The sequence below is a fragment of the Nelumbo nucifera genome, chromosome 2, assembly GCF_055504915.1.
Source record: "Nelumbo nucifera cultivar China Antique chromosome 2, China Antique-T2T, whole genome shotgun sequence".
NCBI classification, from domain to species: domain Eukaryota; kingdom Viridiplantae; phylum Streptophyta; class Magnoliopsida; order Proteales; family Nelumbonaceae; genus Nelumbo; species Nelumbo nucifera.
This window is the reverse complement of record NC_142650.1, coordinates 41,527,751-41,588,698: the sequence shown is the minus strand read 5'-3', so window position 1 is coordinate 41,588,698 and position 60,948 is coordinate 41,527,751. Positions and strand designations below refer to the sequence as shown.

The window sequence follows — 60,948 nt, the reverse complement described above, 5'->3', positions numbered from 1 at the left end:
ATCGGAGAGAGAGGACGAGTCGGGACCAGAAAAATCGTTGAGGGTAATGGACCGCGACTCATGTTTAGCTTTTTAACTTCTCATGCCGGCCCGTGACTAACATTTGTCTGTGGCATAAAGGCCGTTGTTTGCGATCGGACGGTTGTGCACACGTTGCAACTTTCTCTCTGCATGACCAGAATGCAGTTCAAATCAGCCCCCCACAACGTCCACAGCACATCCCCGCCATGTATTGATAACATCTCCCGATGATAATATCCGGATTCCGGAACGATGATATCATCATCGGGAGATGCTTCTAATACACGGCGGGGATGTACCGTGGGACATTGTGGGGACTGATTCGGCCTTCATCCGTCTCGCAAAATAGGGTTTCTGACGTGGCAAGTTTCTCACAGGTGGACGAGAGGGTGTTTTTTTGCCCGCGCAATGGTCAGGTAAGTGTAGAGGGAGAATAGGTATCTCCATTTTGAAAGTTCAAATACTGTTCTTTAGAGAGAGAAATTAATGCCCGCCGTTACGTGTCACAGTTTCAAAAAGTAAAATTGAACCACACAGACACAGGGAAGGAGGAGAGGGAGCTTTTCTTGCTTTCTCATCAGTTTCTCCTATTCATCGTCGTCTCTAACCCACTTCATTTCTCTACACTTCACAGTAGATTTCCGATCCTTTGTATCTACATGGTTAATTACGAGATGCGGGTTTTCTCCGTCTTTTTTTCCCCTCTGGATTTACAAGTAAAGATAAAAATCGAGGGTTTCTTATCATGATTTCCTGCTATCGTTCCGGGCTTTTTCTGTTGAGATCGGCGTGTTATTCCGGGATATACCATCTGGGTTCCTATCCTGCGGTTCTGCTTTTGTAGTGTTGTATGCCTGAAAATGGAGGGATTTCAGCAGAAAAGATCGTTTGGTAAGGGGAAACCATATCACGGATGTGCGGTGACGCTCAGAAACATCTCTGATCAGAAATCCGACATTAATCTTGTCCTGACGGAGAGAGTTCTCAACGAAGGTCAGGCATCGGTTCTCTGTCGGTCTTCTTTTTCTGTTCTTTATCTTTCTGCTTACTTCCGTTTTTTACCATTCGTACTTTTTAAGGAATTTTGAATTCATCATTCCCGTCGAGTTTTGGGTTTCTTCTGGTGATGTTAAAGTAGGCTTTGCTTCCATTGTAATTTATGCGGTGGACGTTTTGTTATGGTGGGTATTAGCGTTATTGTGTCTAGTTGTAATGAATCTTGTGTTATGATGGGATATGATTGCAGTGATTAATGATTACTTTTTTTTTTTTTTTTAATTTTTCCCTCATAAACTTATTCTTTTTTATGCATTTGGCATTCTATTCTTTCGCTTGCGGATTTATTTTTTCGATTGACTTCTAGTTCTCCCCGCTATTTTCTAGATGTTGGCCTATAGTTTTTATGAGAAAGATCTCATCTGTTATTTTTGTTTCATCCTTGTTTTATTTTTTCTCCTGTTTTACATTTCCTTTTTTAGTTTTATTATTTGGTCTACTATTTCCGTGAAATATATATAGGTTTTGAGTTGAGATCAGCTTGGAATTAGAATTCCTTTTTTGGAGGAGGAATGAAATTGTCAAGGCATGTTATTTCCTATTTTAGATTGTTTATATCATTAATTATCACTCAAAGCATGCTATTTCCTGTTGTAGATTATTTATGTCACGTCTTTGAGTTGAGAGTTCAGACATTCTTCTGACTATTTCCTGGGTTGAACTTATTGTTTTGTGATCAATTTACTGGAAGGTGATTGTTCATTTAGTTTCATTTGTATTTTACATATTTTCTCTTGGAAAATTCACCTTGATATCATGGGGATACTTTTCCAGCAAATGTGCAGAACCAGAAACTGGTAGACACTTTGAAGGCGGCATCTGATTCCAGTTCTTGCAGTAGTGATCTTTCCGAACAAGGCCTTGTAAGAAGATTCACTGCTTGTGCTTGTTGGAATTATTTAGTATAATTCATTTTTTTCCTGTTTTTGTTAACAATCAAGCATCGCTATAGGCTCATTTATGTGAATTATGCTTCTGCTTTTTGTACCAAATCTTAATGATATCATTTTTCTGCAACTTTATGTTTTTTCTTGTTTAGTACGGGCTTGAGTTGAGGAAGGGTTCTTTGAAACAATCTGGTGGAACCCCAATAAAGAAGCTGCTGGCTGACGAATTGTCCAAAGAAATGGAATCAAGGCGACGGCCACCAAGTGTTATTGCAAGACTGATGGGCCTTGATGCAATGCCTTCTCCACAGCCTGTCCGTAAACAACAGAAAAAATTTTCAGAAAACTATCTCCAGAAAACAGCATCTATTGGGTTGCACGAAAAAAGCCCACCATACAATGTGCAATCATTTAGAATGGATAGTAATAAGCAGCATGAATTCAAGGATGTATTTGAAGTCTTAGAAACATCCAAAATGTCAAAAAAAAGCAATCCAACTGTTCAGAAGGGGAAGGCAAACTTTAAGCAAACCGATGAAAAAATGGCACTCATACGGGAGAAGTTCATGGATGCAAAACGTCTCTCGACCAATGAAAAACTTCAACACTCAAAGGAATTTCATGATGCATTAGAAGTACTAGATTCCAATAAAGATCTCTTTCTGAAGTTCCTCCAAGAACCAGATTCTTTGTTCACAAAACATCTCCATGATCTGAAGGGTGTGCCACATACTCTTCCAGCAGGTCACATAACAGTCTTAAAATCATCAAATGCTCCAAAGAATGAAAACAATGATCTTTACAGTGAATCAGGGAAGAAAGCTGTACAGTGGGGTGCCATGGACTCTCATTTCAGGCATGGTAGAGCTCATTTTACACACTGCCACGGTAGACCTAATATTTATAATTCTTACAAGTTATCATATCCCCAATCTCAAGGAAGGGATGAAACTTGTCTTCTTCCTACACGAATTGTTGTTCTGAAGCCAAACCTCGGGAAGATACCAAATACGGAACAGTCTCTCTCATCACCAAATTCTTCTGGAGGTTTTCAACCAGACTTTAGGAAGCATAGAGAGTTTCAAAGATTGGAAAATATGGAATTATTTGCAGAAGTTCGGGAAAGGAAGAACACATCAACCAATGTAGAATTTTTGAGGCATAGGACTAGACATTCCAGAGAACTTGCTAAAGAAATCACTAGGGAAATGAGGCACAGTGTCAATAGTGGTTCTATAAAGGTACCAAGCTCAGGTTTCAGAGGGTATGCGGGAGATGAAAGCTCATATAGCATGTCAGGAAATGATTCTGAAAATGAATTTGAGGTCATGACACCAATTTCTAGGTACTTCCCTGAATGTACAAGCAGATGTAGCCCTTCACCCTCCTATTCAACTGAGTCATCTGTAACCAGGGAGGCCAAGAAACGACTTTCAGAGCGGTGGAAAATGACTCATAGGTTTCAAGAGGTGGGACTGGTTGGTAGTGGCAGTACTTTGGGTGAAATGCTTGCTGTGCCTGACAGGGAAACTGTGCCAGTGACCTTAAATTTTGAGAACAGGTTTAGGAGTGATAGACTTGCAATGTGGGCCAGTCCTTTGGGCATTAGCAGTAGAGATGGTTGGAAGGATGGGTTTGTCAGAAGTTTGCCAAGGTCCAGATCTGTTCCAGCTTCTACTACTTTTGAAAGTCCGATGTTGAGTGTAAGAAATAGACCTGCTGCCAGTGGGGATAGGTCTTTGGTACCAAAAGAGACTATAACAAATCCTGCTGGTCATGTGGATGGGTGTTCGATGCCAAAGGATACCATCAATCAAAGCACCCACAGGTCAAGAAAGGGAAGTTCCAATCAAGAAGAATATTCCTTGTTTAGAAATCTCAGCTCCAGAAGTAAAAAATCTCAGGCTTCTCCTGTGACATCTGGGGAAAGTGATGACAGTGTACAAGAAATTCATATCAGCCTGGATGAACTGGGGAACAATCATACAGTAGCTGAACAAAAACCTATTGCTCCTGGGCTATTGGTCAGTGATGTCTCAGATAAAAGGTCAGTTGTTGAGGAAGTGGTAGTTGAGCCTGTGATTGCATCCTTGCCTTCTGGTACCCCTGAAGAAATAGAGCAACCACTCAGCCCATCAGCTTCTACTGTATTGGAGAAAGAAAGTGATTTTTCTTCTCATGATACAAATGAAACAATTGCAGAGGTTTGTGTACCCTTTCTTTCATTATATATTATTACTACTGATTGTTTATTATCATGTTGTGTTTCCTTGCTTTGGATATTTGATTTCCAGTTCAGTTTGTTCCTTCCTATGCTATTCTACTTTTAATTTTTAATCTCATATTTAGATTAGCACCCATGTAAATATGCATGATTGTTCTTATTGTGAATGGCTAAACTACCCTATATCTACAGTGCTGTTACATGGACTTGGGTGCTGGTTTGTGCCTCGGAGTCGGATTAGTTCTAATACATGGAGAAACATATGTTGGATTATAAATATTAATTTCCAATCATGCAAGTAATCTATGTCTGATTTAGGTATATTCCATTATTGATATCCAACATAGGAAGCTTCAACAGTAAATCATATTGTAGAATGATGATTAGAAACTGATAATGTATATTGTAAAATTATGTTTCACTCCACATTTTATGAGGTTTAAGGGACATTCGCAGTTTAGTAATGTATACATTCAAGCTCTAACTTCTAATTTTAATATTTATACTAACCATATAATTTTATGATTTATGTTGAGTATTTGAGAGAGGAGCCAATAGTATGTAAAACTGAAGGGGAGATACGCACTAAAGGAAGTGAGACGAGAATAGCCAAAATCATCCCATTGGTTTCTACTTTAAATTTTATTTGACGTGACGTTTGAAAGTGAGATAGTTATAATTGACATGAATACTTGATTATTATACAAACATTAAATTTGTTTTTGTTACTGTTCTTGGAAATTGAGAATTATGCTCCCGGATTATTTATCCCTATGAATTTAAATACATTATAATAGATATATAAATTATATGGCATGTGAGGTGTATAAAATGCATATTATTCTTTATATGAATATTAAATGTTATATAATATTGTCATATTTTAATATCTATAAATCTATAACATAATAATATAAAATTGCGCACATATACATGTATAAAATCCATATATACAATGCATAAATATATTGTGGCCCTGTCCAGGCCTAAAGTATAATATTGGGTCCTGGCCTGGCCTTAAAATTTCTGGACCTCTGATACAGGCTGGGCTGGGCCGGGCCGGGCTAGAAATGATCACCCCTAGGATAAATTTTAAAGAAATTAGGTCATGATTCATAAGGCCATCTACAGGTCATAGATCAACAAATGCTATTAGCGTAGTTAGCTTTTGCCTTTTGGGGTATTCTGTTAGTTGCACTTGTATGACATATTGACGTACTTAACATATTTTAGCTCAAATTTGTTATGTTCAGGATATTTTCTTCTCCAGTTTAAGATCTACTTTTTCCCTTCGGCTATTCTGATTAAACACAATTTTGCATCTTCACGTTTGGCAGAACTTAAATTGGATAATTTAATTCATAAGAAAGTTAAAACTATTGAGAGACTATCTAAATCTGACCCATTAGCCACCTTGCTAACACGAAAACCTATACCCGTTTTAATCCTAACAAAATATAATCCATTTCAGAATTCCTGATCCTTCTTCTACAATCCACATTAGAAATCTTGAATTCCACTCTTCTAAGGGGCTTTGTCCCAAGGTTGTGAAAGCAATCTTCTTGGATTTCATAGATAAATTTTGTTTCATACACCTGTTTAATGCTCGGTGAATGTGCAGATCATATAGTTCTGTTTGTCAAAAAAAAAAGTTCATGTAGTTCTTTTCTTTCTTTCTTTCTTTTTTTGATAGGATGATTATATGGTTCTTTCTCCCTTAGACGAACTTTATCTCTAGACAATATCAGCATGCTTTCCAAAGGTACCGTAGGGATTATCACTAAGAGATATTTTTGGTTATTGATTATCATGATAGAGGGTTCTTTTTCTGGTGGTTGATTTTACTAAAGGGAAACTATTTAGGGCCCGTTTGGCGCGTCTTTCTGTGCAATCTTTTGGCTGTTTACAAGCTGGGAAGACAGATTTTCAGTCTATTCCTGTTTGGCTCACAGAAGATCTAGCCACCAAAAGACAGTGCCGAAAAGACACGAGAAGCCCATTTCGGAAGCTTCCCGCGTCTTTCGCATTTTAATCTTGCATGGAAAGACGCGGGCAGATGCACGGAAAGACGTGCATCTGCCAAACTGTCTTCGGGCTGCACAGATCTTATGTCAAAAGCTCAATGCATCTTTTGACTGTCAGAGCTACAAGATCTTCTCAAAAAGACACGCCAAACAGGCCCTTAATATACGTGTTTTGATCTTCTATTTTAGTTATTTGGTTATTTGTTGCACTTCACCTTTCAAACAGTATGGTGTCTTCTTATTTGGGCTTTCAAGTTGATATTTTCCTTGGGATGCTTATAATTTCCTGTTAGATGAAATCTATTTGTGATTCCATATTTTTGTACACATTTTTTCTTCCAATAATGATCTGTCATATGTCATATTATTTCAGGAATCGTCCAGTAGGTCTATCAAAGGAGGTTCACTTCAGTGTCCTGTAAATGAAACAAAGTCTCCTGTAAGCCCCAAAGGGACTGATCAAACTAGTCCTGTTTCAGTTCTTGAACCACCATTTGTAGAAGAGACATCATCTGGTTCTGAATGCTTCGAGAGGATCAGTGCTGACCTCCATGGTTAGTTTATTTGAATTAGTTATTGTTCTTTTGTTCACGATTTGCCCGAACAACTTTAACCATCCCGTCATGTTAATTACTCCGTATGAGTTCTTTGTGGCAGGGCTTCGTCTGCAGCTTCAACTTCTCAAGTTGGAGTCATCAGATGCATACACAGAAGGACTTGGAATGGTTGTCCCAAGTGATGAAGAGACTGGAGAGGTATCCTTCAGTGTTCTTGCAGAGAAGGAAAAAACTGCCAGAGCGTTGAGAACTGAAGTGAACAGAAACTTCTCTTACCTAGTTGATGTGTTAACAGACTCGGGTTTTTATGATGTGGACCGTGAAATTATCCCGTCAATGTGGAACTCCTGGGAATGCCCAATTTTCCCTACGGTGTTTGAGAAGTTAGAAAAGAAGTATGAGGAACAGACATGGCTGAGGTCAGAAAGGAGGCTGCTATTTGATCGTATAAATGCGGCGTTGATGGAGATGTGCTGCGCGTTCATGGACCCACACCCGTGGGTGAAATCATTGATGAAAAAGGGTTCCTTTGGGTGGGAAAGACAATCACTTGCTGAAGAGTTGCGGAAGATGCTGGTTAGCCAGGAAAGAGATGTGGGTGTGGATTCACCAGACAAAGCGCTGGGGAAGATGACATGGTTGGACCTTGGAGATGACATAGATGCAGTGGGTACAGAAATAGAGAAGTTGTTGCTAGATGAGTTGGTAGGAGAACTTGTAATCCTGTAAAGGAAGGCCACGGCGAAAACTGCTACTTGTAGACCGATTCAAAGAGAAGAAAATCATACATTTACCGAAATGAGATACGAATTTTGAAGAGAATAAATAAACAAGAGAATTCTAAGTTAAGTTGAATTCCGACGCCAGATCCGGGGGCTGATCGTTTTCTTATTCTTCTCTTCTATCGAGGTGGTAATCTGGGTCTTTGGAGTCGTGGACTGTCTACAGACTAGAGACAGGCAGGGATTGAGTGGGTCCGTGGAAATGTTACCAGATTTCTTCCACAGTTCTACTCCATACCTTTGTCCTATCCATGAAACAACTTTCCTCCTTTCCATGAAGCCATCCAACCATAATGCATCAAAATCAATGTATCACCCAGCTTTTCCTCGATGACCAGATCTTATTAAGAAATGATTATCCGAACAGGAAAAAGCATATCGTATATCATCATATTCTCAGAAACGAAGAATGACCAATTAAAGCAAAGTTTAAATATTTGATTCTTTTTTATTTTAGGTAGGCAATGGCCTATGATATGAGTGAGAAAGGCCAACGCACTCTCACATGACCTCACTGATCTCTCGGGAAATCCTCGCCAAAAAGATGCATTGGCAGTTGGTCTGAACGAGCACTTTGATTGCCTTCTGTGTTCTATGGGTGGGTTTTCATTTTCTAATCAGAGTTCAGAGACAGACTAGTATACAGCATATAGAAAAAAAAAAAAGCTCCAATGTGGTTAGGTTTGCTTATATTCCTAGGTCAGGTAATATAAGTAAGAACTCACCGTTTTCAACAATTTATGGGGATAAAACTTTGGCTGTTTGGGGGCTTTGTGCACATGACACCTGACCCCATTTAGTCCCTTGTTTGTGTTTTTAATCAAAAGAGTATTGATTGCAAATATTCATTTATCCCCTATGCACATAAACAACTCAGGCTGTTCCAAACAGCCAAAGTTTTCTAATATCTTGGAAGGTTGAGCATTTCATTCGACCAATGAAATTTGAACATACCACCAGTGTTTTAAACCAAACACCACCAGTTGATGTGATTTTTCTCCCAAACACTAGCGTGTTCATAATTTTCTCATTTTTCTCAAGTGTATCAATTTAATTAGTGGAGGTGTTTTGGTATCTATCAAAAACATCAGGGGAAAAAACATGTCACTCTGAATGAAATTATTTGTCTTGTCTTGTTAAAATATCCATGTAAACTGGCGAACAACTCGTAGGTTCTGACTAGTGTCTCTATTGGGTCATTAATTAGTCGTTTACGTTTCAAACTAACACACTACAGAAATCCCAAGCACCAAGCCACCAACTCCAATTTCCCTGTCTTTTCCTTCCCTTCCCAACCTTTTCTTTCAAACTAAACATAGCCTAAGTTCTTTTCATTCATTTTCGCCACTAATCGCTATATATAGGCATAACATACTGAAGCACCCTCGCTGATTCTCATTTGCAGCACACTCTAAGCCGCTGCCTACTTACTTCTTGTAGCCCTCACGGTGACATGCGCTACCTCGACTCGAATCCTCGACGAGCAACCCCCTGCTCCGGCAGCCATTCCTGTTGAAACACCACCCGCGGCAACACCACCAGGTGCAGCGGCGGCTGCAACTACAACAAGTGCCACCATCGCTAATACGGATCCCCACCACCCATTATCCTTCTTCATGCATGATGAGGGTGGATTTAGCTCTCCAATGACATTGTGACACATGGCATCCCAAAACAACTGGACGACACTCAGATGCCACCTAGGCGATGATTTGGAGTCCCAGATCATAGTTCGTCTTCGCCCCGACCTGGCAACCTGCCTTTATTGCCAACCTAGCAACTTCAACCACAACTTAGGCCGGCTAGGCGTCACGGGGATAGTTCTATAGCAGAAGGAACCCGTGCGGCATCTAGGCCAAGGCAGGCCAGGACAAGCCTTTGTGTGCTTGGAGGCTAGGAGTTGCCCGATGAGGTGGCTCCACCAAGGTCAATAGCACTGGATCATGACCTCAAGTCGCATGGCCGGGACACTCGGCTGGCTCTGGTCGGTCCATGGGAGGCGCCTCGTACGTGCTAAAAGGGGAAGGCCCTAATGTGAGGTGACTAGGCGCCGATGAGAGCTGACTGGGAACCGATGTGATGGGTCTCATGTATGCCGATGATGTGGGCACCTGAGTGCCATGTTGAGATGCAACCGCTTGGGCCGGAACACACCCGTGCGCTAGGGGCAACGGGATAGCTTATTCAGCTTAGGCAAGGGGCTGGCGTGGTGAAGAGTCATACTTGAGTCAGGCCCACATGTCAAGCCTCCCTTGAGTGTCGGCAGTGCAGTGTCAGTCCATGCACTGTCCCCATGAGCATGTGTGGGCCCATGAGGAACCTAGTAGCCATGCTAGCCATTAACCAGGGCTGCCACGCAAGGGATGATGGTCTAGGAGTGCCAAGGTTAGGCACCCAAGGAGGTCGACCACACCTCCTCATAGAGTACATTAAGATTTTGGTGGTCAGCCTAAAGATAACATCAATTCTCCCAAAAATCTTACAGGCGAAAATGACGGTGATGTCCCTTAACGTAAGCCTGCCAAGCGTAGGCAAGGCTAAGCCTGTTTCAGACCGTAACAGGCTCCCCCACTCATTCCATTTTCGTCCTCGACAGTGGCTCTTCTCGTGAATGGGCGTCTGTGTCCCGCGCCATCCACTTGTTTGCCAGTTCCTGGGCTCGCTTGGCCAACCCGGGTCTCGCCTATATTGGTGTCCATTTATGGGGACGGAACCATTTCACCATGCCGGCCTGCCTGGACTTCACCCCTTGTGTTGAGGTTACTCAAACCGCGCAATGGCTATGCCGTTGAAATGTGTGAGAAGGGCCCTCAAAGAAATTGGATGTGTGTGCTTCGCGGAGGTCTGCCCCATGTATCATCTTGACCTCAAGGCTCGACCGTCTTCTTGGTAGCTTTTCGGTGGTGCTACCGAACACGATGTGATTGGTCTACTCCTGCTGTTGGCGTGTGTCTTGGGTGTACCCTTTCACCATGCTGGCTTGCAAATTTCACCTCACTGTGTTCGGGTTACTCAAACATAGCCATGGCTTATGCTCTGTTGACCCTCAAAACTACACTTCACCTCGCCGGTTCGGGCTACATCTTTGCTCCGAGGGGCCCCAATGTGCTGCTGCCTCAAGGAGATCTGACCGCTTTGTGTGCGAGTAGTGGCAACTTTTACCCATGATGTTGTCGAACATGCACTCGCCTTGTGATGTATGTTGTTGCTGCAAATGTTTCGCTTGTTGATGAACTGAGCATGTCCTTTGATGCATTGCCGGTATAAATCCGCCATGCTCCAACGACTAGTATACCCACATTCCTATCATTCCAATATTGCGGCTTCAACCGAGGACCCATGATGCAAAACTATCACCTTAGTGATATTCCTTGACCAACCGTCAACGCCAACCAATTTCGGATTGTTGTCCACGCCTCAGTAGTGCCTCAGACAAAGCTACGGAACAATGCCTCATTTGTCATGAAACCAAGATGTAGGCGCACCACCCACAACTCACTAAAATGAACAACAACTGATGTTTGTGAGGAAGCATGACACTCCCCCACTCAAACCGCCACAGTATGCCTTCCACGAAAAGGCTCACGCGTCTGACCCCACATGAACACAACAACCAATGTGCCTGCCCCCATAAGGGCGTTGTTTTGGGGTCATTGGAATCGGGACATGATGAATGGCCTCTTACCAGGCCTGATGTGAAATCTTGCTTGAACCCGAGTGGAAGTGCCTAGGGACCGCACCCCACGATGTGCTGCTTGTCGTGATGATTGCTTCAACTGGCTCTGTGCTAATATGTTGTGATGCCAACTGCAGCAGCAATTGGCTAGCTTGCTCTGATACCAACTGTCACGGGGGTAGTTCTACAGTGAAAGGAACCCGTGCGACGTCCAGGCCAAGGCAGGCCAAGACAAGCCTTTGTGTGCTTGGAGGCTAGGAGTTGCCCGATGAGGTGGCTCCACCAAGGTCAGTAGCACTGGATCATGACCTCAAGTTGCATGGCCGGGACACTTGGCTGGCTCTAGCCGGTCCATGGGAGGCACCTCTTATGTGCTAAAGGGGGAAGGCCATGATGTGAGGCGACTAGGCGCCGATGAGAGCTGATTGGGAACCGATGTGATGGGTCTCCTATATGTCGATGATGTGGGCACCTGTGTGCCATGTTGAGAGGCAACCGCTTGGGCCGAAACACACCCGTGCGCTAGGGGCAACGAGATAGCTCATTCATCTTAGGCAAGGGGCTGGCGTGGTGAAGGGTCATACTTGACTCAGGCCCGCATGCCAAGCCTCCCTTGAGTGTTGGCAGCGCAGTGCCGGTCCATGCATTGTCCCCATGAGCTTGTGTGCGCTCATGAGGAACCCTAGTAGCCATGCTAGCCATTAACTAGGGCCATCCCACAAGGGTGATGGTCTAGGAGTGCCAAAGTTAGGCACCCAATGAGGTTAATCACCCCTCCTCAAAGAGTAAGTTAAGCTTTTAGTGGCTTGCCTAAAGATAACATCAATTCTCCCAAAAACCTTACAGGCGAAAATGATGGTGATGTCTCTTAACGTAAGCTTGCCAAGCGTAGGCAAGGCTAAGCCTGTGTCAGACCGTAACATAGGAGCACCTCGTCTAGGGCCGACCTATAGCACCTCGTCACTGGACGATGTGACCTCGACGCGAGGAGCGACCTCCCTCGAGGGCTTGCCAACCTGACTAAGGTCCATGAGGCGACCTGCGAGTTGTGCTCGCCAACAAATTTAGTATGCATATCCCGACACTCCTAAGTTTCTCGGACGTTGATCCACATAACGAGTGTTCTGGATGATGGCCAACGTGCGTGGCGGTTACCTCTGGGAATCTTGGACCAGTTAGGCGATCTCCCGAAAATCTCGGATGCGGTGCGTGAAGCCCACGCCAAACAATGCCTATATAAAGGCATCAACCCCAACCATCCAGAAACTTATGTTCGGGACGATGACAGTGATCGACGACGAGCTGACCGAAGGACATGAACTTGGGTCTGGCATGGTTGGAAAGTTACAAGGGTTCTATGTGACCAGCTCGGAGGACGGCAGTAGCCAGACCATAGCATTCACTGCAATGTACGTAAATGCCAAAGGATACGCAACGCTGAAGACTATTATCAATGCCAACCAGCAAACAACCGATGGAGAAGAAACTTTGCTGGAGGTTACCGTCTATCTCACATATTAAGGGGTGTCAACTTCAAGTGTTAAACGACTAGCTAATTAATTATCAAATATGTTGAGATCTTCTCTCTATATCTGGAGTGACCAAGAGTAGATTATTACATCCTGGTTTGCTGGCAAAAATACATAATTAATATGTGGATTGTTCTGTTTTTATGAATGAAACTAATTAAGCTCCCTCTTTCAATTGCTTCCTTTTAAGTTCTTGTACATAATTGATTTTACCTACTGATTAATGGCCTACTAATCAAGCAAACTAAAGATATGGGCAATACTGCTAACACTAACAAAAGTTCAGTTGTTTACTCCATCTCATGGGCTTTTAATAATTTTTTGGGTTTTATTTACAACACCTTCACATATCATTCACTACCCTCTTAATTTTGTTTCATTTCCTCACTTGTTACTTACTGTTCCAACTCTACAAATTATAATAAGGTTTATGAGGTGGGTTGAACGATTAAAACCCCTAAATTTTGATGCTTTGTTTATCTTATCTAGTACTAATGATAACAAAATTTTTAGCTATTCAAGTAGGGAAGATTCCTTGTAGTGGCACAAACTCTACAATGTTTATCGACTTATCCTTTAGAAATGCTCTACTTAACATTAAGGAAGAAGGTTGCCTTCTTCTTCTCTCTCCTCTCTCTCTCTCTCTCTCTCTCTCTCTCTCTAACTTTGGAAGGAAAGGCCCGACGAATCTTGGGGTAGCTCGCCCGGCCCCGATAGCCCATTAAGCAGATGCATTAAAATGTCCCGAGTTGTTTGTTTGCCCTTTTCTATTGGCAGCATATTGATAGCCGGGAAGCAGATGTATTTCAAAGAACTGATTTCCCCAATATAACTTGGGGCGGAGAGAGAGAGAGAGCTAAAGTGTACAAGTACAACATAATAGTTCTCATTCCATCATTGGAGCTACAAGATAACATGGACTAAGTAGTAGAGACCTATTCTTCCGTCCAACACGACGTAACCCAGTGAAGATTAACGAACCAATTCAAGCACGCGAAGGAGCAAACACACTAGTGAGCGAGGTAGACGCTGAACTGAAGCACGGTTTCGACGCCATCGGTCGTGTGTTGATCGGACAGATGAAGGGTCTGAATCGTGGCGTATCCTTTTGCATTCTCATATTTTCCGGTGCCTCCAACTATAGCAATCTGAGACTCTGGGGCTGCTGTTCGGTGGACACCGAAGAAGCTAATGCTGTCATCCTCATGACCACCACCATGGAACAGTGCCGTGAGTGCCATTGTCTGGCTGCTCCCACCTAACGAGCTGGCCAAGTAGAACCCTTGCGCCTTCCCTACCACGGAAGACCCCATCTCATGTCCTTCAGTTAGTTCATCGTCGATCACGGTGATTGTCCCGAACATGAGCTTCTGAAGAGTGGCTCCGGCTGGTAGCTGGCCGGCAGCGACAAAAGGAAGATTGTTGCCGCCATTGACCACATTGTTGTTACCGTTGTTCTGAATAACGGTGCTGCTGGTGGTTGTGCCGCCAAGGCCAGCAAGGAATGGAACGTTATTGTTGTTGACAATGCCGTTGTTACCGTTAAAGAGTGGAACTCCTCCGTTCACGGGGAAGACACCACTATTCGGTCTGGAGAAAGGGATACCGTTCATACCGGAGGTGGCAACGATCCCGGTCACCACCTTCGCCGACGGTGTTGTCCCGCCTAGGATATCGTGCATGAAGAAGGACAATGGGGGGTTTGCGTCAGGGTGTGTTGCGGTGACACTACTAGTGGTAACTCCTACCCCAGCTGCTCCATTACTTGGTTGCGTGATCGCCGGAGCCGCCTCCGGTGCCACGTCAGGGACCGGTGTTACTGCAGGAGGTACCGCATCAGGAACAAGTGCTGTCACAGGACTCGATGCCTCTGGTGCAGTCGCAGGAGCCGGTGGTGCTGCGTCCTCCTCCATGAGGGTCCTAGCTGAGTTGGCACATCCGACGGTGATGGTTATCAAGAGGACGTAGATCGTTGTCTTAAGTGTTGCAGAAGCAAGTGAGAGATGTTTAGCCATTGGGGGAGTTGTGGTTTGAGAGGAGATGCTGCGAGTCCAAGTGATTTTCGTTGGTTTGGGGAAGGAAGCTGAGGAGTGATATATAGTGGTAAGAGATGGTTGTAGTCGACAGTGGAGCTGATAAGATGTAGTAGTTGTTCAGTAAATTTGGTTTCTTCTCAAATCATCCGTGTTTGGTTGTAAACCAAAACCCTATTTGCTATTTGTCTGTAAGTAGATTAAGTGGAGCAGACGTGGACTGGGTAGTTGGGTTCCAATTACCAAATAAGGGCGAGGTGTGGTTGGAATCCAAGTGTTGGTTGGGTTTTATCAACAGAGAAAAGGGCGAGGTGTGGTAGAAGCCAGAAGGAGATGCTATTATTTTGATTTTCTTTTTTGTTGATGAATTGTATTTTATATTTAATGCTGCTCATTTTTTTCTATAGTTTTTTTATTAAAAAGACATGATAGGGGAAAAACTTATAACCAATCAGCTGCCTTTTCAATTTTCATCAAAATTTACCTGGGAGTCTAGGACTTTGAGGCACCGCATCTGCTACCAATAGACGCTCACAACAGATTTCCTAATGTACAGCTGCAGTGGTCGGTTGAGATAATGTCGATACCGTTTCATTGGTAGCAGATTTCTATTCCCTGTGATAGTCTTTGGGGCATCATTCATTTGCACTGTCATAATTTTGCATCTGTATAAATTCATTTGTATTGCTTTGTCCCCTTAAGAGATAAAAACAATGTAGAGTCTTTGATCAGATTTACCCCTGATGATTTCGATATTTTGAGAAAGCATTTCATGCCACAGTGTCAGCATGCGAGAGGGGATGGTCCTCACACTTCTTCACATCATATTTTTATTTATGAGAAGATATTCTTAATCTATGGCAGAAAGTGACTGACAGGATGAAGATGGTTTTGTTTGAGGAGCAAATCGGAATTATTTTGAATATGCATGCGGCCCCCTATGATGCGATGACTTGAAACGCTGGCATAATGTATTTTATTGTGGGTAGAACTGTTCATCGGCCGGGCCAGGCCAGGCCAGGATCGGGCTGGGTTTTGCCTCTTTATCAATAAAATGTGTAGGTCTGAGCCCGAATCTGGTTTGATCAGTGGGCTTAGATCTTGAACCTGAGCCCAATCTATACACAAAATGTCTTGTTTTCAGTGTAATTTTATATTAATTTAATAATAATTTAATAAAATAACAAACTAACTAGTGAATGGCCCCGTATTAAGTATACGGAGAATCAATAATGCTAAATTTACATTATGGAATCAATAATGTTAAATTTATATTATTAATATTTTAAATAATTATTAAAATTTTAAGAAAGATTTATTTCAAAAAATAGCTTTTTAATAATTATTAGAATATGGATAGTTTTCTTTTGTCTTGATATGTAGAGGGTTAATGATTAACTGAGATTGATAGAATGTAAGCAGAAGTGGTTGTGGATAATCACATTTACATTTTTAGTATTTTTTAGGAATGAATTGAAAATGGTGGTAGTGGGTTGTGGGCTTTACCAGCAACTTCTCGGAAAATGCCATGTGTCTAACTTTCCAGAAAAATGAGAAGGCCATGTGTCTAAATGGTGGGGGGTTGTAGTATGGGGTAGTGGGTTGTGGGCTTTAGTAGGAATTTCTCAAAAATTGTTGCATGTCTAGCTTTCTAAAAAATGAGAAGGCCACTTGTTTGAATGGCGGTAGGGGGCTATGGACTTTAACATCTTCTAAAAAAAAATGCCATGTGTCTAAATTTGAAAAAGCCACGTGTCTGAATGGTGGGGCTGTAGCCTAAAAGCCTTAATTAAAAATTTTAAGTAATATTTTAAGTAAATAATTAAAAATTTAGTTAATATTATTACCCAATAACAAAATTAAAATTAAATATTAAAATAAATTGTTAATAATAATAAATATGGTTAAGTTAAAGCAATAAACAGTTCAAATTAAATTTAATGACATGTATAATTTTATGGGTTTGACATATAAGGGTCAATTTATGTGGACCCGTAGAGTATATGAGTGTCTTAAAAAGGCAGATTATAATTTATTTCATTATATTATAATAATAATAATATTATTATTATTATTATTATTTAGTTAATGAAATAATAATTAAACAGTAATTAACAATAAATAACAGTAATTAAATTGTAATTAACAGTAATTATAATTACAGTATTTTAAAATGTAAGTAATAGTATTTTGATAATTATAGTATTTTAATAAATTACTATAAATACAATAAAAATAATGTAATTATTAGTTAACAATAATTATTTTTAAATTGTAATAAATTACATTTAACAGGATTTATTAACAGGAATGTATTTATTAATTAACAGTATATTTAATAATTACGATATTTCTAAATAATTAACAATATTTATTAAAAAACAGAATTATTTAACAGTAATTAACAATAATTAATTACTATATTTAACAGTAAGAAACGACATCGGACTAATTAGAAGTCCAACCCGAAAACCCGTTATCAGTAATTAACAACATTAACAGTAATTATATTTATTTTTTTAAATTTAACACTAATTAAATTTCTCCTAAACTACCTCCCTACTTTCTCCAAAGTTATCTTTAATTCCTATTTATCTGATAAATTATCTCTAATTCCTATTTATCTCCAAAATTATCTCTAATTTAGTAGAGAGTTTCTCTCCTAAATTATCTCTAATTCCTATTTATCCTCTCCCCTACTTTTTATCTACATCTATCTAAAGAAAGTTTGGATTAAAAAATTGAAGAATTATTTAAATATTCTAATAAAATTATAAAATAACTTTAAAATATTTATTAAATAACAAAAAATAATTTTATATTTTTACACATTTAATAATAACTATATTTTAAATAGTTAAAGTAAATAGAATTATGTAATAAATTTAAAAAATTTCTTCAAAGTAGAAAAATAATTATGACATAATATTTAAATTAATAATAATTTAATATTTTTACATAATATTGTAAATAACTAATTTCACTTATATCAAGTAATAATTCGAAAAAATAAATTTAAAAAAAAATAATATTTATTAATAATAATTTTAAACTCTTAATCTGTACTTATTATATAATTATATATACTAAAATTAAATTTTATTGTATTTCAGTAATTATTTATTGTTTTTTGTGATAAATTTATTTTCAATGATTATATATAAATTTATTTTATTTTGTTATTTAACATAAAACTTTCAATAATTATTGGAGATTAAACTACTATTATTCATTTTTTAAAATTTAATTTATTGTACTTATTGTATTTTTGTTATAACTTATAGATTAATTAATATTTATTAGAGATTAAATTATTATTTGAGATTATACTATTTATTGACTAAGTTAATATATTTTTAGTACTTATTGTATTTTTTGTAATTATTGTATTTTTTCATTATCAATAATTATGTATTTTTGCTATAAATTTTCAATAATTATTGGATATTAAACTATTGTTATTTATCGGAGATAAGACTATTGATTTAGCTAAAATTATGAGTGTTCATGAGTTGGTTCAGTCCGACCATAGGCTATTTGGCCAACCAAATTAACCTGGTCAGGTTGGGGAGTTGGTCAGTTGAAACCGATTAACCTTTTGTGAAAATTGACCTACTCAAGTTGTATTGGTTTGAGTCGTTTTTCACAAAAGGTCAATCAATTCAAAAGATTTAAACTTAAAAATAAAATAAAATTTTAAAAATTATAGTGCAATTTTTAAAAAATAAATTTAAAAATTAGATTTATGAAATAAAACATTTTAGACTAAGAAGTATGGGAAATTTTTGACTTTTTCATATTAAAAATTATATTTAAAATATAAAATATTAATATATATCTATGGTTAGGTTGTTCGATTTTGGTCAGTTTACAAATGGGCAAAGTGAAACTGATCCAACTTGGTCGAATTGGGAAACTTTTTAACCAAAGCCGACCTAAAATACTAGCAAACCAATCAACTCGGGTCAACTTGATCAAGTTGGTGGTTTCGTAAGTTTGATGAATAAACCTAAATGAAATTAATTATTATTATTTTTGTATTATAAAAAAATTATTAAAAGTAGTATATAAAATGTGAATAATTATTAATTATTTAAAAAGTTGAATTTATAAAACAATTGTATGCTCTTATGTGTTTCTATTATGGTCATTTACTGGAACACACCTTATAGTTTTACATATTTACTTAAACCTACCTTATAGTTTTCATTTTACTAAAACATCCCATATATTTACAACTTATTTACTTAATCAACCTTTCATTAAAGAGTGTTTGTTTTGCCATTAGGCCCATGGTTTTTTATTCCAAAAATACTCTTAACACTTTTTTATACAAAAAACAAAATTGGCCAAATATAGCCAATAGAGTGGTTGCCCGTGTCTTATTAAGGGCAATGATGGTATTTTTATTTCTATTTTCTTTTGATTAAATTTATTTAAATGAACATTAGGTTCAACACTATTATTTTCCACTATCATCTAATGGAAGATTGATTAAATCTGTTGCAAATTATAAGTGGCGTTTTAGTAAAAATGCTAATTATATGGTAGAATTTAGTAAATCCATAAAACTATAAGGGTATTTTAGTAAATGACCCTTTCTATTATTTATCTTTTGCTTAATAAATCTCGTACATTGTGCAGGTCCCTGCTAGTTTATTATATATAACATAAATGCTTTTTTATTATATATAATAGTATTCGGTCGGGCTTGGGTTCGAGCCGGGCTTATTTGAGAAAGCCCAAGCCCAGCCCAAAAAATGACCGGGCCTGATATTTAAAGACCGAGCTTGAGCCTACAGGCCTGAAATTTTGTACAAGCCTAAAAAATAACAGTTCGGGTCGAGATAGGCCATCGGGCTACCCGGCCCATGAACAAATCTAATTATGGGTCTCTCTCCAAATGGTCCTGTGGGTTATTTTGTATAGAAACACTTTTTCTTACTTAATTGGTATCCGAGACACATTATATTTATTCAAGTGGAATTAATGTAAATATATAATAAGATCATGTAGTAAGTTATAAAAAAGATTAGGAGTTTGAGAGATAATTCCTATGTGTGTGGGATTAGTTGCCAATAGTACTACTTTAAGGCCTCGTTCGTTTTTCCGTAAGTTACTTATCTGGGTAAATATATTTACTTGGGCAAGTTTTTCTTAGGAAATACTTATCCAGGTAAGTGTATTTACCCATGTTCTTTTATTTCTCAAGTAAAAAAGGAAATGACAATTTTAACCATAAAAATATATTATTAAAAGAGGGCATTTTGTCCAATTCAAGTGTTAGAAACTTTTCCCAAAATGAGAAAGTTATTTGACCACTTAGGAAATGGGTACCAGGAAAATAAATTTTCGCTGATCCCCACATTAATTTGAAAAAAGAACGTAGGATTCTTAGTCAATAGAAACCAAAATCTCAGACTAACTTTCCCTCTCAAAATCCAAAAAACAAACGCACCCCTAAGGTTATGTTTGATTTGAAGGAAAAGGTAGGGAAAGGAAGGGAAAGACAAGGAAACCAATACAAAGTTTATAAAAATTTCCCTACCTTTCCCTACATTTTCCTTCAAACCAAACATGGCCTAATGGTGTGTGCATAGAATTTTGTTTTAAGAGATCCCATCTATAATGTTACAAATTACCACGCCATCTGTGAATTATGATCTCCATCATCCACCATCATCCAGGCCTTATGGGATCGTAATTATGCTAATAACAAATCCGGATGCCATTATTTACCAGCATCCATCTTCTGAGCTGTTTTAATTAATCAAATGAATATTTATGACCAAAAACGACAGAAATATAAAATCCGAAAATCGCAGTGCCACCCCAAATTATTCGGGCACATGCCAAAATTTGATAAACAAAGCCACTGGTGAGAAGATAAAATTAGCTTGTTCCGAAAACGTGTACGACATCAGGCTTCAGTTCAGGCTCAATCTGGATAAGTAGTTGTGTACTTTTAAATCTTGGGCCCTGTTTAAGGTCAAGGTGCCAACTGATAGAGAGGTTAAAAACTGATTAGCATTAATTCCACAAACATACATATTATGAATCATCTTGTCACAACGCCCAGTACACAAAAAACACAGAAGGGGGAGAGAGGATACATTTTTGAGTCCTGCTGCTTAACTTCAACCAGAAAGAGAGAGAGAGAGAGAGGCAGTGTTTTTATTAAATATTTATGAATGCCCCACCATCGATATCGCTAATAACTGATGAGGTATACGGTGAATTTAAGAAGGTTTTTGCCAGCAGGAGGAGGTTCGTGGGCGGCATACTGATCAGAGGCAGAGTCTGGGGTCACGTCCTTGACAGTTGCATACCCATTTGCACCACTGTACTTGCCAGTTCCTCCAATAACAGCAATGTGGGACTCATCAGCTGCGACATCACTCCGATCCACCCCAAACAAGTTCAAGCTATCCTTGAATCCTCCATTAGCAAATCTGACCGTCATTGCCACCATGTGGTTGCTTCCATCCTCCCAACTTCCCACATACATCCCTTGCGCCTTTCCGATTAGCCGCGACCCTTTAGCTTCATCTCCTCTCAATTCCTTGTTGATGGTTATTACGGTCCCAAACTCCAATCCTTGAAGCGTTGCCATGGCCGGGAACGGTAGCCGCACGCTAGAAATGTCAAGGGTTTGAGTGGAGGGCCCCGTCACCGTCGGTGGCAGTTCAGGTGGGGACATTCCTTCAGTTGGAGGGAACAGATCAACAGGCTCTGCAGGAAATGGACTCTGCTGGTTTGTGGTCGCCGGGATGGACGATGGACGGGTGTCACGAAGCACATCGTCCATAAAGAAGATGATTGGGTGAGGGGTGACACGCGGGTGTGGGTATTGTGATTGATCGCCTAGGATGCGAGCTGATGAGGCTGATTCATTGCTAATGAAGAGAAAGATGATCAAGTTAAGAATGCAGGTGTAGCTGGTCTTCCCCATGATCACAAGGTGATTGTGGAATGTTGAGAACCAATGGGGACTGCAGGAGCAAAGGAGAGGAGAGGGCTCTGGTTCTGGAAATGAGATATTGGTTTAGGTTTTGAAGCGTTAATCGAACTACATTGGAGTTGTTGTTCATCACTTAAAGACTTCAACTTTATATCGTCACAAAGTATGACTTTATTTTGAACGTGGTAAGTGGTAACCAAAACCAAAATGAACCAGTACCTACTCATGCATCAGAAACACAAATAATTGTTCAAGTCAATCGTCCCTCGTGGTATCATATATGTTCCTTTGCTAATGCTCAATCAGAGCGTTGAACTTCTTCTGCGTTTGTGTAGAACTAAATTAATTAATGAATGTGCATAGGCCTGACACAGTCCCAAAAGTGGACACCTGGGTAAATTTCTCCCAAAAGTGGCCTGACACAGTCCACGGAAGGAGCTAAATCTTGAGCCTTAGAGAAAGGGGGAATTTCTCCCTCATTAATATTTAGTAGATTGGAAGTACTTTTCTTAATTGTACTCTGAGCCACAAACGACTAATTCAATTATTCAAGCATATGGGCCTATAAGATGGATCATATCCTTGATATTACTGATCAGTACGGTTGGTCTAATAAAGTAATAATCAATTGGCCAGGGTTTAACAACTGTTTACGTAGTACTTCTCTATGCCGCATATATGGTTGATTATAAGTGGGTACAGCAGCAACTCCGGCCCTAGAAGAGATATCTCTGATCACAAGAGCAGAGGAGAAGATGGGGTCTCTCACATTATCTGTTTATCCTCCTAAAAGAGAGAGAGAGAGAGAGCGTGCGCGCCCTTGTTGTTAGGAGTGTCAATTGGTTTGGTCTGAATATGAGTCCATTATAAATGGATCAGATTTAATGAATATTTGGATTATTTTGGACTGGTCCAATTTAATGTCTAAGCCATTTAATCTGTTTAAATTCATTTTGATTTAAATTGGTTTTAACCCAAACCTAGTCCATTGACACATATATTCTTATCTTATATTAATGGACCAGATCTTAATTTAATCCAACCCAATTCAATATAAATTTATTATGAACGGACCAAGTCTAATCCAATCTAATAAATATTTTGAACCAGATTAGTTCAATTCAATATGTCTTGTTAATCCATCCAATCTGTCCAAATTAATTTTGAATTAGACGGAATCCAATCCAAAATCGATCCATTGACACCCTTACTTGTTATGTCATATATCTCCTCCCTTTAATTAGTTGCGTGTGCACTGCGGAGACAGGAAAGGGCAGACCTCAGAATCACAAAGAAAAAAGTTGTTCATCATTGTGCTTCCCCTTCCAAACACATGCGAAAATAAAGGACTTTTTTTCCCGCGCGCATGGATGCGAATCTTATTAGACAACTCATCACCACATGCATGCAGTCTTCCACACACACATCCGACTGATCATATGTAACAGTTTCCTTTGCAGTTTGCAGATCACGGGTTCTTTCAATTCAAGCTTTTTCAACTTTCAATCAAATTCGAATTCAAATTACAAGATTGATGTCATGCTGTTAAAAAAGTCTTCAGTACCATTCTATCTTTTTTTTTTGCTTGACTTTGACTCAATCTCTAATACAAGTAAGAAAATCCATCAATTAATCGTAATATATAAGAAGTTCGTACTAACTAATAAACACGACCTAGAAATCTTAAGATGATATTATCCCAATAAATATTTACTAAGTTGGGTCGGTGGTATCATTGATCTCCACTTCTTATATATCTTATAGTGGTCACAATTTGAATAGAACTTATTAGGTGGTGTTCGGTAATAGTGTAAATATTGTGGATGGGACTGTTTGGATCCTGTTTATATAGTAAGATATAATGTTCTGCTATGTGTGAATGGGCCCTCTCTACAAAATAGCGTGGACAGGATGGGCCACACCCTAATTTATCGTTCATAATATTTTCTCGTGGATGATCCACATTATGGTGTGAATAGTTTGTGGAAAGGTTCCAATGTAACACACACATTAGTCCAATTACTCTCGTTTTATTTAATCTTTTAATAATCTTTAAATATTAATATTTTTATCAAAAAATAATAAGTTTTAATGTTAATTATAGCACAAGTCTGATGGTTCTTCTTCTCAATTCTTTTTTCATTATTTAAATATTTTTATCAATAAAATAATATTTAAATATTAATTTTTATTTTTTCAATATTTAAAATAATAATTTTTAATTATTTAAAAAATGCAATTGTTGTCTACATATTGAAATCAAAAAGTGTGGTGTGGACTTGTCTGATCCACACAATCTATCCATAGTTCAGAATAGTTGTGGACTGTGGTGTGGTGTGGATCAACCCCCACCTACCAATTTTTCATCCAAAACACCCCCTTAGCCTCATTCTGTATTGCATCACCAACCCTATTCCTAGTCTTCATTACAACCAAATTAAGGCGTCTCTAGTCAATGTATTAATTTACAAGTAAAGGATGCCTTGTACACCAATAACCATTTTTTTTTGAATTGCCATATATTTACTCCCAACCCTAGGCCTCATTCTTTTAATTCTTGCTCATTCATGTCAAGAATGAGCAAGAATGAATAACATTAGAGTGTTTGGTTATAAAATTCATGCCATGGGCCACATTTTTTTTAGAATGAAAAATCAGACCATAGCACAAAAATTGAGGTGGTTTGTAGCATGAAAAATAATCATGCCCCGTCTTGTTCATTTTCATTCTTTGAGGAAACCCTACCTACAAAATTGCTGCCATAGATGTTTACTAGTGGATTACCGTGGAAACTCATCTTGATAGACATTGACTACTGGTAAGAGTGTTAATGGACCAATCCGATTCAAACCTTATCAAATTGGATTTGGACGATCAATTATAATTATTGGATTGGGCTAATCCAAAATAAATTGATCCATATTCTTATCTGTCTGAATCAGACCTAAACCAAATTCCCAATAATCTGATTATGAGGCCAAAGCCTTGTCTAATTTGAAACTGATCAAAACTAAAGCTGACATATAAACACTTTTATGAAAGTACTTTTATAAAAATATTTTTATGAAAGTACTTTTACGAAAGCACTTTTACAAAAGCACTTTTATGAAATTAATTTTATGAAAATTACTTTTACGAAAGCATTTTATAAAAGTACTTTTACATGAAAACATTTTTATGAAGCACTTTAGAAAAACACTTTTACGAAATTACTTTTATAAAAACACTTTTATGAAAGTACTTTTACAAAAGTACTTTTATTCATTCACTTTGGATTGGATTGGACCTGATCCGGTCCATTTGCATTTTATTTGGACTGAATTGGACTTGGTTTATATGGATTGGACCAAATCTAGTCTAATTGATAGCCCTAATTGCTGGACATCCACCGGTAAGCATCTATGCCAATAGTTTTGGAGACCTAGGCTGGTGGTGTACGAACACATGAATACAAGCACAATTTTTTTTTTTTTTGTTGAAGAATGAAAACGAGCAACATAGTACACTTGTAAGTATGAAAAGAATTCATTTTTAGGAAAAAAAAAACGTTTGGTTCATAGCAATATTTTCTCATTCTACGTATTTTTATCCATTCTTGTCCATTTTAGAGTTTCATCTTGTATAAGAATAAAAAAGAATGAAAAAGACCATCTTCTCCGATTCCAAAGTTCCACATGAATTGATACCCAGGGGCTGACAAGAGATAAATTAAGGTTTCCCAACATATTAATTGTGGGAAGGGAAAACAGGAACAGAAATGTGTTTGCATGGTTTGCAATGGAAGAAGTGCATTTGGGACCAAGGATACTGTTCAGCAAAATTAATAGGTTCTGCAGTTTAATTGCTATTACCAGGCAGAAAAATCAAAATGTTCTCATCTCTTGTATTAATTGGATCAGCAGAGTAAGAAAAAAAATTGCATGGAAATAGGACAACATAGACAGTTTAGAAAACCCAAAAGACATAATTGTTTCTTTCTTCCAAGAAAAAAGAAATCATGAGAACAGAGCATGAGAGAACTCACTATCTTCTTTTCCCACTCTTCTTCCGCTCACTACTCTTAGATCTCTTTTCAGCGACAAGAATTTGGCTCCGGATACCACGACCACGACAACGACAATATTAGATTACAACCAGATTGTAGCAGATTAAAGAAATAATGATCCTTTGATTTCAAAGACACACGGTCTCCAATGTAACTTTCATATTCTCAGCTTTCCCTCCTCTGTTTTTCACAATAACTCGGGCCAAGCGACGAAGACGACGGCCACAGTTGTGCCTTCTTCACCCTCGAGACACTGGCGAGCACTCCCAACGGCGTCACATCCCCGACCACAGTCACCTTCTTCGCCGCGAAATCTATGTTGAATGATGTCACCCCTGCTCACATTGGCAAAATCCAACAACACCAGCACATCAATATTGTCAGCAATCTAATTAAAACAGAGAGAGAGAGAGAGAGAGAGAGAGAGATAGCAGCCTTGGCTTGGAGGTCTCGTTCTCAACAGAGCAGGAGATTCAGATTTCAGGGGTTTTTCATATTTCATTGAGACAAAGTTGAGAAAAGAAGAGCATCTTAGGAATCGTTCTTTCTGTAATCAAATGTTTTGTTAATTTACCTTCCATTTTGGAGATGTGTTTTCTCACTTTCCCTTCACAGCCCTTGCAGTGCAATGACACCCTCAAAACCACAACCTGCACAAGATCTCTTTAAGCTCATCCTCATAAACATAATCATGCATTGTCATCATTAATGGCAACAACGAACAAAGAAGAACAATGGAGGTACAGAGATGGGGGTGGGGGGACGTAATAAACCTGGTTATGAGAGCCAATTGAAGAAGATTGTTTGAAAGCAGGAGGCTGATCAGTGTTTACAGCCTGAGTCTTGCTTGGTCGTTGGACTAGAACCAATTCCCTGGGCGGATCGAAATCCGACAAGACGTCGAAGAAAGCGGAGGAGTCATGACTCAAGAGATATCTGGAGGAACCCTGAGGGGTGTTGAGATCAGTGGGCGTAGCAGAACTCTTCCTACTCTTTTGATGAAGGTAAGGTTTAGGCTTCGAGGGTGGCTGGGTCTGAGATGAATAGGGAAGGAGGCTTGTGCTTCTTCTTCCGTCTATAAGATGAGGATTGTGGCGATCGATGGCTCGACCTCCATGACGAACCATGGACCGTTGATCCATGCTTGCACATATGGCGGTTGAAGCTGGAGAGGAACAGAAGAGATCGATTCCTTTCATATCCTGCAATCGTTTTGCCGAGAACACAGGGGTTCAATGAATCTGCATCTGCTTTGCAATGTCGACTGGAAAGAGAGAGAAGAGAATAAGAGGAAGATCTTTCTAGTGAGGTCTCGTGAGGTGCTTTTTAGCTTGGAGAGAGAGAGAGAGGGAAGTGAAGAAAGAACAGGACAGAACAGAAGAAAAGAGAAATTTAGAGGACAAATGATAAAACCCTCAATCTCAATGTTCTACGTTTTCAATTACCATAATGATGTTATTATTAGTACTGCTACTGTAAATTTTCTTTAGAATTGCTTTTTCTTTTATCAAACACATAGTCAATACAGTATTTAATAAAATGGAAACCAAACATTATTTTTGATCAGTTCCGTAAGCCAATTAAGTAACTTGGGGCCCAAGCCCGCATGGCCGCATGCAGAGAGTCGGTCAGTTCGAACGTTGAAAGTTGTTCAGGCATTAGCATGTGCAGGGTTGGGTGAATGATCGATCGTTGAATTAAATCCAGTACCCAACTCAGCAGAAGTCAGAACGTGAAGGAAGGCACCTTAGTGAATAGTGATAGTCTTCCAAACACTTTAAGAAAATGCAGATTTACAGAGAATACAGTATGTAACTTTTATATGTAGTTTTATTTGAATAACAAACTGATCATCCTACAACTACAACTAATCTAAACTTTTATATGTAGTTTCATTAATTTGTCCTTCTTTTTCTTCATAAGAATGACCAAGTATTCTCAATTCTATTTCCATACATAAAAGGGTTGATAATTAATGTTAAATCCTCATCTACTTGGAGTTTTTTTTTTTTTTTTTACATTTTTTATGTTTGAGAAAGAACAAAACATGTATTAATACTAATCTGGCTTTTGATTTTCCCCAAAGAGGATAACTTACGGCCATTGGTATTGTTTTCCAGAGACACCAGCTGTAGGCATTCTTTTGGACAGCTCTGGTAGTGCTGCCAAGCAGTTGTTTCCAAAGCTTAAAGAAAATGATGAACAGTCTCGTACCCGTGACCAATTATCAATGAATCTTGCTGCAATCCAACCTACAAAACAAACAGAGAAATCGACCCGAGACACAAACCCTTTAAGCAAAGTGCAACGAGGGACTAGAAAATCTCAATTGAGCTTTTGACCTTTTTAGACTCTTTTTGCATATAGCATGTTTTCATGCTTAGAATGTAAGCTGTGTATAAAATCCTTTATATATCAGGTTCAGTCCCTAATGTTTTCTTACGCATTTAATAAAAGAACTTTTTGATTGATTAGGTCAAGGCTCCTCCTGATTGAGACAAATGTCTCACTAATCAAGGAACGTCTCACTTTATGCTGGGCCAAATGATCTACCATTGACCCAATAAAAACTGCTGGTTAGTATTTTAATAATAATAATATCTCTATGCAAAGATATTTGAGGAAAAATCAGCCAAAAAATATTTTTTATAGGGAAAACAGATGCCAAATAATACAAGGAAAAAATTGGTTATGTGCGTAACAGTGCAACACAAAGATTTCTTCATCAACATTAACATATGGATTTTAAGGATTAGAAAATGAGGGCCTATGGCCATTCTTCCAAGTTCCAACAGAAAAGTGAGTATCGTGTTGTTTCTTGTCTCAATCACGCAATTGTACTAAGCCAGCGATCAGCTTTTTTCACTCTCGTCGGCAGCAAACTTTTAAATGGAGCGGAGCAGCGTACGTAGCCGCATCACGCATGCATGCAGTTAGCTAAAATATAAGGATCCTTTTGGTTTGCAATTCGAATGGGAACCGGAATCCGAATCAGAAACGGAAGCAATATCTTTTAGAATGGAATGGCTTATTCTCATAATTTGCTTGGTTCAGACTATGGGTTTTAAAATTGGATCAGACTGGACGATCGGATTGGAAAAATCGGGAATCGGTCAGTTGTTTTCCCCCAAAACCGGATTTTTCTCACAAAACCATTGATTTTGGTCAGTGAACCACTGAATCAAGCGGTTAATCGTTTAAACGGTTTTGACCGTTTTTAATTTTTTTAATTTTTTGTCAGAACGAGCCGAGCGTTCGGTTTGAACAGTCAGACTATTTGACCTGGTAATTGGACCCCTAACTAGGTCGGTTTTAAAAACCATGGTTCAGACATGAATAGAAATGGGAATTGGAATCGGTAAGAATGGGATTTCATTTCTAAGAGAAGGGAAGAGAATGACCATTTCCTCAAATGGGGAAATGCCATTCCACCAGGAATGAGAATGGGATTCCGATTCCACCCAATCAAACAGTTGGAATCGGAATAGCTCATTCTGATTCCGATTCTAGACCTCAATTCCTGCGAATCAAGCAGGGCCTAATATTATTAGATTTGCTTGATGGTTACTTGCTTATTAATGCAAGTAATTAATCATAATAAATAATAAATGAACAAAATCCCATGAAGTTTATTCATGGATTATCAGAAAAAAACAGGCTCATTTCCCTCAACAAAAAGATAAGATGGTTAATTTTCTTATTTTTATTGATTAAAAGGTCAAATATGTTGTTCATCCTTGTAAGAAGCAAATTGTTGTTTGGGTTCTACTATGATATGAAAAACATCTGATCAGTCAACTAGAATCATGAATGTAATAGCCAGCTTATGAATTTTGATTCTTCCGGATACCATTTCTTTCCCGCATCATAGATTTTGCTATGTTGTTAATGATAACAATTTACGTTTCATGATCCAAATTAAAAAAAAAAAAAGTTACTGAGAGGGAGAGACTATTGCCGGTGGACTTTGTTCAACCAATAAAGAATATAAGTAGAAACTAGGGATTTTTATGATTCAGTCCACTCTTAGAAAATCTTAACTCCACGTAAGGATGGAATAAATTCTGCCTGTAAATTAATGTTAAATTCATAAACAGGATGTAGTTTAGGGGGGGGGGCTACTAAATATTAGAAGGCCACTGCAAAAAAGATTAGAGTGCAGTTAAAAAATTATGAGACAAAGCAACGGTCATATGGTCAGCGGGCACTCAGCAACGTTTCCTGGTGAAGAGGTGTACCCTCTTCTTTTTCATTTTTGGACACCAAATATGTTTCGCTGCGATATAATGTAAAATAAATATTTACCTCTTATACTGTTTACAGACCTTCACCTTGTATTGTCCAAAACTCATTTCGGTTTAAAACTTAAAATTCATTGATAAAAGTTGTATATGTAAGTATTTAAATATTGGGATAAGTAGACCGTACTCCATTACAGAATTTTGAATTCTACCGGTAGAGCTAAGTATTTAAAAGTTGTCTCGTACATTGATATCAATTCTAAACTGACATCTATTTTAATAATATCGGTAGAATTAAGATTTATGGGGATGGACTGAATAATAAAAGCCACTTAAATATTTTACATATTTAAAATTAATAAAATGCTTAATATTGGTTATATGACCTTTGCAGGTACCTTAGTTGACTATCTTTTTTTCTTTTTTTTTAATTTTTTGCCTTATTCTTGTTCTTCTTGTTCTTCGAGAGAGAGAGAGAGCTCCCCCCTAAAAAGAATAGAGATTATTAATTCCTTGCTCTGCCCATGAAATGGTGCGTCCCTTTTGGTTTTTTATAAAACCCTCTGTTAATATATTGCATAGGTGTTTCCCTTGTAAAAATTAAATTAAAATTGATTAATTTCTCCTTTTTATTTTCATCTTATAATCACTTTATCTGGTTCGATACAGGGGAAACATAGGGTGCAAAAGGAGCAGAGAGAAAGGGGGAGCTGCCGCCGCTCTAATTCATTTGGTTGGGACTTGGGACTTGGGACTTGGGAGAAGATGAGAAGGGAAGGGGTAGAAAGGGAATTATGGATATTTTAATGGGCATGTAGAGTAGACCGTGTTCGGTGTTCGATGTTCGATCCATTTATAAGCGGCTCTCACACAGTGACTAGCCAAACAGAACGCTAAATAGGGGTTATGTCCCCTGCTCCTCTCTTCTCAGTCTCACTCTCCGTCGTCATCGTAGGAAGCAGATCTGCGCCAGAAATTTCAGGTTTCATTGGATGAAGACACTAGTAATCTCGCATTGTCTTTTATTTGCTAATCTTAACTTGACATTTATTTTCTTGTAATCATTCTTTCGTGACTGTGCAACTTAAGAGGAGTGTAAAATCATAAACCCTAGTTCCTTTTTTTCCCATAAGCTAGGGTTTTTTCTTCTCTTACATGCACTAGAAGATTCTAGTACGGTTTCCGCCATGTATCTATACAGTCTAACACTGCAAAAAGCAACTGGTATCGTCGCTGCGGCTAATGGAAACTTCGTCGGTGGTAAGTCGCAAGAAATTGTTGTAGCGAGAGGAAAAGTTCTCGATCTATTGCGTCCCGACGAAAATGGTAAGATCCAGACAATTCTATCCGTCGAGGTATTTGGCACAATCCGTTCATTAGCTCAGTTTAGGCTTACTGGTTCTCAGAAAGACTATATTGTTGTTGGGTCTGATTCGGGTCGAATCGTGATTCTAGAGTATAACAAAGAGAAAAATATTTTCGACAAAATTCATCAAGAAACGTTTGGGAAATCGGGTTGTCGTCGGATTGTCCCGGGGCAGTACTTGGCTGTTGATCCCAAGGGCCGTGCGGTAATGATTGGTGCCTGTGAAAAGCAGAAACTTGTTTATGTCTTAAACAGAGATACTGCTGCAAGGCTGACAATTTCATCCCCATTAGAAGCCCATAAATCTCACACCATCGTTTATTCTGTTGCTGGGGTTGACTGTGGTTTTGACAACCCAATTTTTGCTGCAATTGAACTTGATTATTCGGAAGCGGATCAGGATTCAAGTGGAGTGGCTGCTAGTGATGCTCAAAAGCATCTCACTTTCTATGAACTTGATCTTGGTCTTAATCATGTTTCAAGAAAATGGTCGGAACCGATTGACAATGGCGCCAACATGCTCGTCACAGTTCCTGGAGGTGGGGATGGCCCCAGTGGTGTCCTTGTGTGTGCAGAGAATTTTGTCATTTATAAAAATCAGGGCCATCCTGATGTCCGAGCTGTCATCCCTAGAAGGGCAGATTTGCCTGCTGAGCGTGGGGTGCTCGTAGTTTCTGCTGCCACGCACAAGCAGAAGTCCATGTTCTTCTTTCTGTTGCAGACAGAGTATGGAGATATATTTAAGGTTACACTGGACTACGAGAATGAACATGTGAAAGAGTTGAAGATCAAGTATTTTGACACAATGCCTGTTACGGCCTCTATGTGTGTTCTGAAGTCAGGGTTCCTATTTGCTGCTTCAGAGTTTGGGAATCATGCTTTATATCAGTTTAAGTCAATAGGAGATGATGAAGATGTGGAATCATCATCAGCTACATTAATGGAAACGGAAGAAGGTTTTCAGCCAGTATTTTTCCAGCCTAGGGGCCTTAAGAATCTTGTTAGGATTGATCAAGTTGAAAGTTTGATGCCAATTATGGACATGAAAGTTATAAATTTGTTTGAAGAAGAGACTCCTCAGATATTTACACTTTGTGGGCGAGGTCCACGTTCGTCTTTACGAATACTAAGACCAGGTTTGGCCATTAGCGAGATGGCTGTCTCACAACTCCCTGGTATCCCAAGTGCTGTTTGGACAGTGAAGAAGAACGTTAATGATGAGTTTGATGCATACATTGTTGTGTCCTTTGCAAATGCTACTCTGGTGCTTTCAATTGGTGAGACTGTCGAAGAAGTTAGTGATAGTGGATTCCTTGATACTACCCCATCTCTTGCTGTTTCTCTATTAGGGGATGACTCTCTGATGCAAGTCCACCCAAATGGCATTAGGCATATAAGAGAAGATGGGCGTATAAATGAGTGGAAAACTCCTGGGAAGAGGACAATTGTGAAGGTTGGCTCCAACAGACTTCAAGTTGTAATTGCTCTGAGTGGAGGAGAGCTTATCTATTTTGAGATGGACATGACAGGTCAGTTGATGGAGGTTGAGAAGCATGAAATGTCTGGGGATGTGGCTTGTCTGGACATTGCTCCAGTTCCTGAAGGGAGACAAAGGTCCCGTTTCCTTGCTGTAGGATCCTATGATAATACTATTCGTATCCTATCCTTGGACCCTGATGACTGCATGCAGATTTTAAGTGTGCAGAGTGTATCTTCACCCCCAGAATCTCTTCTCTTACTTGAAGTTCAGGCGTCAGTTGGTGGGGAGGATGGTGCTGATCACCCTGCCAGTGTTTTTCTTAATGCTGGTCTACAGAATGGGGTGCTCTTCAGAACTGTGGTTGATATGGTGACAGGTCAGCTTTCTGATACTCGCTCCCGGTTCTTGGGACTCAGAGCCCCAAAACTCTTCTCTTCCATTGTAAGAGGTAGGCGAGCAATGCTTTGCTTGTCTAGTCGACCTTGGCTTGGGTATATTCACCAAGGACACTTCTTGTTGACTCCCCTTTCATATGAGACTCTTGAATATGCTGCCTCGTTTTCATCTGATCAGTGTGCAGAAGGTGTGGTTGCTGTTGCAGGGGATGCATTGAGGGTTTTCACAATTGAGAGGTTGGGAGAAACATTCAATGAAACTGCAATTCCTTTGAGATATACTCCAAGGAAGTTTGTCCTTCATCCCAAGCGGAAACTGCTGGTGGTGATTGAGAGTGATCAGGGAGCACTCACTGCAGAAGAACGTGAAGCTGCAAGGAAGGAATGTCTGGAGGCCGCTGGGATGGGAGAGAAAGGAAATGGTAATGTGGAACAGATGGAAAATGGTGGTGGTGATGATGAGGAAAAGGATGATCCCCTATCTGATGAGCAGTATGGTTACCCAAAGGCAGAGTCTGACAAGTGGGTGTCTTGTATCAGAGTCCTTGATCCTAGGACAGCAAGCACAACATGCCTTTTAGAGCTTCAGGACAATGAGGCTGCATTTAGTGTATGCACTGTGAATTTCCATGACAAGGAATATGGAACTCTTTTGGCTGTTGGTACCGCAAAGGGACTGCAGTTTTGGCCTAAGAGAAAGTTCACTGCGGGATTTATACATATTTATAGGTTTGTGGAAGATGGTAAAGTTCTTCAACTTTTACACAAGACACAAGTAGACGGTATTCCTCTTGTTTTGTGCCAATTCCAAGGAAGATTGCTTGCTGGAATAGGACCAGTACTCAGATTATATGATTTGGGGAAGAGGAGATTGCTTAGAAAATGTGAGAATAAGCTCTTCCCCAACACAATTATCTCCATCCACACATATAGGGATCGGATTTATGTTGGCGACATACAAGAGGTATGTTATTTAAATAATTTATTTATGCTATAGAATGTTTTTGCAAAAAAGTTATTATTATGAAGGCTATCTGTTGTATGATTGTGTTTATAAGGTCAATCATGGTTTGGGTACTTAATGATTTTGTATGGCTCTATATGGAATTATGCATAGTTTTCAAGGCACCAAGGTGAACCTAGGTAACAAGGAAGCACTTAGTTTCCTAGGACCTGGGTGCCTACCTAGGTGTTGCCTAATGTCTTAGAATATTGGAAGGAAAATAAGGGGGATGAGTCCCTTATTTTTTGGTAGCAGAATAAGAAAAAAATACAAGGAGAAGGGGCAGAACCTCTGTTCTTGTCTAAAGAAAAACCCTCAAAGGGGTGGAGCCGCTGTTCTTGTCTCAAAAATAAAACTCAAAACGACAAAGGAGTAGGGGTGGAGCCCCTGTTCTCGTCTCAGAAAAAAGAAAAAAAAAACTTGAAATGAAGAAGAAGGGGTGGAGCCCTGTTCTTGTCTCAGAAAAAAGAAAGAAAGAAAAAACTTAATATGAAGAAGAAGGGTGGAGCCCTATTCTTATCTCAGAAAAAGAAAGAAAGGAAAAAAGCTTAAAATGAAGAAGGGGGCGGGGCTGTATTCTTGTCTCAGAAAAAAGAAGAAGAGCCCTACTCTTGTCTCAGAAAAAGTAAAGACAAAAAAAACTTAAAAATGAAGAAGAAAAAGAAGGGGTGGAGCCCCTGTTTTTGTTCCAAAAAAAGGAAGGAGAAGAACTAGAAAAATAACAGGTAGAAATTTTCAAGTCAAGTCTTCAAACTTCAGTTCTAGATTAGTCAAGCCCTAACAAAATAAGAAACTAACAAAAGAAATATTGGTTTATGAAGCAATAAAAAGAATGAATGATATGGTGTATCATTGCCTATCTTAATATTATGAAATAAAAACTAAAATATAAAAATATTGTAAATCTTTGTGTATAAACAGGTTAGCGTTTTAGCGGGTTGAGCGCCAAAAAGCACATAGTCACTTAGGCACCACTTTGACAACTTTGGAATCATGTTTAGCGTGTAAAAGAACAGTTGAGTTTCTTCTCATATGCATGTCATTAAAACTTCATTTGCTTAATTGAGTTTGGGATATATATATATATATATATATATTTCTGAGTAAATCATATTCAAATAAAGAGAATGGGTTAACATTAATATGTTAGAGGATCAGTGGTTTAAGTGGCTTTTTTTTCTGTTTCGATTGATCAAAGCTAGAAGGTAGACAAGAAAAGAAGATGAAGGTTTCTGGTGTAAAGAAAGAGAAAGAGCACCTTCTCCTTCCATACAGGACACCTCTAAGATCTAATAGGGTTATGAAAGAAGAAAAAAGAGAAACCTAATATTGGCGATGAAGAAAGCTCAGGTGCTTCTGGTAGGAGATGAGACTGTTGTCTGGTTTAAGGACTTTGTTGTTAAAGCCATGCACTTGAATGAGAGAAAGGATTAGAAAAGTTTTAAGAGGTTGAAGAAAGAAGATATGGGGCAGAAAGGAGTGGTAGAGGAAACTTCATTGCTCTCTTTGAGTTGTTTGGGAAAGGAAGAAAACAGCTGGTCTTCTTTCATAAAGGAAGAGAAAGCGCAGAGTGGGGTTTAATCTCTAATATATGAAAGGGCTTTACAGAGTACTTGAATGGTCAATGATGCTGAGGCGACAAATATGGAGGTTAATCATCTCCAGAAGGTTTGTCAGATCGTTGGTGATTTTAGCCCATCAGTATTAGAAGATGGGAGGTTTGAATGGTATGGGGAAAAAAGAAGGTGATGAAATTTCAAAGACTCCAGAAAGGCTTTGTAGTGACCTGGAGAAGGTGGACAATGGGTCTTTCTTCTATTTGCTCATTGGGAAGCTGGGAGTGGACTTAGGAAGGAAAAAAGCCAATAATTAACCAAGATCAATCAAGAACAGTCCAAGATTTAAGAAATAATGCAAAAAAAAAAGTCTAAATGCAAGAAAAAACAAACATGATAATTATATCTTATGGAGGAGAAGAGAAAAGAAGAGAAAAAAAATAAAAGAATCCTCAAGAAAACCAATTGTTAAGTTTGGAACTTCAAAAAAAAAAAGCCTCAATCAATTGTTCTTATTTTTTAGATCAATAACTGGAAACTTTCATTAAGATTAATGGAAAATAATTACAGAAAAAGGGGAGATAAGCTCTCTTAACTCTCCCACAACAAAACAGAAACAAAAAAACAAGCAAAATAGCAGATTACAAGAGAGCCCAAAACATAGATTCTTTTGACCCAGTTCAATTTTATTTCTGTATCCTTAGCTAGTTAAATTTCCTCTTCTCATTACTGTAATTCCAAGACCCAGCCAAGTCTTCTTTTAGCCAGCCTACCACCAGCTAGAATCTCCCTCTATAACCAGCTTGGTGATGTTCAGCACTCTAATTCTTTGAACTCCTTCCAATACTGCTGAAATCTTAGCCCGAAGTGAATCACCCACTCCAATTGGCCCAGAAAAAAAAGAGCAATTACAACACCCTCCTCATTTCTTAGAACACCCCTGATGCCTGAAGGACCTGGATTTTTTTTTTTTTATTTATTTTTGATCAATAACAATATGCCTGAAGGACCTGGATTTCCAATGCTGCTTTCGTTGAAGTTTAATTTGAAGAAGCCATGGAGAGGGAGGTTGTCCTTAGTTGGAGCTGAGCTTGCAATTTCCTTCCAGTTTCTAATCAAATCAGCTGCTGAAAAGTCTTTAAACAAATCCAGAGACTTAAGCCAATGCACCACTCTAACATGAATCACCTCCACAATATCTTGAAGACTTCTTTCTCTTTCTGAAAAAACTCTCCAATTCCTTTCCCAGATAGTCCAGCACTCGGCATCCCTTATACATCTCCACATGATTCTACCTCTTTTCTTTGGCCAACTGAACATAGTAGGTGCAAAGAGACTTTGTACATCCAGCGGAGGAGACCACCTTCTCCCAAACAAAAAAAAAACACCACTCCCAAATACAAGTAGCAAAAGAGCAGGATATTAATAAGTGGAAACCAGTCTCATCATTAGACTTGCAAGAACCACACCAGTTAGGAGATAAGAAACTATTAGGTCTCTTTCTCTGAAATAAATTACAAGTGTTGAATTTTTCCAGGAATGCTTCCCAATAAAGGCATCCAACCCTAGGTGGAATAGGTTTTCACCAAACTTCCTTAACAGGGAAGGCCTGCCCGAAAAATCAGTCAATTGAGATAAATCAATTGTTCTTCTTTCTAATGGCCATATAACGACTTATTTATAGAAGAGAGGGTAGGCACAATGTACAACAGTCAGGGGTAGGCACAAAGAACAGCCACTTGGATACAATCTAGTCATTCCACAAACTAACAGACTGCACGAATTGCCACATTGCCAAATGAGCAAATTTTCTATTTGAACTCCGGAAAAATAAAGACTTGATTTTTTTGTCACCAATTTACCTCTCATTGTTAAAATGATCATAACAAAAATCTAGGATTCACAAGATCCTTGGTCTTGTGGATAGTTTAAGGTATTCATTCTTTCATTTAATTTGGTTCACTGTGTACAAGTATATTACTGTACAGTGAGACACTATACAAGCAATGTTATCATTTGCAGCTCTCCTATCAACAATTATAAAAAGGAATGTAGTTGGGTCAAAATAACTATGATGGGAAGTGACTGATGATTAAAAGAAAACTATGATGGGAAGTGTTACTGAATTGGTCTGTAGCCGCCAGCCAGGAAGGTATGGTGCCCATAATCTTTTTGATTAAGGCCTCCAGTGAGATACTCTGATTCTGGAAAATTCTCTGATTTCTTTCCCTCCATATACACCAAGTGATTGCTTCTGGGATAGTATTCCACAACTTCTGCCCTTTAACATTAAAGCCTCTTAACTTCCAAGAGTGTAGGTGGTCTTGTTGGATAGTTAACTCAAGTGCCCATCTAATGACACAAAAATCATTGAAAACAAACAAGTTTTGGTCCTTGAAAAATAGGCTGAAAGAAAAGTGAAGATACAACTACTACAACTTGCAACTTTCCAGGGTGATTAGCCCTACTATTAAGAAATTAAAGTTAACAAATTAAAAAAAAAAGACTTGCATTTACCAGTAACCCAAAACTACAAGATTGCAACTGCTGTAGGAATTTGAAAAAACTTGATTTATTCCTTCATTGGTTCTTTCCCTCTTTCCACATCCGCATCATTATGTCATGTAGGTGCTTGTGCCCTATGTCTGTATTCACCTATTTCGTGTTGATGGTTCACCAGTTCACTGTCCAGGTTGAATGGGTCAGCCCACTGTCCAGGTTGTAGGTTTTTTTCTTGTTTTTAATTTTGAAGTTTCTGATCAAAATATTAAAATGGATTTAACTGTCTCAGTTAAAAGGTTGAACAAATTCAACGATTTGCTTGCCCAGGTCGAGTTGATGGGTTTTAAGGATTTTATGGGTTTATAGTTGAACTGACCTGGCTGAATGATTTGGATGGTGTTTGGTATTGTGGTGTTGCGGAGCTGTTTCACTGCCACATAAGCACTACATAGGCATTTTTACTTTATCAAACCAAATGGTGTTCGAAGGGGGGTTTAACACTTTGGGTATCCTATGTGGTGCTAGTGGTGCTTATGTGTTATAAGCAACCACTCTCCCAATTTCCAATGCTCAAATCAAGTACAAGCACAAAACTTGAGCAACAGCACGATACCAAACAATGCCCTTAATCATCCAGATCAGCGATGGTTTAAAAACATCAGTGTACGTATACATTATTTTTAATTTCTAAAAAGTGGCCATCTTCCAATGTTGGTCCCAGCTATCTAGAGTCTTGGGAGGAATGGACTGGATGCAGACCTTACCTCTGGAGCATTATTTTAACTTCTATTATTAATAATATTATTTATTTGTATAAATAATGGAAGATGTAATTGGAAAAGAAAACAAATTAAATCTATAAGCATTCATCAATGCAAACAATACTAAGCTATTAAATAATTTGTAATTGATTGTATTAAATTATCAAGTATTATTAGTGCACAATCATATCCAATTTTAACCGAATGACTTATTCTTCATTCACGTGTTAATGGGTTGACTAAGAAAATGTCCTCTCAAATTATCATGTCAATAATGATGTTGACATATATGTCTTGTTGTAAACTGCATGAAGTGCACGTGTGACAGCCTCCTTGTTCTAGTTTCCAGCACCCATATTCATTATTTGTTGAATAATCTGCTTAAGATTGTTACTAGCAACCAAATTGGATGCTTACCATAGGCATCAGATGCAGGAATCCTCGTCTTCCATTTGTTTCTTTGCTTTCATATTTGTATCACTTCAACAAAGAAATACTTGTACATGATTATTAAAGAGGTTAGTATTATTTTGCATGTTTAACATTTATGGTAATACTCTACATGTTTTTCTTAAAAAAAAATCATTCTATTGTATTACTCCTTATCTTTTCATCTGTCTAATTATGTTCTAACTGCTGTTGCTTTTCTGCAGTCATTCCATTATTGCAAGTATAGGCGGGATGAAAATCAGTTGTATATATTTGCAGACGATTGTGTTCCTAGATGGCTTACAGCATCATACCACATAGACTTCGACACCATGGCCGGTGCTGACAAGTTTGGGAATGTGTACTTTGTGCGGTTACCACAGGATGTGTCAGATGAAATTGAAGAAGATCCAACTGGAGGTAAAATAAAGTGGGAGCAGGGGAAGCTGAATGGAGCCCCTAACAAGGTTGAAGAAATTGTACAGTTCCATGTGGGTGATGTAGTCACATCTTTGCAGAAGGCATCTCTTATTCCAGGGGGTGGTGAATGCATTATTTTTGGTACTGTAATGGGGAGCTTGGGGGCTTTGCTTGCTTTCACGTCTAGGGAGGATGTTGACTTCTTCTCTCACTTAGAGATGCATATGAGGCAGGAGCATCCACCTCTGTGTGGTAGAGATCACATGACCTACAGATCTGCTTACTTTCCAGTGAAGGTATAGTTGAGAAGTTGGATTTGCATATACTCTGGTTGTTTTAGATATCTAACCTAGAGAACAGCCTTCTTTGGCACTAAACATGTAAAAGCCCCATGATCTAATGTCCCACTTTGTACACCACAGTGGATACAGCATAGCATAACCATGGTTTCAAATGTCGCGACATTTCGCTAATGTCGCCCAACATATGTTGATGTTGAGGCTCACCGACATGAAAATGGATGGTAATATAAAAATTACATTATTTCAGTCGACACTTCCTATATTTCGGAAATGTTGACCAAAGCGGTCCAAATAACAAAAAAAAAAGACAGTTTTTCCTATTACGTCGACAGGATGTCGACTAATGTACATTAATAATATAATATATTAGTATATTATATTAATAATAATACAGTATATTAATTTAAATTATTCCATTGATAATTTCTATTTAATATTTCAAATAAAATATTTAAGAAAAAATAAAAACAAAAGAATAACATAATTATTTTATAATATAAAACATAAAATATTTTTCAAGTAATAAAATATTAACTAGTTAGTATATTTAAAATATTTATTAAAATCAGAAAATGTTTATTAAATTTAATAATAAATCATAATTTATTATAAACTTAGTATTAAAAATCATAATAAATTCATTAAGTTTTATAAGAAATCAGAATTTATCATAATCTTAATACTACAAAAAGGAGAATCAGTTTATTAAATTTATAATAAAACATAATGTATTATAACTTTAATATTTAAAAAATCAGAATAAATGTATTTCTATTTACTAGTGTGAAATAAATATGTTAGAATTTATAATAAATCAAAATTAAAAATAAGAAAAGAAAATATCGGATAACCTTGTAAAAACATCAAAATACATAATAAATCAGTAAATCATCATTTACTTATTTGTTATTGATCTTAGTTTCCTAGCTTTATATAATGGTTGGGAACAATGTTTTAAAACGTGGAGGCATGACGTGAGGCGTTTCACTACCTAGAGGCGTGAGGCGTAGTTCAGAACGCATTAGTTGAAAGAGGGGATATATATATATATTAAGAAGAATAAAGATGCATAACGTTAGTTTAAAGGGGGGTCTGGTCGAAGCGGATGCATAACATTAGTTGAAAGTGGTTTGGCAGGGGGCAAACCACTTTCTTTCCCCTCATCTTTTCTTCCCTTCCCTTTCTTTTCCTTTTCTTTCCTTTTCTCTTTTTTTATTCTTTCTTTTTCTTTCCCTTCCCTTTCTTTTCTTTTCTTTTCCTTTCCTTTCCTTTTTTTTTCTTTTTTCTTTTTTTTCTGTCTTTTTATATTAGATGTGCATGAGGCGTACACCTCTAGCACGCCTCATGAAAAAAGCGCAAGAGGCGTATGCCTCAGAGGTGTCAGCGCCTCTGGCATACTCCTTGGAGCGTTTTGGGAGCGCCTCGCGCCTTCAGGCGTATGCCTCCCATGCCTTTTAAAACACTAGTTGGGAATAAGATAATAGTTTAGAAATATGTATTAATGCTTCTTTTATCATTTTACAAAATATCATTGTATATTTCTACATATTTCATAATATTTTCACAATGTCTAATTTTTACAATATTTCCCCTCGACATTTCTGACATATGTCCTATGTTTTGGTAAGCGACATTTCCATCGACATCAACATTTTAGACCTTGAGCATAACACATTGCTTCATGGTCACTGCATCCACCATATGGATGATTCATGCAAATTCATTTTCTGTACTAATCTTATTTTTTTCCTTTTTCTTCTTTCCTTGCTAGTATTTGTCATCATAAAACCCTCAAAGTGACTTAGAGATGAAATTAATGCAGGACGTGATTGATGGAGATCTCTGTGAACAGTTCCCCACACTACCTCCGGATTTGCAGAGGAAGATTGCAGATGAACTGGATAGGACCCCTGGGGAAATAATGAAGAAACTCGAAGATATTAGAAATAAGATCATTTGAAGAGTTGACCTACTCAGCCTCGTGGATTGGAGGATGGATAATTGGATCTGTATAATTATCTTATAGATCCATGCAGTGGTATCTTGGGTCCATACTGTATAAACATCGTGTATCCAGGAAAACATGTTTGTGCTGCGAGGGGGAATGGATCAATTACTACTACAATTATTTGCAGATCTAAGTAAGATTACTTTTCAATGAGATTTCTGACCATCACCTGGATTAAATGATTTTGGTCAGGTTCAACAGATGAAAATTTGGGAACCTGCATGTTGCCACACTCCCCAAATCCTATTTATCTAAATTTGAAAGCTAGAAGCTGATCGGTCTATCCTCTTTGGATTCGCCCTCTGGAGATTATGAATGTAGCCTTAATTATGTTTTCATGGAAGTCATTTCGTGGTGGAAGCTCGCCAGATCATTATGTTGTAAAGTGCTTAAGCATTATTTCGCAGCTTTTCCAATGAAGAGACTAAAAGTTCTCACGGTAAAACCAGGGCCCAAGGCCGCCTTTGTATATTTCCTTTGAAACTTGAAAGCAGTGTAATAGACTAGTAGTTTAGCACTTGGGCTTTTAGACCCTGGCTGCAGGACTTCATATATGAGCTTGCTGGGGCAAGTGAGTTAAATCAATAGAAATTCCACCCCACCAAGAACCAATGGTGGTGGCCAGCAGATCCAGATTCTCTTTTGAGATTTGTCTGTACTAGAGGTTCAAAGGGCGTATTGGACTGTAGTGGTACTTTTTTTTAAGGCCCAATTACCTTCTGAACCATGGTCTGATCGGATATAATTCCTGGAGGAGCGTATCGTGAAACCATTGGCATGATATGTATCAGCTATCAGCCAATACGGGTCGATATATATCGATACTTTGAACTTCTAGCAATGCATCCACCGATACTGTTGTTACACGGAGCCTCTGTGGTTCAAGTAGAACCCTATTGTTGACAGCCCAGCTGTCGAGCTTAACCAAATATATTCTAGCAGGTACTTAAACAGTACCATTTGAGTATGAGAATAACTACTGCACTATAGGTTCTGTGTGCTCGACGACCAGAGTGCCATGGAAAGAGGAGTAACATCTGAGTTCAGAAGTAGACTGCAGTAATACCACATCCTCTGGCGGCATTTGAGTGAACATCTCCCAAAAGGGTGGGTATATTTTGCTAAGGGTATAAAACTGCCAGCTGATAAATTATGGTTATTTATCATGGTAACTATTAACTAACGCAATAAATTTCCATATAAAAAGGTATAATACAACCCTTTTTTCTCATAAAGAAAGAAAGATTCACAACACCATCTAAGAAATATTCCTCTTTACAAATGCGGCATGGATCAGAAATTTCCAGGACATGGATATAATTTAACAATGAATATGGTTGGTACCGAATAGTGGAATGGCAGAAAAGGATTTCATCTTGCAGACCCCATCCATGACAAGGCTTTGTTGATGATAAATGATAACAAACGAAGTTATTAATCCACGAAAGAATAAAATGAGACAAACACTAATAGATGCCTAGATGGCATATATGACATGCTCTTCATACTATACAAATTGTTCCTCTATCTTATTTCAGTGTTCCTCCTTCCTCATCATTCAAGACGCGTTTCCTGAAATCAGTCACCATTAATGGTAGCCCCTCCCTCAGTGAGATCTTAGGCTCCCAATTCAGCAGTTCCTTTGCTTTGGAAATATCTGGTTTTCTCTTATGTGGATCATCCGCAGTATTTGGCTTGAATTCAATGGTAGCACTTGAATCAATTGTATCTTTGACCACCTATTTTTGAAGGAGGCAGGGTAAACTTTACTATTGAAAAATGAAAACTTCAATAAAATAATGCAGGTAAGGTATCTGAAATTATTTAATCGACCCAACTATGCATTTAGAATTCAAGAAAAGTCTCACCTCAGCAAGCTCCAACATGGTGAACTCTCCTGGATTACCCAGATTGAAAGGCCCAATATGTTCGTTTTCCATTAGCGCCACCAGTCCATCAACCTAAGATGAGAGGTGGTTATTAGTCTTTTCCATTTTTAGCTTAAAACTTTGATGCTACAAAGGATGATATAAACATGCACGCATATATGTGGAGGAAGACATTCACACAATAAAAGGTGGAAAGGATCACTTTCCCTTCCTAAGCTGATCTTGTGGGAGCATTAAATATCTAATTGAGCATGAATGACACAAATAACTATTAATGGATGCAGAGATCTAGGGAACTATTGACTAGCTAGCTCTATGTATTGAGCATCAGGACCTCCAGCTAGGTTGTGCATAGTAGATTAACTGGGCTAAAAATCAACTTGTGATGAAAGGCGTTACCTACCATATTCAACTTTACAATTTAGAAAATTTTCTTTGAAATAAAAAGAACCTCTAGAGATAAAAATCCAAGTCAGATGGTTAAAACTATTTGAATATGAGGACCCCAGACTCATCTATCAGGTCCTGTGTCCCGAAACTGAAGACACCCTTTAATGAATACTTTGTAGATACTTTTTCCACCAGTAATTTAACCATTCCTCTGCACTCTGCAGCTCAGAGGGTGAGAGCAGACACACCTTGGACTCCACCACAGCAAGATTTCTTCTTTGAAATTGCAAAACCTAGGATCATCCAGGGTAGGAGTTATCAGACGAGGGATCCACCATTCTAATGTATCCAGTCCAGATAGCAGAGGAAATCAGTGAGGGTCAAACTGCTTTCCTTGATTTCTAGGTTGAGATGTGCTGCTTATCTGAATTGTTATTTATCAGTAGTGGAAGGTGATTCAGAGGTGTTGAATTGATAGACGACAAAGGAGGGAGGGGCCTTCAACTTTAAGGCATCAAGCAAGACAGGCAAAATACTTGGCTTCAAGACTGAAGTTCATTTTCAGGTGGATTCCTAAATCAGATGAGCTAGGGAGGTGGTTGATAAGGACTAATTGGTCATATAGTTGAATAAGTTCATTTGGGCATATATGGGAGCCGGTCTATAGACTGGTCAAGGGGTAAAAATGTATTTAATGTTATGAATCATCTAACAGGTTTTGAGGCCTCCTTTTTGAATTAAACAACAGCCCAAGATGGTAAACATGTGGTATACCAAGTCAGAAACATATTGGAAGCTTCGCGTTTGTTTTCCATCACCATAGACTGTCAGAGGTTCTTTACGGAGGGCCTGAAAAATAACACATACACAGAAAAATTGTCTCAAATGATTATGCTCTAATACCCTGGTTTATAATTCAGAACAGTATGAAAGGACAACAAGCCATAGACCTAATAAAAAGGGTCGGAAGAGCAAACCTGAGCAACAAAATTGCTAACAACACGCCCATCATCTATACACATACGGGGCCCATATGTATTGAAAATACGTGCAATACGTACCTGCAAGCAGCACATCCTGATGTTAATTCTGTCCAAATAGATGCATGGACCATGAAAGGCATGACCGTCAGGCCAGTAAGGGCGAGACAAGAAATAAAGAAATCCTAGTCAAAATCTATCAGATAACAGTGCAACTTCACTGTAAGGATTCAAAGGCATAACATAATATCACAAAACATATGAAGATCTCAAAATGAATCATATCCCAGACAACAGTAAACCTTGGAAAGTGCAAGAGGATCAGCATTATATCCGTCTATATGTACTTTTATCTTTATAATATGCTCTTCTCTAACAATTTGGCATGGGATTATGGTTTATGATTTTCCTAGTATGAAAACAAAATGTAGCATAAATTCCCATAGGCTTGTTCTTTCAAAGGAGTCTCGGTGGACTAAATGCAAATACCCTTATTCAAACATCATACACATCTGGCATCTATGTTACCCCAGGGGAGTCAAGGAGTTTATGTGTATGACAGCATTACAAGATGCAGTTGACACTAAAAAGGCAAGTAGGTGGATTCAGAATCATACTTAAATAGTATAAACAAACTGCTATTACTTCATAATAAGTGCTCATAAATATAATGGATTGTAACATTCAGGTGTAAACACATATGCAAATATAAACTTATATTTCCTAATGGAATCTTTCAAGATGCAGGAGCTCGCAACCAAAACATCTGTCAGTCAAAATGGGGTAATTAAATCCTAATGAAGAATTAATGAGTAGTTGCCCAGGCAGCCTTGCTATTCCAAATAGTATTACTTCATAATAAGTGCTCATAAATATAATGGATTGTACCATTCAGGTGTAAACACGTATGCAAATATAAACTTATATTTCCTAATGGAATCTTACAAGATGCAGGAGCTCGCAACCAAAACATCTGTCAGTCAAAATGGGGTAATTAAATCCTGATGAAGAATTAATATGAGAAGTTGCCTTGGCAGCCTTGCTATTCCAAATAGTATTACATCATAATATATACATGTCAAAAATCAGCATGAACAATAGAATTCTCATTGTATGAAGAATTTCAGTGTGAACCTTCAAACCTTGATGTTTAATATCTTGCTTATTTCTAAATTAATTTTTTTATTACTTTAGCCTTTCCATTATAGTTTTTATACATAACTTTTTTCAAGCATAATAAAACCTGCATTATAAACTCAAAAATAATTCCATGCTGCATGGCCCTCTTTTGGGATTTATGATAATAGAGACGCAAATATCGGTTTCAGACTGAGGACTAATGATTACTCACCCACTTGGTCAGAGTAAACACGAGCAAGTGGACAAAAGGATAATCAAATTTCAAAAATAAAAGAAGAAGTGGAATATCTATTAAAAGGTATGTCATACCAAGAAAGTAACTAAAACTAAATGTCTACCTACTTAGTCAACAAACACATTGAGGAATAAACTTTCAGGGGTTGAACTAAAGCAACTGGACAAGATAGAGTTCCAGAAAATTACAACTCAGTCACAGTATCTACCGGAAGACATTTCAGATCTGGAAAGCTAACTAACGGACCAAGTAAAGAACATAATGGGTATGTATACATCTTGCTCTCTAGACATGTAGGTAAGATTTCGAACACAGAAATCTCAAGAAACTTATAGACTGAAAAGGCTGGGTATCAATTTTGTCACCATACTAGTTACTAGAACTTGAAAGACATGCTCTATGTGGTACGCAGTTGTTGCCAGCAAACATAAATCAAGAGTAAGAAAAGAGATCATCCGTTTTCCAGTAGTTTAGAAAAATTATAAAGAACTGACAGTGAAACTCATGCCAGAAATTCTGATTCCATCTTTTCGTTTTATCTCTGCAAGTCACACAATAGACCTTCTAGAAAAGTTCATTCAGAAGCGAGTATTACCAACCTCAACACCTGCACCACGATGGTAATCCATTGCTAAAGTTTCAGCAGTTCTTTTTCCTTCATCGTAGCAGCTCCTAACACCTAAGGAAGACCAAGCATCCAGAAAATTTACAAATATGAAGTAAGAAAGGGTCTAAAGAGAAAAGTAGAGAGACTTGCAGGTAATAATAGGATTGGATCATAGACGACAATTTTACCGATTGGATTAACATTTCCCCAATAAGTTTCCTTCTGCGGGTGCTCAAGCGGGTCACCATACACTTCACTTGTACTCGTGAGAAGAAATCGTGCCCCAATTCTCTTGGCCAGGCCCAACATATTCAAGGTTCCCATCACATTTGTCTTGTAATCACAGTCAAGGATGTTAAAAGTATTCCAAATTCCATAAAGAACAAAATCTAAAATGTATTCCTTTTACAGAAATTCAGGAAACAAGTTAGAATTAGAATGGTAATGACATAGAGAAGGATATGATTGTCTTGACTGGATTATACTTGTAGTGTACAGGCGAAGCCGGACAAGCCAAGTGATAAATCTGATCGACTTCCAAAAGTATCGGCTCAACCACATCGTGGCGAATCAGCTCAAACCTTGGATTCCCAAAATGGTGCATCACATTCTCCTTCCTCCCAGTAAAGAAATTGTCAATTACAATCACATAGTCCCCTCTTGCCAGAAGTTTATCGACAAGATGACTACCGACGAACCCGGCACCGCCGGTGACCACAATTCTCAACCCCGGTCTCCGGATCCCTGCCGGGACTCTCCCGACCTTACCCAATTGATGATTTCCCGAACTCCAGGAGGGGTTCAAAATCTGTTGATGGCCAGAAACGCTAACGGGAAATTCTCTGGGAATAACATGGTGGGATTCGGGCGGGCCAAGCCTCGACAGGCTTGGCTGGAGTATGAAGAATGTGGAGGCGATCAAGATACCAACGAGGATGAAGAGAAGACGTTGTTCTTTCATGAGGTAATTGATGGATCTGGGTATGGTTCTTGGTTGTTTTAGGGTTTTGGTGGAATAAGAGGAGGTTGTTATTGGGTTCTCGTCATCTCTTCTGTAATTCCCGCTCGGTTGTTTGTGAAGCTGCTTCATCACGAATCAGCTTCTGTGGTTCACGCTCGGTTGCTTGAGAAAGAAAAATATGAAGAGATCTGCGTGATCTGCAATGGGTTTCAGGAATTCATGAATAAACTGAGGAACGATATTTGAGAAAATATAAGATCTTTTTCAGTTTTCATTTGGGAGAGGGAGGATTTTAGTAACAGTACCTACTACGAGAATTGTCAAGACTGTAGAGAGAGAGAGAGCGTGTGTAGAGCAGTAGAGGGAAAGAATTGTTTTGAACCGCCGCTCCTCTGACTTCGCTTCGATTTCTGTAAAATTTCTTTGAAAGAAAGATACAATGTTAATTTGAGTGCAAATGCATAAAACAATCAAAACAAAATCCAAATATACCTATAAACAATGGGTTGGGTGAATCCAACTGTCCAAGTAGCAGCAGCTCCACCTCCACCTCCGATTAACACTATACTAATAGTCTAATACTATACTACATCAGTACATTTTCATTTGGAGTGAAACAGTAAAACATAGGTAGTCAAATCAAATGGATCGGACGATTGGCATCCTAACATAATCTACTCTCCAACTGTGAGTGATATTTGTAGGTCGTGTTTGGTTCGTTTTATAGAGATGAGAATTGGATTTCTTTTTAGCCACTAGTCTTTTCCTTTTTTTTTCGTGGGACCCTGGGACTGGGAGGGGTGAGATCAGGAGGGATAATAGTACTAGAATTTGCACCAGCGCCCCACAAGTCCATCCCAACAGCGGACGGCCGTGTAGTGGGAATAAATACGGGAGATGTTCTCAATGTATGCTTCGATAAGGAGTTCACATCTCCACCCCACAGCACATTCCCGCCATTTATTGGGAACATCTCCCAATGATGACATCCCCACCTATATCGGGACTGGTACTATTATAGGGAGATATTCCCAATATACAGTGGGAATGTGCTATAGTACATTGTGGGGCGGGGATGTGCTCTCTAAGATGAGCCTGTGGGGCGCCAATCTCAACTTATAGTACTATTAATAAAATGTTTGAGGGAGAATATTAATAAAACATAGGTAGAGGAATGCATCCGAAAGCATTGGGATCTGGTCCAACATATTATCCTAACACAGTTCCAACAACCTTGTATGGTTATTGGGGCCATATATCAGGCTGGCAATGAGAAGCCTTATGTGATAAGAGAATGCCTTTAAATTAAAAATAAGTTTTTATTAAGCAATTATAAGGTTAGGCATGTTGTATGGTGTTGAATGTTTGATGGTCAAGAACAAATGCCTAAAAATTCAATGTGATATGGATGAATAAAAGAAACTAGAATAAAAAGGATAACAAATAGGGTGATGAAATATTGATCACATGCATAGAAAGTCATTGACAACATAAGAAGTGGTTGTTGCAAGTTGAAGGAGTTAGAGTAGGGTGTAAATGGATCGGATCATGATCTTTTTTGTGATATTCGAATAATCTTTTTGCTGGATTTTTTTAGAGCAGGTCGGGATTGGATAGATCGGATTTGGGTCTCCCTATCCGATTTAACCTATATATGTATATATTTGTAAATATATTTACTTATAAAAAGACATGTATATATTAATATATTTATTTATAAACATGTTTATATTGCTATTTTGTAAATTTTTTTATAAAAGGCATGTATATATTATTATATATGACAAAAATAGTTGAAAAATACTTATATTTTTTTGTTTTTCTTTCTATAAAATTTTTATGTTTTTTCTTTTAATAATTTATTATTTTTTTCATAATTCGGATCAGATTGGATCAAATTCAAATATTCAACATCCTTAACAGAATCGGATTCAAAACACTATTTATGATATCAAATCGGACCTCATGTAAGATCAAATTCGGATGTACCTTGATTCGAATATGATCCGATCTATTTGCATCCCTAAGCTAGAGGTAGACAAAAAAGGGCATGGATATTTAAGTTCTCTTAATTCAACAATGGATATTGGGTTTGACTATGATACCAGAAATACATAATAGTGGAAAAATTTTTCACCAATCAACTAGTATCACAAAAGCAGTGAAAATTAAGTGGCATTCATTAAATTTTGTGAGGGCATTTGATTGGTAAAAGCTCTTCCGGATCATCTGTAAACTCCTTTTTCATGATGAAGAGTGCAATGTCAAAAAAATGTTGGGAGGGTGTTGGAATGTATTTTGTTTAGAGGAGATCCCAACTCCTTTCCATAACTTTAAACATAATTCAATTGGATAAGGCTTTGGTGATGATGATATAGTGACAAAATAAATCCAATCTAAGCCAAACTTGGAGAATAGAAGAAAACATCCATGTGATGCACATTGTAGAGATGAGACTTTTTAAATTCTATTTTATATTAAATTCAAGGGCAGATTTCTTGAACTACCCTTATGGTTAAGCTAATTGACTAACTATACCCTTATTGTTTAACTATTGTTTTGCACCACCCCTGCTATTTTTGACAATTGTCATTGCCATTAAATTCTAACAGAAAGGATAAAAATCAGTTTTACCCTTCACTATTACTCAAATCTTCAAAATAAAACCCAATTGATGAAAAATTTTAGGAACTGAAGCTTAGAACACTGAGATCGGAGTGGTTGGTCACCTCAGGGATCTTGAAGTGTCATAACTATCCATCACCTTCACCAAGTTTCAGATCAAATCAGAGAATGAGTTGGGACCAACTTTTCCCCTTGTTGGAACTATTGGATTTTAATCTCATAAGAGATTAAATCCAATGGGTTTAATTGGTCAATTACATGGTAAATTGCACCTACACACTTGATTGAAAAATTAACTTTTCTCTTACAAAACCCAATTTTGAAGAGGAGAGTATGGGGGTTTGATACTGCGCAACGCACACGCATGAATCAACGGTCACGATTCGATTGGGTGTGATCAAGAGGCACAATTCAAAGTTAATAGTCATTAACTTAACTGTTAACTACTTTTTAAACAGTCACAATGTTTGCTGTTTAAGGTGCCTTCTCTAAACCAGCACCTATCTTTTATTCATACCTCTTTATAAACTATTTTAAGGAGCATGAATCGGACTTCAAAAACACACATTTTCAAAATCCACTTTTTCTCTCTCTCTCTCTCTCAGTCCGATCTGCTATAGTCTCATAGAAGGTTTATCCGAAGATTCTTCAACTTTGTTGGTTGCAGATTCTCGCCCAAGGCTCTGTTGTATTCTGGGAACGGATTTGCCTGTAACCCAACAGCAAACTCAATGAAACTGAGTGGGGGCAAATAACGTTCTAAAGATAGTGTCTTTAGACGCGCCTCATAGCTTCTCCTCCAAAGTTATAGTGACCCCATTTTCCAACAATTTTAGAACGTTATTCTGCAATGGAGGCGAAAGCAAGCATGACTTCGATCAAGATGATGAACCAAGATCTTGTTCGACTAGACCAGTTTGATGGAGCAAACTTCAGCCGATGGCAATACAAGATGATCTTCTTTCTAACCACACTAAAACTATACTATTTACTGGACCCAAATTTGCAATCACTTCCTGAACCCATTGACAAAGACTCAGAAAAACTAAAGAAGGAAAGAGCAAAACGAGAAGATGACTCATTTCTGTGCCGATGACACATACTGAATGCTTTATCAGACCGGCTCTACAACTTCTACAAGGAATTTACATCTCCAAAAGAAATATGGAAGGCCCTGCAATTCAAATACAAGGTGCAAGAAGCAGGTATGAATAAGTATCTTATTGCAGAATACTTTAACTTCACCATGAATGACCATAAACCCATACCGGAGCAAGTTCATGAACTACAGGTGATAGTCAACAAAATTCGATCCCTTGACATCATCCTTCCTGAATCTTTCCAAGTGGGAACAATCATTGCTAAACTTCCACCCTCTTGGAAGGATTATAGGAAGAAGCTTCTGTACAAGATTAAAGAACTTACTTTGGAGCAAAGTCAACTACACTTTTGTATTGAAGAAGAGTCTCGGATTAGAGACAATAGAGATAAGACCCTGGCCGATATGCTGAACACTAAGGTCAATTTTGTGGAAAACGGATCGAAGAAGACTAACCCTACGTTATAAGTAAAGAATAATGATGGGAACTTCAAGAAGAGCAACAATAAGAAAGGATCATGTTATGTTTGTAGAAAGAATGGGCATTATGCTCGAGTCTGCCGACATCGGAAAGGCGGAACTAAGTCTGCAAACATAGTAGAAGACAATCTAGTAGCCATGATTACTGAAGTCAACATGGCAGAATCGTCTTCTGGATGGTGGTTTGATTAAGGCGCCACAGTCCATGTTTGCAAGGACAAGTCCTTGTTCAAGACATATGAAGAAGTGACTGATTTATAGGAGATACAGATGGGAAACCAAACATGTGCCAATGTTGTTGGAAAAGGCAGCATAGAGTTAAACTTCACCTCTAGAAAGACACTGACTCTCTTGAATGTTCTCCATGTTCCTAACATTAGAAAGAACTTGGTCTCAGTAAATCTTGTCTGTAAGAGGGATTTAAAATTGTCTTTGAATCTGACAAACTAATCCTATCCAAGAATGGGATGCTTGTTGGAAAGAGATATGGTTGTAATGGTATGTTCAAATTAAGTATTAATGAAGGAAAAGTTTTTGCTTATATTGTTAATTCTTTCTCTTTATGGCGTGATCAATTAGTACACTTGAATTTTAAATCCATAAAGAACATGAGCAAACTTGGTATAATTGCTTACAATAATGAATCAACTGAAAAATGTGAGATATGTGTAAAATCTAAAATTGCTAAGAAACTTTTCCCTAGTGTTGAGAGAAATTCTCAACTTCTAGAACTAATTCATTCTGACATCTATGAACTCAATGGTGTATTAACTAGATGAGGTAAAAGATACTTCATAGCATTTATATATGACTTTTCTAAGTACACCTATGTCTACCTTATGAGAACTAAGGATGAAGCTTTTGACATGTTTAAACTGTATAAGACTGAAGTTGAAAATCAAATAGAAAAGAAAATTAAAATCCTTAGAAGTGATAGGGGTGCTGAATACTTTAAAAATGAGTTTAATTCTTCCTGTGAAGAATTTTGAATAATACATCAGTGTTTTGGTCCCTATACCCCTCAACAGAATGACCTATTCGAAAGGAAAAATAGAACACTTACAGAAATGATAAACTGCATGTTGTTAAAAGTTAATGCACCCTTAAACCTGTGAGGGGAAGCACTCCTAACAACCTGTCATTTACATAACATAATTGTTTCTAGAGTTAATAACAAATGCCCATATGAATTATGGAAAGGAAGAAAGCCTAATTTAGCATATCTAAAAGTGTGGGGGTGTTTAGCATATTATAGAGTTCCAGATCCTAAAACAACCAACTTAGAACTTAAAGCTAAGAGAAGTATGTTTGTTGGATATGCAAAACATAGCAAGGCCTATAGGCTTCTGGAGTTAGAGTTCCACATAATAATTGAAACTAGAGATGTTGAATTATTTGAAAATAAATTGTGTTATGAATCTACAAAAAATGATTCCACAGAAAACGATAGAGAACCTGAAAAAGAAACTCATATCTCGATACATGTTGATAATAATGACACTGAAAGAAGAAATGATACAACTGCAACATCTACAATAGGACCTAGAATAAGTCAAAGACAAAGAACAGAGAAACACTTAGGTTCAGATTTTATCTCTATTTAGTCAATTGTATTTTTGGTTGAGGCTGATAGAGAGAAGATTTTAAATAAGATACCTATTGTCCTAAACATTGAAAATGATAAAAAAACCTACAGTAAGGCCATGACCTCTAGAGATGTTGCCTTTTGGAAGGAAGCTATAAATGATGAAATAGATTCAATAATGTCAAATAACACGTTGGTACTAGTAGACCTGCCTCTAGGATCAAAACCAATAAAATGTAAATGGATGTTTAGAAGAAAATGCAACACTGATGGAACTATACAAACTTTTAAGGCTAGATTTAGTCAAAAGGAAGGGATTGATTACTTTGACACCTATGCACCAGTGGCTAGAACAACTTCTATTAGAACACTCATAGCATTAGTATCCATTTATCATTTATCTATTCACCAAATAGATGAATGAAGAGGTTTATATGGAACAACCAAAATGATTTGTTCTTCCTGGAAATGAGAAGAAAGTCTGTAAACTGGTTAAATCACTATATGGATTAAAACAAGTACCTAAACAGTGGCATGAGAAATTTGATTCTTACATTATAGCTTTTGGTTTTAAACATAATAGTACTGATAGATGCATCTACTCAAAATTCACTGAAAATTATGGAGTAATTGTATGTCTTTATGTTGATGATATGTTTATTGTGGATACAAATATGGTTGGCATAAATGAAACTAAAAACTACTTATCCTCTGTCTTCAAGATGAAAGATTTAGGAGAAGTAGATATCATCTTGGCAATAAAAGTTAAAAAGCATAGTAGGGGCTATGTATATTGAGAAAGTACTTGAGAAATTTAAGCATTTAGGGTTTAAAGAATATAACACACCATATGATTCTAGTATAAAGCTAGTCGAAAATACTGGTAGAGCAATTGTACAACTTGAATATGCTAGTGCAGTAGGAAGCTTGATGTATGCTATGCTTTGTACTAGACCTGATATTGCATTTATAGTAAATAAACTCAGTCGGTTTATAAGTAATCCCAGTGCAGAGCACTAGAAGGCAATTGAGAGAGTTCTTGGGTATCTCAAGAGAACCTTGGAACTTGGCTTATTTTACTGTGATTATCCAGCTGTAATAAAATGATACACTGATGCAAGTTGGATTACCAGTAATGGAGATAACAAGTCCACCTCTTAATGGATTTTCGTCATTGGTGCGGGTGCGATATCTTGGGCATCCAAGAAACAAACTTGTATATCTCACTCGACCATGGAATCTGAATTCATAGCCTTAGCGGCTGCTGGAAAGAGGCTGAATGGATTAAGAATTTATTATTGGATATAAGACTTTGGTATACTCCTATGCCTCTAATTTCCATTTACTGTGATAGTGAGACAACTCTATCAAGAGCCTACAGTGGTATCTACAATGGTAAGTCCAAACATATAAATATGAGACATGAATTTGTTAGGCAACTGATTCAAGATGGAGTCATCACTATAACCTATGTAAGGTCAAGTAAAAATTTGGCCGATCCTCTTACCAAGGGCTTAGCTAGAGAATTGGTAAGAATGACAACCAAAGAGATGAGATTAAAATCCTTTACTTAGTCACTTGTAATGGTAACCCAACTTGAATTGAAAAACCATCAGTATTGGGTTTAATGGGTAACAACAAGTTACAACAATGTGACTATTAGCATTGACATTGAGAAATTTCCCATCACAACATAAACAATGTTGTCCGTTATGATAAGAGGTTGAGTTAAACTCTTAATGAAGTTCTTAAATGTATCAAATAATAGAACACATAGTGGAGCTTCACCTATGTGAACATAGAAGTGGTGCTGCTTCTCATGAGAGTTTGGGTTTGCTTTCTAGATTGTTCATGAAACCAGGAAAGAAGCACATGGCCATAACAGTGGTGAGCAGAACTTGAAACTCTTGCAGAGATTGGTCATTATTGTGTATATGGGTGTCTTCGGTCTGTCTTGAGAGTAATTGGTTTAATGTCTTACCACCCATAACTTTGACAAGGCTCTGAGATATCTATACTAACAAAAGGTTTAAGTTGATAAACATATTTTGTATGTATAACTGTGTCATAGTAGTTTGGATTGAGAGAGAACTATGTAATTAATCAATCAATGTGGGGGATTGTTGGATTTTAATCTCATAAGAGATTAAATCCAATGGGTTTGATTTGTCAATTACATGAGAAATTGCACCTACACACTTGATTGAAAAATTAGCTTCTCTTACAAAACCCAGTTTTGAACTTGTCTCGCATTGGAAAATTATAAGCTTTGTTTTCAGTATTTTAATAGGAACTGATTTACACTCCTTAGAAATAGTAGAGGAGAGTATGGGGGTTTGATACCGCGCAACGCACACGCACACGTGTGTACGATGCAATGAGGCGCTTTAGAGGCGCACTTTGTGCGCACCCGCGTGGCTCGCGAAGGGCGGCTTTGGTTTTGGTGCGATGCTGACCGTTGATGAGATCAATGGTCACGATTCGATCGGGTGTGATCAAGAGGCACAATTCAAAGTTAACAGTCATTAACTGTTAACTATTTTTTAAACAGTCACAATGTTTGAAATTGTGACTATTCAAGGTGCCTTCTCTAAACCAGCACCTACCTTTTCTTCATACCTCTTCATAAACTATTTAAGGAGCATGAATTGGACTTCAAAAACACACATTTTCGAAATCCATTTTCTCTCTCTCTTTCTCTCTCAGTCCGGTCTACTACAGTCTCACAAAAGGTTTCTCCGAAGATTCTTCAACTTTGCTGGTTGCAGATTCTCGCCCAAGGCTCTGTTGTACCCTGAGAACGGATTTGCCTTTTACCCAACAGCAAACTCAGTGAAACTGAGTGGGGGCAAATAACGTTCTAAAGACAGTGTCTTCAGACACGCCTCAGAACTTCTCCTCCAAAGTTACAGTGATCCCATTTTCCAACAGGAACCAACGGAGAACAGAGAAACAATTCCCTCTACATGTAAACGGTGAGTGGTTTACTTGTGGATTCACCAAGACTTTTCACGACTAGGACCTTTTCGAGCTCTATCACAAGATTTGGGATGAAGAACTAGCGACGATTCTATTGAGAAGGAACCACCAAATGTTGTTACTCGTAAAGAAAGGGAGAAGTCTAAAACCCTAAACAAAAGCCCCAAAATGGAGAAATAGAAAATCCAAACTTGGGTTTCCCAGACATTGACATTATAGTAGTTTTATTCGAGAGCTTCTATTGTTATTGGACATTTTGGAAAATGAGGTGAAAGCCGAAAGAAACAGCTTTGCAAGCCCTAAACACCTTAATATAGCTCCACTTCGAGATACCCTGGAGAAGAAATGACTTGTTGATCTATAAAAGGATGAGCTTTGGAAGCTCTTCCAGTTCTTCTTCATCTTCCTCAGTCTGGTCTTCGTCGTCCAGGTCCAATCACTCTACCTCCAATGCCGACATTGTTGGCTCCTCACGCTTGCCCACCTCATCTTCTATGTCTCCGTGTCTCAGACCCTCCATTGCATCAACAAATTCAAGTATCAGTGGAGGTGCCACAAGCTGACACTAGGTTGGCGACAGAGAGGCTAAAGCAAATCAAGATGAGGAAGAACACCTAGTTGGCCGATGACATAATAAAAGGGAGAGTATTTATAAAAATCATTGCCACCACTACAACTTCTAGTAGCGACGGTGATCTTGCAAGCTGGTAGAGCGGTTGGAACCATCCGATGATTTTTTGCTACATGGTTGCCTGGCAGCAAAGCATCCCTTGTTGTGAACCCTCAATGACCTTGGTGGTTGGTTATGTGCCCATCAATAGTATGAGATGGGGAGAAGGCATTTGAGTAAGTCAGGCGTGGTTTCGAGGAGGCATTTGAATTCGCTTGTTGAGTAAGGTGGGCATATGGTTGTGCTACAGGTTCTATTTCATGGTGACGTTTGAGCTCCCTCCCCTTAGTAAGGTTCAAATTTGCTTGCTGAGCAACAATTTGTGGCATTGGGAGTATGGGGCACTTTATTAATTGCAAACACTTCTGCAAATGTGGGTAGGCTCTAGTGGCCATGATCCTCTTTCGAGTTCTGACATCTTTGTGCATACGGAGCAGAGGAGGTTTTTTACTATTTTCAAGCATTTTCACTTTCTCGCTTGGACTACACTTTGTTCAATTTTGTTTTAGACGTACATAGAGGTGGATTTGACAGATTGAAGATGGAGTTGGAGGTGTAGATGAAAATGAACACATTGGCAAAAGTGGAGCTCAATTTGTAGTTGTTGAAAGGAAGAAGATGAAGAATAAGGAGGGAGAGGGAGAGGGACGAAGGGTAATATTTGGTTTTAAAAAAATTATACGTCATGTGATGTCATGTGTGTACAGATTTTGATGGAACATTAGTGGATGTTAACGATAGGATAGAGTTAGTCAATTATCAAAAACAATAAGAATGGTTTAAGACAATAGTTAAACAGTAAAAGTATAGTTTGTCAATTAACTAAACGATATGGATAATTTATAAAAATTGCCCTAAATTTAAAATATAAGTCATAGTAGACATTTTACATGTATTAAAATAAAATAATAAAACTTCGTGAGAAGTGGAAGGAATACCCACATACCCTGTTTTTTGCTTGTGATATACAAAGAAACTAGGTTATAGCTTATTTTATACTTTGAAATCTTCAGAAGGATCTCTATATTGTTTTATACTTTATTTATCAATTGTACCAAGGTGCACCGTAGAGCCGGTGGTCCTTTGTCTCCTGGGCCCCCGGGCCAGATCCGACCCTAGTATTTCCTCACCCCGTTGAATCGTACCCATTAATGCTGAAGGTCCAGCCCATTTCTACATTCGCACGTGAAATGTAAACGTCACTAGGGTTTATCGTTTTAGGGTTTTGATTTTGGGACAAAATAACAACTCCATCGTCTGTGAGAATTCTTCCTCTGCATTTCAGGTTTTCAGACAACACATAGGGCAGGGAAGCCGCTTTCGCAAGTCACAGCCATGGGTACGAAGGAAGAAAAAACATCACTCAACCTTCTTCCGCTTTTATTTCCTCAGAACATCGGATGATGCTAAATCGCTACGGATCTCCTTTGATCTGTTTTTATTTTTCTTTGTTGTTTCTTTTGCAGCAAGAGTCAAGGTTCACGAACTCAGAGGAAATTCGAAGACCGAGCTTTTGAACCAGTTGAACGATCTGAAAGCAGAACTCGCGCTGCTTCGAGTTGCCAAGGTCACTGGTGGAGCACCCAATAAGCTATCCAAGATGTATAAAAGTCTCCCTTTCCTCTAAGATACGCAATATTAGATGCTTTTTTCGGTGTCTTGGATTTTCTACATAACGTCATCGATCGACTAATCGATCGGTTGGTGACCCTTTTATGTCATTTTCAGTTTTCGGTATTCTGTGAATGCAGAAAGGTGGTTAGATTGTCAATTGCACAAGTTTTGACGGTGATTTCTCAGAAACAAAAAGCGGCTTTGAGGGAAGCCTACAAGAATAAGAAGTTCGTGCCTCTAGATCTTCGTCCGAAGAAAACCAGGGCCATCCGAAAACGCCTAACCGCCCACCAGGTACTCTTGATGTTTTGACTTTTTAAATTAAATTTTTATTTTCATTGATGCCATTCTGGAAAAGCGTCTTCGTTCATATGGTTTCAAATCAGGCACCTGAAATGTTGTCTGGACCAAAGTGTACTGATTTGTTAGTGGTGGAGATTATACGATTATCTTATATTACTTTTGGTGCCGGCGTACAAGACAATGATCTATGGTTTTGGAGTTATAGATGTAATGAATTTTCAACATCACTTTGGTCATAATCCTTCTTTCTTTAACTTTTAAAACCTGGGTTCTGTTTAATGACTTTAATCCACCTCTGCATTTGAGTCTTCAGAAAACCAGATGTTCGTAATACATGAAATGAAAATGAATATCTTTGAAGCCTATGAGGCTGAGCATGGGTAGTTGCTCTTAGCGTGAAGTGGCAATAGGGTTGCATTAGCAATTTACATTGGCATAAAACATTGCAGTTAATACTCAGTTTCGTGATTCCTATTGCTGCTTTTGGTAATTCTTTTTCTTTGCAGTGGGTGCTAGTATGATTTCCATTGCCTATGCTTCAATGAACTTTGCTCTTCCTATCATTTTGGGGGACAGGGTCCCTATTACCCTAATGTTAACTAATTCACTCTCCATTTGTCAGGGTATAAACGGTACAAGCAACATTTGCTGAATGCTGATATTGCTCCTTATCACCCTATATGCATCAAACTTGAACAATGATTCGAGGATTCTAGTGAATGTGCTCCAAGTGTCTCTTGCCATGGCCTTTTCATGCTTCTGCTTCTGCTTCATTTATGTAGTTCAATGCATGGATACAATTACTACCGGCCCGTTTGGAAGGACTGAGCTGAAGGGTTCATCTAAGTTGGTTTGTGGGGGGAATAGGGGTCTGGAATCGAAATCTGAATTCCAATTGCAACCATTTGGTTGGGTGGAATCGGAATCTGATTCCCATTCCCTATTTGAGGAAATGGCCATTCCCTCCCCTCCCTTTGGAATGAGAATCCTGTTCTCACCAATTCCAATTCTGATTCCGATTCCGATTCCCAAACCAAACAGGCGGGTAATAGACCACTCTGATTCCTATTCCGACAGTGAACCAAATGGACCCTTAGTTTGTAAACGAGCGTTTCTGTAGATTTACCTGTTCT

General features: G+C 38.1%; 6 protein-coding genes and 2 pseudogenes across 8 annotated transcripts in view; 4 read left to right on the top strand and 4 right to left on the bottom strand.

The window, feature by feature from the left end:
• Positions 1-216: 216 nt before the first annotated feature.
• On the top strand, positions 217-7,987 carry LOC104599262 (uncharacterized). Of its 2 annotated transcripts, XM_088899169.1 has the most exons (7): positions 217-437; positions 531-1,014; positions 1,675-1,768; positions 1,852-1,940; positions 2,117-4,168; positions 6,586-6,766; positions 6,870-7,987. In XM_088899169.1, exons 5-7 carry the CDS (start codon positions 2,204-2,206, stop codon positions 7,496-7,498), a joined length of 2,775 nt encoding a protein of 924 aa, XP_088755295.1. In that variant the 5' UTR covers positions 217-437; positions 531-1,014; positions 1,675-1,768; positions 1,852-1,940; positions 2,117-2,203; the 3' UTR covers positions 7,499-7,987. The 2 variants fall into 2 exon arrangements, with proteins under 2 accessions (XP_088755295.1, XP_088755294.1); XM_088899168.1 differs by lacking the exons at positions 217-437; positions 1,675-1,768 and having other exon boundaries at positions 507-1,014.
• A 4,521-nt stretch (positions 7,988-12,508) lies between these two features.
• On the top strand, positions 12,509-12,748 carry LOC109114827 (dirigent protein 10 pseudogene; annotated as a pseudogene).
• An 872-nt stretch (positions 12,749-13,620) lies between these two features.
• Positions 13,621-15,062, bottom strand: LOC104599260 (dirigent protein 9 pseudogene; annotated as a pseudogene).
• Positions 15,063-21,000: 5,938 nt separating this feature from the next.
• LOC104599259 (dirigent protein 25-like) lies at positions 21,001-21,741 on the bottom strand. Its single transcript, XM_010261727.2, has one exon. The coding sequence runs from the start codon at positions 21,739-21,741 to the stop codon at positions 21,001-21,003; it is 741 nt and encodes a 246-aa protein (XP_010260029.1).
• Positions 21,742-25,607: 3,866 nt separating this feature from the next.
• On the bottom strand, positions 25,608-27,135 carry LOC104599258 (protein SODIUM POTASSIUM ROOT DEFECTIVE 2-like). The gene is made up of 3 exons (XM_010261726.3): positions 26,569-27,135; positions 26,370-26,445; positions 25,608-26,130 (listed from the first exon to the last, which is right to left on the bottom strand). Exons 1-3 carry the CDS (start codon positions 26,992-26,994, stop codon positions 25,961-25,963), a joined length of 672 nt encoding a protein of 223 aa, XP_010260028.1. The 5' UTR covers positions 26,995-27,135; the 3' UTR covers positions 25,608-25,960.
• Positions 27,136-30,751: 3,616 nt separating this feature from the next.
• On the top strand, positions 30,752-42,885 carry LOC104599257 (spliceosome-associated protein 130 A-like). Its single transcript, XM_010261725.3, has 3 exons — positions 30,752-34,241; positions 39,753-40,244; positions 42,073-42,885. The coding sequence occupies exons 1-3, from the start codon at positions 31,224-31,226 to the stop codon at positions 42,208-42,210; spliced, it is 3,648 nt and encodes a 1,215-aa protein (XP_010260027.1). The 5' UTR covers positions 30,752-31,223; the 3' UTR covers positions 42,211-42,885.
• Positions 42,886-43,450: 565 nt separating this feature from the next.
• LOC104599256 (UDP-glucuronic acid decarboxylase 1-like) lies at positions 43,451-48,927 on the bottom strand. Its single transcript, XM_010261723.3, has 8 exons — positions 48,766-48,927; positions 47,963-48,657; positions 47,688-47,835; positions 47,492-47,571; positions 45,515-45,598; positions 45,312-45,386; positions 44,127-44,219; positions 43,451-43,997 (listed from the first exon to the last, which is right to left on the bottom strand). Exons 2-8 carry the CDS (start codon positions 48,587-48,589, stop codon positions 43,788-43,790), a joined length of 1,317 nt encoding a protein of 438 aa, XP_010260025.1. The 5' UTR covers positions 48,590-48,657; positions 48,766-48,927; the 3' UTR covers positions 43,451-43,787.
• A 10,148-nt stretch (positions 48,928-59,075) lies between these two features.
• Positions 59,076-60,948, top strand: part of LOC104599255 (large ribosomal subunit protein uL29-like) — a 2,978-nt gene continuing 1,105 nt past the window's right edge. The window contains exons 1-4 of one of the 2 annotated variants that reach the window (XR_002022760.2): positions 59,076-59,237; positions 59,365-59,500; positions 59,650-59,806; positions 60,438-60,860. Coding sequence is in view for 1 of the 2 variants with exons in the window: in XM_010261721.3 (XP_010260023.1) it covers positions 59,234-59,237; positions 59,365-59,500; positions 59,650-59,806 (297 nt within the window). In the remaining variant the exon portion in view is untranslated. The remainder of the gene's footprint in view (positions 59,238-59,364; positions 59,501-59,649; positions 59,807-60,437; positions 60,861-60,948) is intronic. The other variant, XM_010261721.3, reaches the window with a different exon arrangement.

Coding starts and splice junctions, on each gene's coding strand:
- LOC104599262 (XM_088899168.1), top strand. CDS start 882: ATGGAGGGATTTCAGCAGAAAAGATCGTTTGGTAAGGGGAAACCATAT. Junction 1,015..1,851: donor GGAGAGAGTTCTCAACGAAG/GTCAGGCATCGG, acceptor ATACTTTTCCAG/CAAATGTGCAGAACCAGAAA. Junction 4,169..6,585: donor CAAATGAAACAATTGCAGAG/GTTTGTGTACCC, acceptor ATATTATTTCAG/GAATCGTCCAGTAGGTCTAT.
- LOC104599259 (XM_010261727.2), bottom strand. CDS start 21,741: ATGGGGAAGACCAGCTACACCTGCATTCTTAACTTGATCATCTTTCTC.
- LOC104599258 (XM_010261726.3), bottom strand. CDS start 26,994: ATGAAAGGAATCGATCTCTTCTGTTCCTCTCCAGCTTCAACCGCCATA. Junction 26,446..26,568: donor CAATTGGCTCTCATAACCAG/GTTTATTACGTC, acceptor GATCTTGTGCAG/GTTGTGGTTTTGAGGGTGTC. Junction 26,131..26,369: donor ACACATCTCCAAAATGGAAG/GTAAATTAACAA, acceptor CAATGTGAGCAG/GGGTGACATCATTCAACATA.
- LOC104599257 (XM_010261725.3), top strand. CDS start 31,224: ATGTATCTATACAGTCTAACACTGCAAAAAGCAACTGGTATCGTCGCT. Junction 34,242..39,752: donor ATGTTGGCGACATACAAGAG/GTATGTTATTTA, acceptor GCTTTTCTGCAG/TCATTCCATTATTGCAAGTA. Junction 40,245..42,072: donor CTGCTTACTTTCCAGTGAAG/GTATAGTTGAGA, acceptor AAATTAATGCAG/GACGTGATTGATGGAGATCT.
- LOC104599256 (XM_010261723.3), bottom strand. CDS start 48,589: ATGAAGCAGCTTCACAAACAACCGAGCGGGAATTACAGAAGAGATGAC. Junction 47,572..47,687: donor GGGAAATGTTAATCCAATCG/GTAAAATTGTCG, acceptor GGTCTTCCTTAG/GTGTTAGGAGCTGCTACGAT. Junction 45,387..45,514: donor TTAGCAATTTTGTTGCTCAG/GTTTGCTCTTCC, acceptor GTTATTTTTCAG/GCCCTCCGTAAAGAACCTCT.